The following is a 72089-nucleotide window of genomic DNA, read 5'->3' on the forward strand; positions in this document are numbered from 1 at the left end:
CAGGATACTTCAAATGAAGGCATCTATAATTTATATTCACTTTTTCTTTTTTCCATAATAATTTTACTTGTTTCATTATTCTTGACTTCTACCTTAGCTTCAAAGTCCTTCTGGTGAATATAACTTGAGGTGCTCTAAAGCATTTCTATGGTGCTCTAGTCCTGCCTGTTCTGGTTCTGACGAATCCAAATTCAGCCACCGTCAGCTGCATAAATACAAGTTAGTCTGCTGTCTTCTCAACTGTACAGCATAGCTTATGATCTTAGGAAAATGTTAACTTTATGACAGTTGTACACCTAAGATTTAGCTGCTTCTTGTTCCTTGGGAATTATGGCAGAAAAAAAAGAAACAAACAACTGTAATACTTGCCTCTTCCTGGGACATAAGACAGTAAATCCAGGTTTATAATTATCTTTCTCTGAGTACAACCTCTTAAAATGTATTTCTATTTTTTGTGGTAGGGACAGTAATGCAGTCAAGAAATACTTTTTGTCTACAGAAGCCATAAAAATTAAAAGAGTAAGGATCTATTTTTAAAAAAATAGTGTAATTCAGGAAAAACATATTTGAAGATATTGTTCATATTATTCTGATTTGCACTAGATTAATAAGCTGTCCTTTAATTTTTTTATTAAAATCTTCCTGATTTAATTTCAGATTTCTAATGCTAAACAAAGAAGTAAAGAGTTTATCGCATGAAAATATATTAAACCAAAGCAATTAATTGCTACTGTATTCCCACCAACAAATTGCTGTCTGTGCTGGGAGAGCAAACATACTTAAAACAATCACATCCTCAAATCTGATTTTCTGAGTTATCATCTCTAGTTACTATATGAAAGTTATGGTTGTAATTTCTTCCTTATCACTTGAATTTCTTTCAGTTTGTCCTTCATAGCAAATTTATTTATTGACTCTTCATCTGCTTCTATGCTCTGTTCTGTTCTGAGATTTTCTTTGATGGAGAGAAGCCTTTGGGGCTTTGTTAATTACAATATAGCTTTCTTGCATCAGTTGTTCTGACTAAATTTACTCTTTTACACATAAATGAATTAGAAATATATTTAAGAGATACTATGGAATTAACTCCAGCAAAATCTTAATTAAACTAGGCATGGTTTAGTGTTAAATACTAGGTCTTACTCTAGACTAAAATTTATTTTAGAATGGAACTAAAGTGCAACATAAATTTCACAGTGTTAGGCTGCTTTATCTTTTTAGATGTTGCAAATAGAGTACAGTAGAAAAATAACATTCTACAATAAACTTTGTAAAACAAAAGAGTAAAGGGAAGAGTTCATCTTTTCCCCTAATAAGCCACTTTGAAGTGATTTATGTTAGTTCTCACTGGAGCTTTTTATTTTGTAATATGCTGAAGACCCTTAAAAACTGCACAAATGAGAATATCTCACTTTCATACAAGCTTGAGAAGTCAGCCCATGCGAACCTCATGACTTTGCCAAGTGCAAGGTCCTGCACCTGGGTCACGACAACCACAATACAGGTTGCGGGATGAAGGAATTGAGACCAGCCCTGCAGAAAAGGAGATACTGGTGGACTTAAGACTGAACAAAACCTGGCAATGTGCACTTGCAGCCCTGAAGATCAACTGTATCTTGGGCAGCACCAAAAGGAGTGTGGCCAGCAGGTCAAGGGAGGTGATTCTGCCCCTCTACTTCACTCTGGTGAGAACCCACCTGGAGTACAGCATCCAGTTCTGGAGCCCTCAGCACAAGAAAGAGATGGAAGTGTTGGAGAGTGTCCAGAGGAGGGCCACCAAGTTGATCAGAGGGCTGAAACACAGCTCTTATGAGGACAGACTGAGAGAGTTGGGATTGTTGAGTCTGGAGAAGAGAAAGCTCTGGGGAAACACTGTTGCAGCCTCTCAGTACTTAAAAGGAGCCTGTAAGAAGGATGGGGAAGGACTTTTTTAGAAGGGTGCATTATGACAGGACAAGGGGTAATGGTTTTAAACTAAAAGAGGAGAGACTCAGGCTAGACATGAGAAAGAAATTCTTTACATTGAGGGTGGTAAAACACTCAAACAGGTTGCCCAGTGCTGTGATAGATGACCGTAGATGCCCCATCACTGGAAACATTCAAGGCCAGACTGGACGAGGCTCTGAGCAACCTGATCTAGTTGAAGATGGCCGTGCTCATTGCAGGGGTGTTGTACTAGATGACCTTTGAAGGTCCCTTACAACACAAACTATTCTATGATGCATATGATCCACCCTGCCTTGTTTGAATTACCACTACATTGGAAAACCTGATGAATGTGGCGTTAACCCATGTCTAAATCTTCTTTCAGAAAGATTAGCTAGATAAGACATACTGGTTTTCATTCGAAACATGGGGTTTGTTTGTTTGTTTGTTTTCCAAAAATTGAACAGAGTACTAATGAATGTCTAGAAAACACTTCCACTAATTGAGCTAATTTACGCTTGGTTTCATTGTATTGCTTTGAACTAGATTTACTAACGGAACTGTTAAAGTCATGCTTTAAAGCAGAGGTCATTTTATTTTATATTTTATGTGGTTCTAAGTTTGTTGCTATAAAATTTAATAAAATAATTTCCTTCCTTATGCGGTTGTTTCAAAAAATGTAGAAATCTGAAGCTTCTCTAAAGGTGTTTTGGGCTTATCTTTGAGCAGAAAATATTTGTACACATTAAAACTTTGAAATCTTTATCTTTGCTTCTTATTACCTAATAGAAGATACATACATTTTACTTCCCATGTGAATATTCAGTTAATGGAATATTCTCAGGGAAACTTCTGACTGTAAGAAAAATTTTGGGATCAATCTGTGATTTAGTCCCTGTGCCTTCTAGTTCCATGATTTATTAAAAACATTAGAGTTTGAATTACAAAAACCAATCAACCAACCAAACAACCAAAACCAGAGTTTGAAACTTGCAATATCAATCTTTAAGGCGTAGCATTCTTAACAAGATCGACAAGGTTTCTGACTGAGCTTTCTTATATAAAGTAGCTTAACACATCTAGGTGATCCTAGAAATTCGGACTGATTACTTCTTATGCCTAACATGTATTTGAAATTTCTTATCATGTCATAAAGTTGTGAATTCATAGGTGAGAAACAAACACTGAAAGGGCAGAAGGTCTGAACAGTATGATGGAGGATGAAAGTTTTCATCTGTAATCAGAAATGAATGCAATCTTGCTTTCACTTGATAAGATATTTTAAAATGGTAAAAAGGAATGATCTGAAGATAGACTTTAGAACAAAAATCTGTTAGCAGATACTAAATAAATGTATTGCTTACATGTGTTCTTTCAAGTGTTTCACACATTTTTGAAGAAAAGCTATTAATATGTAAGTTCCTCTTTTACTACAATGTATGAAGTAATTAATATGCATATTAATACCACATCAGACAGTCCTCTGCTAGAATCAGCAGAACTGTTTTCATAGTCAATAATGAGAACTTGTCTCACTGGGAAAAGTTTTTCCTCTGTTAAGTTGTGACTGCAGTATGGGCTGATACTGTCAAAGCAAAGTGAAGAAAGAAAGTGCATATATCAGACTTCAAGCCATGAATTCTAGTGGAAAGTAGCAGGCACCATTGTGATGATGCAGCTTCCCCTCTGTTCTGAGATCTCAGGATAAGCCCCCACTGTGCTGTTAGCTTGGTTACAAGTGCGGTGGCTTGGGGTTGTCAGGCATTCTCTGGCCACACCTGAGCAATCTGCTGTCTGTACTGTATATTAGAATCACTCTCAGATCTCAGGATAAGTCATCCATACTTTGGGAAAACTCCCACTGTACTGTTATCTTGGTTAGAAGTGCAGTAGACTGGAGCTGATGTGACCTTTTACCCCCTGGCCACACTTGGGCTACCTGCTGCCTGAATTGTATACCAAAATGATACAGCTTGAGTTGCAGCTAGAATGGGAAATACTAACCAAAGCCAATCATCTTGAGATCCCATAAACACTCATCCAAAGCGAGACCTTTGGAGCTCTCCAGGACCACAACCACAGCAGGTTGTGTGACTCAGTATCTCCCCCAGAGCTGGGATATCTCTCATGGTAGAGCTCATGAAGACTGAAATATTGTTCACTGGTAGTTTTGTGAGGACTCGAAGACCTGATTTTATGAGGTTCACTGACAATCTGTTGATGAATGCTGGGACATTAAAGTGAGTAATTAATGAAACTTATAAGAAGGGAAATTTCAGTCATAAGTTAACTTCTGTGTGTGTATGTGTAATTTGGTTCAGAACTGTTTGTCTATCTGTGTATCTGTAATTTGATTTAGCCTCTATTTGTGTGTGAAACCCTGCTCTAGGTTTCTGGTGACCCTTGCCATTCTCAAATCTTTAACTAGGTCACTAGTCAGTAGTCAAAATTTCTCTTGAATCATTCTGTTAAATTGGCTTATGTTTAAGTGCTGTTAAGAATTAACCAACTTAATATTGTGATCTATCTCAAAAATATCAATAAATCCTAAATTGCTGCAAAACCAAAACTGTGTAAAAAATCACATTTGTGACAACCATATGCTGCTGGGAAATGTAGGTCCTTAAAAGCTCCAAGTAACCTCTGAAAAGCATGTAATCCTTTCCTACATTCAAAATAATTTAGAAGGACGGTGACAAAATGATTTTGTGATAGGCTGTTGCCACATAAATCTTCAGAGAATAGCAATTTTAATGGACTATTTTTCTCACATGTGAAGATATATTTCTGATGGATTTTTCTTTGGAGATGATAAATACCCAAAGGTGGTTCTGTAAGGCAAAGATATACATATTCATGAACAGGAATGTTGAAAAGGCTGCAATTAGATATGGGCTTTCACACCTTTCTTATTATGCATCTCAGACAAGTGATTTTGGGTCCTGCTTGCTGCAGAGCAATGTTTAGTTCACTTAAAGAAAAGTGTGACTTAACAGAGTTCAATGGCAACGTTTACATATTACTTACTGCACAGGGGAAATTTTCCAAGGACAATCATGTGAGAGTCATTTTAGAATGATTTATACAGGGACAGGAGATGTGAAAGGCTGGAGGGAAGCCCTCCTGTTGAGTCACAAGGTTCAGAATGGACTCCTTTGATTTCTGAACACCTTCTCAGAGAGCAGTCTGTGTGCATCTGACCTGAACTTAGTCCCAGGCTTGGTCAATGATTTATGTCTAAGACACAGAGTGGGTAAGGGTAATCAGGTAAGGGATTATATGTGTTTATGCCCAGGGATTCTATTTGCATACTCAATTTTTTATATTACTTGGCTAGGATTTCAAAGTTTCATCATGCTGCATCTCAACCTGCTACCTCTCCTCTAGGGGTCTGGTGCGAGGCTGCCGTGAAGTCTGGAACCTAGGTGTTTGGAGGCAAACTCTTAAGCACTGAATTTAATAGAAATACATAGTTTAATGCAATAGTACACATCAGGGTCAGCTTTAGCTGTGTGCCCTCAAAGAGATGCCAAACTGAGCATAAAATTCCTGAGGTAACTACACCCTTACAAACAATTTACCCACCTCTCATGTGATGATTCAGTCCAATAGCAGTATTTGAGTCTGGGGTCTTCTTGCTTCTCGTTGGATTCTTCCATTGTCTTCAGAGAGGCCCTTAGCTGCAGAAGTCGTTGATAAGTTGTAGCTGCTTTGTCCTGGCCTTGAAGACATTATTTTGCTGGAGTAGATCCTGTTTTGCTCAGTAAGGTACAAAACAGGCCTGATCCTGCAGGTATTGTTGACAGTTTGTACCTGCTTTGTTTTGCTCAAGCAGACACAAGTCTGGTAAATATGACTGGAACTTTACATCATGCAGTTTAAGATTTCAGCAAATTTAGTTGTTAAGTTATGCTAACTGGACAGCACACTAAAAATTATGTGACCTTATAATTCTAAGCTATTCTTTCTATTTAAAACATACTTATTTAAGCTGAAGAATTAATATAAAACTTAAATTGAGATTATCCAGTGATTTGTGATTAGTAAAAGATCATTGTCATAGAGCCACATCTGTCTAGCAGGGAGAGCTCAAAGTAGGCTTAGTTAGGATGTCGTATTTACAGAATAAAGTGGTTGGCTTATAGTCAGATTGCATACAGTGGGAAAGGTATGCATGATATTCCTTGTACCCACAACTTATCAGCTTTTACTGCATCATTCCACTCCTTTGTGAATTTCCTAACATGAGTTATTGGCCTAGCTACATCATAAACCTCTACCTACTTTTGAGCCTTTCACAAACTAGTCCTGGTTTGGTTAAAGGGGGGTTGAGTACATCCATCACATTATTCTAACCATAATTTGGGAACATTATAAATGGACTGTCTCTTCCGTACAGAGAACATCCAGTGTAACAAATTCCAGCCAAAAAGCAAGTCTATCCATTCTGTCATAGACTGGAAAGGATTATGTCTCAAACGTTGTGCCAAAACCAGTTCCTCCAGCTTCAGGAGATGGGTCACTCAGGATATAGTGAATTACGATTTACATACCAACAATGAGCTAAGGAGCCACAGACAAAGGTTGGCTGGCTGACAGTAGGAGGTGGGGGACTTGCCGAAGGGCACACAGCTCCACCTTCTGATATCGCCAGCATGGCACAAAGGAAAAAAGACCCTTCAAGATGGCCCAAGACTTGTCAATCTTTCGCAATCACTCCTAGCCCCAGCCTCCCACCCAGACTTTTCTATCTTTTGCAAGAACACCTGCCCAAAAGACCAAAAATTATGCAAGCGGGCAACACAGCGGGCTATAAAGACCCACCTTGTGCAAGCACTGGTGGCACCCACCCACCATCCCGAGGACCACTCTGCCCATCAGTCTCACTGCATGAACTGAGAAAGACACTGGGGAATGCTGCACATCACTGGATACAAGACTACGAACTCCATCACACGTAAAGTGGTGCCATAAGGATGGTGAAACCATTCTTTCTCTCTTCTTTCTTTCCTATACTTCTGTTCTTTTGCTTCCCTTTTTGTAAGTAATATAGTAACATAAGCTTTACAGCCCTGCATATGCCGCAAACTTTTATATTTACCAATTGAACCTACAGTAACGTAAATCCTTCTGCCGCCAAATCATATGCCAATTGGGCCAACCTGCAAAATAAAAGCTTTTTGTTTATGGACATTAAGTACTGTTTTCCAACCAAGGTGAGTCATGAACTTGAGTCATTTCTCCCCCCACTCATACCATAACACATTCCTGCATAATAAAGCCATAATTTCAGTGCATATATAATAGGAGGAGAAAAGTAATCTGACCAGAACAGAGACAGTTACTGTGGATCCTGTATGAAGGTGCTACCACATGTCTCGATTCAGTGTCACACGACCATTTCTAAAGTTACCATTGTGATTTTTTATTTCCAGGTTTGTAGACTGTATTTTAAAATTCTGAACTATGAATAGAAGTTTTGAATAAGATAAATAAATTTACTCCCATTTTGTGCATTCTGCAGAAAGCAAGGTGATAGTCCAAAGCAAGCATTTATATCCTGAAAGTGTAAGTAGACAAGAGTCCACAAGGACAGAAATATGAAGCAAAGAAACACAAATTAAATGTTTTAGAAGGACAGTGCCTGAAATAGATCTCTAAGTATAAGGGTTATTTGAATACTTCGTGAACATCTGAACCCTGTCTTTAAAAACTGATGGAGTGTTTGGCATAGGTTGGGAAGAATTCCCGCATTTTGTAGTGTAGAAGGGAAGAGAAAGAGAGACAAGTTCAGAGCAGTCAAGTTGGGTGTGGATTTGGTTGTCTTTCCTTTCAAAGAAATAAAAATGCACATGATAGTGATAAAGAAGTGATATAAGCACAAATTGACTAACTAAGATATGCCACAATAAACTCTGTAATATTGAAATACAAAGAATAATTAGAATTAAATATCAATTTGAAATTAAATATAAATTTGAAATTAGATATCAATTTGAAATTAAAATTATGAAATTTGTTAGAAGAAAAAAGATAATATAAAAAAAATTGGATAAATCGTTCTCCTTTAATTGATTTTTTCTTCTTGCAGAGGGCTCTAGAAGGAACAAATATCATGGCTGGTAAGGTTTCTGTCTATATCATATTTTATACCAGTGTAACCATGACCTTTAATACAACAGTTCCATTATTCTGGCTATAGTTTTGTTCATAGTAAGATGTTTTTATGGAAAGAAATGGGGTGCAGCAGTTGAGCTAGACTGGCACAGTGTCACAGTGACACTGCTTTCAGTATTAGAACTAGTTCATATCCTTCTGCATGTAGCTCTGCACACTGTAATACACACATGCACAAATGCTATGTGTGTAATATTGAATGTGTTTAGATAATAAGTCTTATTTGAGGTTGAAAATGTATGAATAAACAATCAACTGATATTTCACACTGCATAGTCATTTTTAATGAATAATATTTTGCTATCCAAAGAAATACCAACACTAGCTTTAATTCAAAGATAAAACAGAAGAGTCTTTTGGTTATTTTTGGTTTTGTAAAAAATATTTAGCTGACATTAAGGAATATATTTGTGTGTCTATATAAAGCTCTGTATATCAGTACAGAGATACATATGTGAATCTATATATAGGAAATTCAAAGTTAAAATTCAACTTTGACATGAAAAAGAAGAAAAGTACACATTTCACAGCATGAAACATTGAGATCTACAAAATTACTTTAGATTTGACCCATGAAACAGACAGCTTTTTATCCTTCCTTCTTTGTTCCATTTTTACCAAGTTTGGAAGCTGCTTTATTTTTAGATTAAAAAGTTTTCTGAGAGCTTTGGTTTGTGGCCAGAGAACATTTTAAACTTTGAAACCAAGAGCACTGGTATAATAGCTACAAAACCTTTCATCCTATTTTTTCTATAAAAGATATTCAGATTTTAAAAATAAATTATTATTATTATCATAGATTTATAAATGGGGTGTTAAGACATGACATTGGGATTACCATTTAGCTATCAGATTTTGTGAACTACATTATATCTTCAAGATTCTAACTCAATTTTTCATTCCTCTCTTATGTGTTCAGTGTAATTACTTTCTCCCCATCAAAAAATGACGTGTGTTGGACGAATAGTGTCAAGTCTCTTTCTTTAATCTTATATAGACAAGTGATACTTTCATCTGTGAAAAGTCTTGGAATGGATGAAGGCATTACTTAAGGCTATTAAAGCTGTATAAATCATTATTTTTAGAGTAATTCTAGAAGCAGATATTCATTTAAGCTCTAGTTCTTTAAACAGAATACCTTTTAAACGAATATTAATTTTGCAAAAGTCAAATGCACTTAGCATTGAAACTGTAGCCACCTCGTTATTTGAAAGATGCTCCTACAAGTTTAGAGAGACATCATAAGGCTTTTAACAAACATGAGCAGACATCCAGCTCTCAGTCAAAATCAGTGTTATTTCCATAGCACCCTTCCCTTTATGTGGCAAAAATCTGATTTTTAAATGAGTGAACAAAAATAAAACAATAGGAACAAAGTATGTCCAGATATAAGTATTTCTAGACTAAATATTTTCAATCTGTTTTTAATGAAATTACATTTCTTCTTGGTGAGTAGAATACTATGGTTGTACTACCTTGTTTTTCCTGCACAATTACCATGTTTGCTCTTCTGCAGCTGTGAGATAATCGAGACAACCATTCAAAAGTAAAGAATGCAGTTATTTCTGATATCACAGAATCACAGAATCACAGAATGTTAGGGACTGGAAGGGACCTTGAAAGACCATCTAGTCCAATCTCCCTGCCAGAGCATGAACACCTAGATGAGGTAACACAGGAATGTGAACAGGCGGGTTTTGAATGCCTCCAGAGTAGGAGACTCCACAACCCCCCTGGGCAGTCTGTTCCAGTGTTCCGTTACCCTCACTGAGAAGAAGTTTCTTCTCAAATTTAAGTGGAACCTTTTGTGTTCCAGTTTGTATCCATTACCTCTCATCCTATCACTGGTTGTCACCGAGAAGAGCCTGGCTCCATCCTCGTGACACTCACGCTTTACATATTTGTAAACATTAATGAGGTCACCCCTCAGTCTCCTCTTCTCCAAGCTAAAAAGACCCACCTTCCTCAGCCTTTCCTCATAAGAGAGATGCTCCACTCCCTTAATCATCTTTGTGGCTCTGTGCTGGACTCTCTCCAGCAGTTTCCTGTCCTTCTTGAACTGAGGGGCCCAGAACTGGATACAATATTCCAGATGTGGTCTCACCAGGGCAGAGTAGAGGGGGAGGAGAACCTCTCTCGACCTACTAAACATCCCCCTTCTAATACACCCCAGGATGCCATTGGCCTTCCTGGCCACAAGGGCACAGTGCTGGCTCATGGTCATCCTGCTGTCCACCAGGACCCCCAGGTCCCTTTCCCCTACACTGCTCTCTAAAAGGTCATTCACCAACTTATACAGGAATCTGGGGTTGTACCTGCCCAGGTGCAAGACTCTACACTTTCCCTTGTTATATTTCATTAAATTTTTCCCCAACCAACTCTCCAGCCTGTCCAGGTCTTGCTGGATGGCAGCACCACCTTCTGGTGTGTCAGCCACTCCTCCCAGCTTGGTGTCATCAGCAAACTTGCTGACAGTACATTCTATTCCCTCATCTAAATAATTGATTAATATTTTGAATAATACAGGACCCAGTACTGACCCTTGAAGCACTCCATCTTGTATATAAGAGTTTCTTCTATGGGTTTTCTTCCTCTTCCCTTCATTCAGGCCATTTGCATACCTGTTTCTGGAGGACGATGTTTATGCTCAGTGTTCCGACTATGCTGTGTTTCTCATCATATGGATTAACAATGTATTTAAAAGCCCAAATATTTTTTAAAAAATTAAATTATTGTAACGCAGTACTAACTAAACAATTTCTGTCAATAATAACCCAACTTCTTCCTTTAGGGTGCGTTTAAAATACACATTGACACTATTTTTCAGTATGCCAGCTTTGCTTGCATGGTAGATTGACAAGAGCCACACAATAAAACAACTACTATCTGGATCTAAGTTACAACTTCTACCAAGCTTCTTAGGTTCAGATCTGCCCTGCTAAACAGTTTAACCTTTGTTTTCTTTTCTTTTTTTTTTTTCCTTTTCTTCTTCTCCTCCCATTTATTTTGGGGAAAAAAATAATAAATTGATTCCCAGAAACAATACCTGTGGACATATGTTATGAGTCAGGATTGTCATATAGCAGTTTCCTAGACCCCTTCTCAACCCACAATTTTCCCAGATGTTCAAGATTTTATAAAAGTAAATTAATGTGGTCTGAACAATTCTAACCTCATATTATAAACTAGGATTAACTTATAGATTTTCCAATTTCATACTTACATATACATATAAAATTTTATAAGGGCTGTAAGTGAATGGATGGTACTTTTTGCAATAGGAAGTCTTTGAAGAAAAAAAACTCTTACTGGAATGATTCAACTTGACCCTCACAATCGTTAAATCCTGTGTGTAAGTGTGCTCCCTTAGGGGATAATCTACCAATGTTTCCCAGAATACACGTTGCAGATAATCTAGTTTCCTTGCCTTGTGACAAAGTAGGTCAATGTGTGTAATGCAGTTATTTAGTATCACCCTAAATCAGAAGATACTGATTTCACAGAGATGAATTAGAAGAAGAGAATCAAATACTAGTAATGGTATTACATCAGCTGACTTGCTGCTTCTGAGAAACAGTACAGAGCCTATGTTATGGACATGACCTTGAAGTACCAGTAATTCCTGCATAAACCCAAACTCCATGACAATTTTTATTTAAAAATAACCTATAATGTTATATAATTCTCTTAAGTGGATATTTCCCAAACAAGGAATCGAACTGACTTAATTCATTTAAATCTTTCACACATGGGCATGTCAGGCTTTAATTAGTAACCACTTTTTAAGAAAATTAAGACAGAAATATTTGACAAGATACTATAAGGGCATGTTCCTGGACCACTAAGGTTAATTTTTTGTTTTGTAGAAAACAGATTACTATAATATGAATAATAAATTTGCCACTTAGAGTCCATTGGTTTATTTGCCAGTGTTTCTGAAATGTAACTTGTTTCTGTTTAACTTTTCCAGCCCTTTTAGACAAATTTCTTGAGCCAGTGTTATTCTCTAGGTTAAATACTTTTTTTCACTCTCTCGTAGTTTCTCTGCCTGTACCATCACTGTATTTAGAGACACTGGGAATATCCTTCCTGACTGTGTTTGGCTAGGTAAAACAGGCAGTGCTGTTCTCTCACCTGGTAACACAGGCAATTGATTTTGTAAAATTAAAGATGCTAAGGGCTAAGTCATCTCTGTTGTGGAGACTAGGGGCAAAGACCATGCGGATTCCCATTCTTTTAATGGAACTGGGCAGCTGTGGGACAAAGCAGACTGCTCTATACGAAGTTTTGGGAAAAGTTAGGCTAATGGGATTTCTGAGTTCCCTGCCTTCAAATAGAGCAGAGTAAGCAGGCCGAAATCTTAATTACATAGTACAGTAACAGACTGTTCTAGAGGGATTGTTTAATGAGGAAGGCTGTGGAATATTTCTGCCCTTTATCTGCAGCTTTTTCTAACCAGACTTCTCCTTGTAAGAGGGACATTCTGTAGCCCTGTGCAGATACCAGTATGGACCAGTCCCACTGAAACTGCCCAGAATTCACTAATTAATCTGAACTGGTTTATTATTTCAATCCTGCATTTGTGCAGACAATTTTTTATTTTTATTTATTTTCTTTGTTTGATAAAAGGAAAACAAACAAACAAACAAAATGACCCAAACCCCAAAAACTAAAACAAACAAAAACAAATCAACGACATATCCACTTGTTAAAACATAAACTCTATGTAAAAGTATTAGCCTTGTTAATTGTTTCCCAAGTGTGGTCCCCACATCTGGTGTACTTCAGACCAAGGTATATAGTTAATGGATTTAGATGTGTTTTCTAGTATATTAAGTTATAGGACTCAGGGTAAATATAGACTTAATGGCTCACAGTTCTGTGATATGGAAAAATTTATGTTCTCAGGTTAATACGGCCATGAAAGGTGAAACTATAGCTGAAGAAAGAGTGTGTGAGTGTAATATTCAATAGTTTTAGAAAGATCTATAGGTTAGGTTCTTAGGGACATGGTTTAGTTCCAGAGTTTGGTTTTGGTTGGACTTGGTGATCTTGAGAGTCGTTTCCAACCAAAATTATTCTATCATTCTATGATATGATTCTTATTTTAAGAGTTTTTGTTTATTTGTTTTGTTTTTTTCCCTGTATATGTTTACTTTTCTAATCCTGCATTGTAAGTTATTGCATGGCAATTAAGCTGGCTGTAAATATCAGCCTCATTCTTACACGCAATCTTCGAAAACAGTTAAGGGAGTTCAAGAAACTTTGCAGTATCTTTCGGAGTGTATTTACCATTTTCTACAAAGATGGAAAAAGGTTTCTTGGTCTGGATTTCTTAATGGCCATTACAAAATTAGTAGCACAAGTATAGAGCATTTTAGAACCAAATATCATATAGAGGACCATATCTCATATAGAAAATGAAATATTGTGAAGGTAGAGTTCTGTTTTTTCACTTTTCCCCTTTTCTGTCTCAACATATCCTAAACTGAGATATGTATGAGAGCAATGTTAAAGTATGTCTCTTGGAATAGATACTTTAAATAAATACATTTAGTTCACACCATTTTTAATCTCATAAAGGGCTTAATATAGAACATGAGTCATCAAGTTCCATAAAAGGCAAAAATATACATATTCTAACCCCGTGTACCCTGTGCAAGTATGTGTATATGCAATATGTATATTGTGTACATTCTGAATATAATTTTGTTCATGCATGTGATTCATGGGAAAGATATGTGAGGTTTTCAGAAAAATAAAATAAGGTGGGTGGGTCTTTTAGTTTTTGTTTGTTTGTTTGTTTGTTTTTGTTTGTTATTAGGAGGATTTTAACCATAGTTTTAGACAAAATAGATACCAATGATCTTTAAAAGTACAAAGTGTAGAAAAGTAATCTTTATAATCCCTATTTTCTGTATATTTCAGAAGTGACAATAACATCGCTGTAACAGTAATAATTTAGGAAAGGAAATGCACTAATCCAACACTAAATACTGGTCTGTTTTGTTGGAAAAGATCATAACTAACCAAAACTACAGGGAATAATAAAAAAGACCCCTACAAGACCATTTCTGAGATATATAAAGGACAAATCATTTAGTATTGATATTTCAGCCATAATTGTTTTGAATTTAAAAGCATTAGAAAATACATCAAAATGGAAAGTCATTATAGAAATACATTATAAAAGTTATAATACACATTGTAGCAATTAAGCATTTTATTTGGGGTTCCAATAACTGACATTTACGTTACAATCTTTTTCCTGATAACTGTAATTCAAGGAAAACTGTGCAAATGAAACGTGAATGTAGTACATTATGCACGTTATACACTGATTGACTGTAGAGTTCTTCAGCTTCATTTGAGAAAAAAGAAAATAAAATACTGCCAGATCAGATTTTTAATTCATTACTTCCCAATGGCACGATCAGAGAAACTCTGCGGAATACCTGTAGGTGTTGAGCTTCCATGATAAAATAAAAATGATTTATGCAAGTATATTAATTATCCTGATTTACTTGTGTTAGCAAGAGCTGAGATAACATATGTTCATCCTGAGCCTGGGAGTCTTTACCTCAAAGTTTTTTAGTAGATTCAACCATGTCCTACGAGCCTTATTTGCAAGTATACCATCATAGTAGGGTGCCTAGGACCAGAGGCTGCTTCGGCCCCGAAAGACACACACAGGGAATAAATATTTATTTATAGTAACATAAGCATAGAGAATAAAACGTAGAAATGGAACACAGTATGGGACATGAACACTAGTAGTTATCCATTTGATCTACACGTTGGAAGATGACTGCTTACTGGAGCTGAATGTGGTATGACCCAGCTGAATGAACTCACTTCATACCTGATTTTCAGCCCACTGGCAAGCACGTTATTTCCTTTTTTTCCTTAAATTTCATCTTAAAACTTTTTAAATGTATCTGTTTATGTATTTTATAGATATTCTGGAATAACTCATCCACATTACTGTTAAGCTGAGCTGATCTTCTTTGTTGTCTTGTTTAGCTTTATGCATTTTTCACTCCTTAATTTTCCTCCCTGTTGCCCAGGAACACTCTCCCAGATTTTATTCTCATTCAAGATACTGCAATTTGCATGACTTCTTTGAGATTACTATCATTCTTCATTTGCTTCATGCTGTTTATAAGGAAAAACTCTACAGGGCTTTATTTTCCCCCCAGTGCGTACACAGAACTCCCATTATTGTTAATGGAAGTTTCATGTGCACATTACATTGTAGAATCAGTTCAAAAATAAGGGGACTCTAATTGGCCTATCTATTTGCAACATGGAAGAATTTAGTTCATTATGTCTAAGTTAAACCTAATCAGTACTGTCATGTCTATCGGCTAGCTTTAAGTATCTCCACTGATAGTAATTCTGCAATCTGTGTTGGCAGTTTTCTGCCGTGAGTTTAGGAGAAAGGGAGGAACAGTAATAAGGTGTTCACAGTAAGAATTCCGTCTACTTTGGGAGGTTTGTGAATGTGTCTTCTGTAACAAGCCATGTATCACCTCTCAGTGATCCAAAAGAAAAATTTTGGGATGTTAAAATCACTGTGTCATGCGTAGAGTTGATATGAAGAATGTTACCTGTTCTGTCAGCCTGCTTGGATATGAGTGTTTCCATTCTTAGTTCACATTTAGTTTTCTGAAATGATAATCTTTGCTGCAAATTCCTACATGTAAAAAATTGTGTATGTTGCAAAGGCCAGAAGGAAGTATTCTGAATCATGTGTTTTACAAGTGTAATGTACTAGTGCAAATCTTAGGCTGTTCCACACTGACACTAGTAGGGTAGGCATACAGTAAAAGAAAACATGAAACAGACACTATTGTTTTCTGAAAATATAGTAAGTACTGACCTGTCTTAGTAGCTCACATTTGGCTTTCAGAGAGGGTTTATAAAATACAATTTTAAAATAGGGCAAACAAAAAAAAATCTTATATAATTCCATGGTAATTCACATACTGTACTAAAGGGAACAGCTTCTGGATTTGGAAGCACACAGAAGATCTGAAATCATCATGAACTGGGAGGTGCTGTTGACTCTCTCAAAGGACAAGAGACCTTCCAGAAGAATTTAGATAAATTGGACCATTGGGCAATCACCGATGGATGAAATTTAAGAAGAACAAATGCCAGATTCTGTACCTGGGAGGAAGGAACACTAGACACAAGTATAAACTGGGAGAGGAGTGACTGGAGACCAGTCCTTCAGGAAATTATCTCTGGGGGGTTCTGGCTGACAGCAGCTCAATGAGTCAGCAATGTATGCCTCAGCAGCCAGGAGTGTAAACTGGATCCTGGGGTGCATCAAACACAGCATAACCAGCTGGTCAAAAAAAAGGAGAATATCCCACTGTATTTAGCATTGGTGTGGCCTCACCTTGAGTACTGGGTGCAGTTCTGGGCTCCACAGTTTAAGAAGATCCTTGAATGCATCCAGAGGAGAGAAGCAAAGCTGGTGGAAGGGATGGAAGATATGTCCTGTGAGGAGTGGCTGAGGCCTTTGGGTTTGTCTAGTTTGGAGAAAAGGAGGCTGAGGGGTGACCTCATTGCTCTTTACAGCTTCTTGAGGAGGAAGTATAGAGAGGAAGGTGCTGAGCTCTTCTCCCTGAGATCCAGTGACAGGATGTTTGGGAATAGTTCAAAGTTGCTTCAGGGGAGGTTCAGACTTGACATTAGGAAGCATTTCTTTACTGAGAGGGTGATCAAACACTGAAACAGGCTTCCTAGATAGGCGATTGATACCGCATGGCTGTCAGTGTCTTAAAAAGAGGATAATGCCCTTCATATGATGCGTAAACTTTTTGGTCAGCTCTGAAGTGGCCAGGCAATTGCACTAGATGGTCATTGTAGGTAGCTTCCAACCAAATTATTCTGTTCCTATTCCTATTCCTATTCCTATTCCTATTCCTATTCCTATTCTTCTATTCTAGTGAATGTCTGAAGTTGGATTTGCAAAATTTTTGATTTTTTTTAAAGAAGGGATGGTGAGCTGTCCACCTCTTATTTAGTAGTGTTTAAGAGCACTTATTCTAGTTTAAAGGTGAAGTGTAGGTGCAGGAAACTTCTGTCCCTTTCCCTGAAATGTGCAAAATCTGCTGACAGCAAGCATCATTCTCCAGGCATTCTCTGCATCGTTCTCCAGGAATCCTGCTGTAATTTATACTGAGACATTAATGCAAGAAAGGGAGAACAAGGTTTCTGGATCGTGTTCCCAAAATTCAACTTGAATTTGGATTTGACAGTCTTTGCAGTTAGTGTACAGTATTTTTTTTTTTTTCATAGTATGTTTTGTTGGGAGAATTTTCTTTCCTGTTGCTTCTTTGTTTGAACCTTCACCGCTTCTTGTCTTCTGGAGAGATTACTAGGTAAATACTTTATTATGCTATATTGTAAAAAAATTACATCAGTGGCTTGGAAGAAGACAATAAGTCTTATGTGATTCTTTGAAATAATAGCTGTAGGCATCTACCATCAAAGGGTGGAGGGAGAAGGTCAAGTCTCACATGTATGAAGTGGCTTGCCTGGAAGTAATGTGAGACACAATGTCAATTTAGAGCTTTTGTGTTATTAATAATACTGAACTCCCATGCAGGAGGTCTGTGTTTAGATTTCCATGCTGAAGGTCGTGACTTCTCCCTGTTCTATATTAGAGAGAAGAGTGTGCGTCTCACCTTTCTCGGATTGGCTTTGGAAAACTAAACTATATATTGCAGCCTCAAAACCTAGCCAGACGATTGTCAGTTAGCCCTTGGAGCGATTGATGGTAGAAACGCTATGGAGAAAATATAGTATTATGTGTGGTAGCACATTATGAAGATTTCCATCAATTTAATTTTGGTTTTGACTAACTAAGAGATAAGACAGCTGGCAATAATATCATATATCCCACATGAGAAGATATATTGATGAAGGAAAATGGCTTCTTTAAGAGGATAAATAATAATTAACACTCATAAAGCATTTTTCAATTATTATTTATGTAAGGTCTTTCTCCCTTTTTTTCTTTTCTTAAATTTTGAGTTAGTCTTCCCTAAATTATCTTTTAACTAATCAAGATAATATTTTCTTCAAAATTTATAGTTTTATTGATGATAAGTGGTGTTTACACTCTGATTTCCTAGTTGTCTTGTTCTAGTTCATTTTTTTTCTGTATCGATACTACAATTTGTACACAATTTGCTAACTGCTAATATTCATAGAGGTCTCAGTTTGTAATTGAAACACTCAAACTTATTGCAATTGACAATGAATATTACCTAATGCATGTTGTGTGTTTGTTACTTCAAAATACATATATATAATGTTAATTTTACAATTTAGAACTTAATGTGTGGATAATTTTTTAAAAGCACTTCTGAGTTTTAAGCAAGCAGGATTATATTGCTATTTGAGTAAAACCTCTAAAATAGTTTCATACATTTCTGTATGCAGTCTCAAACAAATACAGAGCCAATGAAGAGGTCAATTATTATTATTAAATATTTCAATATATACTTTATGGCTTATAATCCAGATTGGTGATTAAAAGTGCTATGTATGCGGAAAAGTAATTCTAAATAGTTCTTAAATAATTTAGAAAAATGAAAGCTAAGGCACATGGCAGCTTAGACTTTTAAAATGACAAATCTTTTATTTTTGTATAATTGACAAAATTTACAGTCTGACTGCTTAGGTGATGTGATATTTCATTCAGAGCAAGGTGATCTGAGCCTACAGGTTACATAAGAAATTGCTATTCATATTCAGTAAGGATTGAAATCTAGCTGTTTCACAAAAATAACAATAATACAAAAGATGAAGAGAGAAGATACTGAAGGAGGAAGTATCCTGCTTTGCAGAATGGTGGTGTAAAATGGTGCCCTGGAGCTATGTCTCGAGGACATTATATTCCCCTCTCCTGATTTGGAAACATAAGCCAGATTCTCAGTTGATATAAAGGGTATTATCACGTTGATTTACAGAGTCCTACAGATCCAGCACTGAAAAATCTGCTTCTTCTCAAATTACCATTAAATGTCTGTATAAAACTATTGCCAACAAAAACTGGACAAGGTTCGATATGTTAAAGAAACCCCACAAATTTAAACTAAACAAAAACCCCTACACAATCAGAAACAAACAAATCAACAAAACACACTCAAAGAAATGAACAAAACCCCCAAAACAAAACATCAAAACTCAAAACCCAACCAACCAAAAAACCAAAACCAACCAAACAAAATACCCCAAGTGGTGGAGGGTACAAATTAGTTGATTTAGGACAGCATGGTATGTCTTCTGTTTTGCTGTGAAGTATTTTAATCTTTGTTTTGTAACCATAACACAACATAAAATTAAAGGAGTGATAAACTGAAATGTAGAAAAAGGTATGGAGAAAATAAATAGCCTTCCTTTAGAGATTTTTGCCTAAAGATGGTGCAAATAACTTTATTTTCTCTAAAAATAGTGCAGAGAGTCTGAAAGAAATTATAGGACAAAATAACCTGTTTTGTCTTCTTGAAGTCATTGGTTTTGTGTTTCCTTGAGGGAAAAGACTCCCTTGGAAAAGCAGATTTTCAAGGCTACATCTGGAAGGAGAAGGAGAGCTATGCCATTTCCTTAGGGACAAACTTCTTCGTATTTAATTTCCACAAATGTGTCAGCACTTATTGGTGTGAATGTTGATGAAATTCAATTTAAAGCTTGAATAGTTGTATGTTGGCCAAAAGCAATGTTCTATTTATTTATTTGATTTTGAAACATGAACCTCATGGCATTGATTACTTACATAAATCACAGCCACACTCCAAGCCTGAGCATTCATCACTGAAGGACTACATGAGGAGGAGGAAGTGCATGCCATAGTGAGTCTTGAGTGGTTCTGCCTAAAGAGTGAAGACAATTTCATGAAAAGTTCATGAACAGAAAAAGACTAAACTGTTAGACTGCATGAATAATAATAAATTATTCACCCACCTTTGTAATGGAATCCATTTGGCTGACAACTATGTTAGTTAAGCCACTGAACACATTTGCAGGGGCTGTTTTAAAATAAAGATCAGAGGTTTCCATCAGAACTACAGTGAACCTTCATGTACAAAAAATGCATTTCTATGAGTTTAATGTCCTACCTTCAATCACTGTAATTTTCTTGTCTAAGAAGTTAGATAGTTATGAGATTGGGATCTCATTTAATATTGTATTTTTTGCTGATAAGGTGGTCAGGCAAAATGTGATTTTGCATATTTGTGTGTTTTGCCTTTGGCATCAAGCTGAACTTTTTTTTACCTTAATATAAATTAAGTTCACTTTTAGGAAAATTGAGAGCTACACTTTGACTACAGTTAAAAAAACTCTGCAGGTTTAACATCAGAGAGTCTTTCTTAAGCCTAGTGTAGGAAAAAGGACACAAAATATCTACTCCAAGTATACAAAAATAAGGTCTTCAAAAGCATTCTGCTCCTTAAAGATATCTTTGAACTGTTTAACTGCAACAGGGAAGAATTTGAGGCAACCATATAGGTTCCTAAGCTCTAATGCTAGAAGAAATTGCCCTGTCCAGACACCATGTTCTGCAAACTTCTGTATGTTAAATGACTATTTCCATGTGATAGGAAAAGACAAGGTTAAAGAATGGGCACGTGGTGATATAAAATTCAAGGAAATGGTGAAAGAATAAGCAAAGAAATGTGAATGAATAAAGTAATGGAAGTCCACTATAACGCAGCAGAGACTGCAGGGAGAGTGATAGGGACATAAGGATCTTAGTGAGCCCATTTTCACTGGAACGAGAAGAGTGAACATGAGAGTGGAAAAGATCTAGAAGAGAGGAGAGCAACTCCTAACAGTGGGTATACATGGGTTGGAAAAAATAAGTCATTACATTCTGTTGTAAATTTAAGCCTACAAGAAATACCTGCATTTTTTCTGTCAGCTACATATGGCAAAAAATATGATTTTTACTGGAATTTTGAGAAGTAGTATAATATTTAGATGGTAATGATCCAACATTGTAAAAGTAGTTCCATGAGACTTTGGTCCCTGATGGTACACAGTCTCTTGACCTTGTAGAGGGATAATACAATATTCTCTGATAAATTCAGTGGAAAATAGGAAAAGATAGGAAAATGTATGTATGCAACAATAAGAATTCAGAAACAAATGACTGCTTGAAGAAGTGGCTTGTCAACTGTAAAGATGACATTTATACAAACCCAGCTTTTATTACATGTTTTGCTCTGTATTTTGTGTCTTCATTTTTGATTGCCCCCCCCCCCCTTTTTCTTTTTTTTTTTTTTTTTTAGCTTGGTTTGGTTTGGTGCTTTTTTGTTTTGTTTTGTTTTTTGGGTTTGTGTGTGTGTGCGCTGAGATGGACAATATGTTAACTGTGCTTTTACAGTTGGAGATTGAAATTATTTGTCCAAACTGTAGTGAGATAATTAAGGCTACCATATTCTCCTATGTAATTGTAATGTAATGTTTCAGTAGTGAGGAAGTAATTATTAAATACTGCTGAAAGACAATCACATTTTGTTAATGATGTCAAGTGGCAAGTACTCACTTTCATGGTTTTCTTGATCAAATCTTTGTGATTTTCATAGGGAGTAATTCAGTGAATTTATACATGGATATATACACTGACTTGCAAATAAGAGATGGCAGAGTAAGCTTATAAATATGGATTTTTTTCATTTCTTACTGATAATTACCAGAATAGTCAAAACAATAGTTGTATCCACAAAAAGAGCAGTTGGGAACCTGTCTTAACCTTTTTTATTAAAATGTAAGTAAAACTGTCCTGCCTTTTAGTTCAGCATTTCCAGTAAATTCCTAAGTGCTTGCAATCACTGCAGGAAGAAAGTACAGCTATAGAAATGCAAGAACTGGTCCCATACACACAATAGCTGCAAACAGAAATCCAATGTTTAGCTTTTTTGAGCATGATGAGGTGATAATTTTTATTTATTTATTTTTCTTTCCTTTTACATATTAATTTCACATTGTGTATAAAATATAGGGGGTGTAGGGGCGTAGTAGTATCATTTAATATTTTATTGTTGCTGTAATTGGTTGCACTGATTTCTAAAGACTTATCAGGTTATATTCAGGAATGGCTCCAGACCATTTTTCAGAAACGGCACAGGCCTTCCCACCACTTGTTAGTTGTAAAAAGCTTTCTAGTGTGTCATGCCATTTGCTGAGAGTGGACTTGAGAACAGTTGAGAAACAAAGAGAATTTCCAATTCAATATTTACAGTGTGCAGGTATTTTCTAACTCTGTACATTTGTCACATGTGTTTGGATGTCAACAAGAACTCAAGGCATTGTACTTGCAGTTCAGGGGAACTGGATTCAGAAACTGAAGATTTCTTGAATACCCCAGTAGATTTTTACCTCCTATATGTATTACACACGCTATGTACATATTTCAATTTTTGAGGATTCTCCTATCTAGTTAACTTTGCATTTATATTTGAAAACACAGTAGAAAGGGAGAGAAACTGCCCAAGGAAGGTCAGTTCCTTGTATTAATCTCTGTCAAGTGTATGAGACAGCTCCCGCAATGGTAATCACATTAAGAGCAGCATGTATCAACCCAAAGGGAAACATTTGCTGTTTATTGTGATTTTGTAGAGATAATGTGAGTTCTGCTGACTCTACATTGAATAATACATAGTCGCACAGTCACTCTATATTCAGTTTCTGACAATTACAGTGTCTAAATCACTATATTCACAAGCATTGTGCCATTTCCTAAAGCTGTTACTGCAATCTATGATATTTAGACAGCCTCTGTTGGACTGTGGGACTCAGCTTGAAGAGTTTATCCATGAGTTGCACTTAGTCTTAGCTGGAAATCTGCAATAGGCACACCTACAGTGGAGTTGCTTAACATGCCCCAATATTTGTTTTTGTGTCTCTCTACTCTTTCACTTCTCTGCAGCAACTTTGAATCCTAGATGCTGTGTGACCACCTAATGATTCAGTTGTATGAATATGTGATACAGTGCAAAGCAAGCAGCCATACGATATTGTGCTCTGTATGTGTAACTGCCTGGCTGTTTCTCTTTTAGTTTCCACTTTTCAAATAATAAGCCCATAAAGAAATGTAAATGAGCCTGAGGTGGGAAGTCTTCTGGGGGATAGGCTTCCTCCGTCTTCTTGCCTGTGTGGAAAAAAGTTGATTTGGGCCAGGTTGCCTGATTTACTGAGTTTACTTTCACTGCTGTGGAAAGATAGCTTGAACCAAACTCTTAACATTCTTATGTGAACCGACAGGATTGCTTCTTTCCTGTCATGGGAAGCAAGAGCTTCTCCTTGGATTATGCAATTGAAATAAATGTGCTGTATTCCAAATAATGCTATTTTAAAATTATTTTTAAAATTTGGTTTTATTTTATTTTTTTATTTCATTTTATTTTATTTTATTTTATTTTATTTTATTTTATTTTATTTTATTTTATTTTATTTTATTTTATTTATTCCTAGAAATTCCAAATGTATTGAAACACTTACTTGTTCAAAATACAATTATGTTTTATAAGGTGTATGCACACTATATGTAGGGTTTATAAGTATATCTATATATTTACGGCACATATGTCTATCTGTATATGTATATTTATAAAGGGTATATATATACATATATCAAGTTGGCAAATCTACAAGAAGGACCAGTAGGAGGATCCAGTGAATTACAGTCCTGTCAGTCTGACCTCAGTGCCAGGGAAGGTTATGGAACAGGTCGTCCTGAGTGCCATCACACAGCACATTAAAAATGACCAAGCAATCAGGCCCAGTCAGCATGGGTTTATGAAAAGCAGGTCCTGCTTGACCAAACCTGATCTCCTTCTATGACAAGGTGACTTGCTTAGTGTATGAGGGAAAGGCTGTGGATGTTGTCTACTTAGACTTCAGTAAAGCCTTTGACACTGTTGCCCACAGCATTCTCTTGGAGAAAACAGCAGCACACAGCAAGGATGGGCATACTCTTTGCTGGGTAAACAATTGCCTGACTCGATGGGCCCAAAGAGCTGTGGTGAATAGAGAAAAATCCAGTTGGTGGCTGGTCATGAGTGATGTTCCCCAGGGCTCACCACTGGGTCAGTTTTGTTTAATCTCTTTATCAATGATCTGGATAAGGGGATCAAGTGCACCCTCACTAAGTTTGCAGATGACACCAAGTTGGGTGGGAGTGTTGATCTTCTTGAGGGTACCAAGGCTCTACAGAGGGATCTGGACTGGCTGGATCAGTGGGCTGAGGCCAATTGCTGGGTCCTGCACTTGGGTCACAACAACCCCATGCAACACCCCAGGGTCTGGGAAGAGTGGCTGGAAAGCTCCTTGGTAGAAAAGGACCTGGGGCGTTGGTCAAAACCTGGCTGAACATGAGCCAGCAGTGTGCCCAAGTGGCCAAAAAGGCCAACAGCATTCTGGTATGCATCAAGAATAGTGTGGCCAGCAGGACTAAGGAAGTGATTGTCCCACTGTACTTGGCAGTAGTGAGGCTGCAGCTCAAATACTGTGTTCAGTTTTGGGCCCCCACTGCAGGAAAGACACTGAGGTGCTGGAGAGAGTTCAGAGAATGGAAACTAAGCTGGAGAGGGCCTAAAGAACAGTTCTTATGAGGAGCAGCTTAGGGTGCTGGGGCTGTTTAGCCCAGAGAAAAGGAGGCTGAAGGCAGACGTTATCACCGTCTACGACCTGAAAGCAGGGTGTAGCTTGGAGGGTGCTGGTCTCGTCTCCCAAGTAGCAAGTGATAGGTCAAGAAGAAATGGCCTCAAGTTGCGCCAGGGGAGGTTCAGATTGGAAATTAGGAAAAATTTCTTCACGGAAAGTGTTGTCAAGCACTGGAATGCACTGCCCAGTGAAGTGGTTGAGTCATCATCCTGGAAGGTGTTTATAAGGCATATAGATGAGATTCCTAGGGACATGTTTTAGTGCTAGAGTTAGATTATGGTTGGACTCGATGATCTTGAGGGTTTCTTCCAGGCAAAATATTTCTATGATTCTGTGATTATATATGTATCTGTAGGGTGTATATATACAATATACTGTACACTGCTTAATTATACTTTGAACACCTAAGCATTTCTATATTTATAGCAAGCATGTTGTATGTGTGTGTATAAATATATGAAGGATATAATATCTAAGTTAACATTTTCAAAATTACTTAAGCTGAAAACTCCCAGTTCAAATTTGAGTTTCAGTAGTCTTCATAACAATTTTAATTTGATTTTGGAGAGTGACTCATAACTATTAATATAAGATTGAGGAAATAAGAAAGAATATTTGGACTGAATTGCACATCTAATCTACTCAAAAAGAAGAACTTAACCTACTGTAAAACCCTCTGCATCTGCATAAATGGAAATCAATTTGATTGATTTTTGAGAAACTTGCTGTACTGCTGCCATTCTAGAACTCAATTAAACACTGTGTTTAAGGATAAGATCGTTAAATGATGAACAGTTTCACTTGAAGTATTTACAAATTTGCACAATGCATTTTATGCTAACAACTTTTAAAAGTGCAATGTATTTGGTATTATGAATCCATAACTTGCGAATTTTCATTATCGACAACTGTACAAAATAATCCTGTCTCTTAGCAAGGTACGAAAAATTTAACTGAATAATTTCCAGGAGTGCTAATGGACCCACACTTTCATAATATCTACTGTAAAAACCCAGAGATTAGGCACAAAAACTAAGAAACAACCAATTTACATGGTATATTTGTTTTTAGTGGTGAGATTTTTGTGGTGGTGGGTTGCAGGGTGTGCCAGACACAGCTGCTTCCAACAGACCCCACCAGCCAACCTGGTGCAGCTCATGTGATAACATATTTAAGAAAGGAGGCAAAAAATGCTGCACAGCAACTGTGTGGGAGGAGTGAGAGAAATGTGAGAAAAAACAATCTTGCAGACACCAACACCAGTGAGGGATGGGGAGAAGCAGTCTCACCTACATTAAAACAGAGTTAAAGAACTGAGAGAAGCCAGGGAAAAGAAGAGAGATTCCCCTGCAGCCCATCATAAAATCCATGGTGAGGCAGGTTGTCCCTGTGCAGCTCATGGAGGTCCACACTAGAGCAGATATCTACTTGTGGAGGATCCCATGCTGCAGCAGGTGGACAAGGCCTGAAAGAAGCTGCAGCCCACAGAGACCCTGTGCTGAAGCAGGCTCCCTGCAGGACCTGTGGCCCTGTGGAAAAGAGCCCACACAGGACCAGCTCTCCTGGCTGGGATGTGTGACCCATGGAGGAACCCATGCTGTAGGAGTCTGTTCCTGAAGGAGAGCATCCCATGGAAAGGACCCACACTGGAGCAGTTCATGGAGAACTGCAGTCTGTGGGAAGGACCTACGTTGGTGAAGTTCATGAAGGACTCTGTCCTGTGGGATGAACTCAGTGATGGAGCAGGAGAAAAGTGTGAGGAGGAAGGAGCAGCAGAGAGGAGCTGTTACAGATTGGGCACAATCCCTATTCCCCATCCCCCTGTGTCACTCAGCAGGGGAGGTAAAAGACCTAGCAACAAAGGAGCAAAGTTGAGCCTGGGACTGGGAGGAGGGTGGTTTTTTTTTGTCTTTGTTTCTCACCATCCTACCCTATTTTTAATTGGTAATAAGTTAATTTCCTCAAGTCAAGCCTGTTTTACTGGCAAGCGACTTCCCTGTCTTTTCCTCAACCTGTAAGCTTTTCCATCTTATTTTCTCCAGGTGTTCTGTGGAAGAGATGGAGTGACTGAATATTTTGGTATGTCCCTGGCAGCCAGCTAAGGTCAACCTGCCACACATGACATGGTGTCATCGTGCTACTCCAGGTTCACAAATTTGACTTGCTTTCCCTGAAAACCTTATTTTAAGAACAACTGCAGACTGAAAGAAAGGGAAAATTTCCTAAGAATCCTCAGGTAGACTAAGGATACCTTTTGGAGTTGATTTCATATGTGATATCCCAGAATAATATTGTTTTACTGGCTTAGACACATAATTAAACACAGAGTAGACAACATTAAACCACATCTATGTCAGTCTTTCCATGTGGTCAAAGACTGCTGTATCTGATGAGGCAGAGGAGAGCATATGGATGGTGGAGTTCTGCTGTCAGACAACTTGACAGCTCAGACCTGCTGTAAAATGAAGGCTACCCTTCCTCTCCTACTCATCACTAATTGCTAGCTAGCACCTAAGATTATTTATCTCTAAGACTCCTCCTTATGAATCACTCAGGAACTTGAATCAGGGAAAACTATTTGTGAAGATGATGGCCTTATGGAAAGAAGCCACTGTGTTTAAAACAGATTTTTATACAAATGCTCCAGTGTTGAACCTGAAGTCTAGAATATTCATTTGCAACTGGATCCACAGAGCAAAATCTTGTAGCGCTAATAAAATATTCCTTAAGTGTATTTCTGAGAGATGGAATTTCCTTTTAAATGCAGGAGCTGCAGATGAGCTCTGGAAATACACCTGATGTAGAAGAAGAAAACACAATCATACCTCCTGTCTTTTGTGTGCTTCTTCCACAAACAAACAAAAAGTTTTAATTAACTTTATTATCTCCAAGTGTTGCGGTAAATTTAGACCCTTCTCTTCTTATCAAAATGTGTCTATTTGGCACTTCTATTTATGAGTGGCCTCTAGATTCTGAATGATGAGAGTATTTTTTAATGTTAAGGAGATAGATATGAGTTCAGATGCACCTTCATATAGTACTATTTTTAAAAGTTATCTTTCAAAGGACTTTGCATATTTCTAAGCAGAATACAGCAACTGAAGTGCTTAGCTGTCTTTTGAGATTAAAATTCTCAAGCTTTCCCATTCGATCCTCTCTCCTGCATTTAAGACTATACATATCCAGCTGATATCATCTGTAGTTGAAGGATCTAGGATTCAGTACAAGTATTGTTTTCTGCCATTCTTTCCTTTCTTTTCTTTACTCATTTGGCCTCACAATATATACTGCCTTAGAAAGAGCATTATTTTCTCTGAATCTTTTTAGGAATAACTTGCATCATTTTTGTAGCTTTCATTTGGCAGCATTATTTTTCTTATCATTACCACTGAAATTTCCTGAAGTGTTTTACCTCGACTGCATTTTCAGAAAGGTTCATGCTGTTAAAGGGACCTCTGCAGATCACCTAGTCCAACCCACCTGCTAAAGCAGGTACACCTAGAGTAGATTGCACAGGAATGTGTCTAGGTGGGTTTTAGATGTCTCTGGAGAAAGACATTCCACAAACTCTCTAGACAGCCTGTTCCAGTGTTCTGTCACTCTCAAGGTAAAGAAGTTTTTCCTGTGTAGAGAAAGCAAGACAATAAGTAGGACTAAAACCATTACTTTAACAGGGCGAACTTTGGCTTCTTCTAAGTCCTGCTTGGAAGAGTCCTGTGGGTTAGGGCTCTAGAAGGCAGGGGTGTCCAGGAGAGTTGGCTAATATTCAAACATCACTTCCTTGAAGTTCAAGACCAATGCATCCCTATGAGGAAGAAATCAAGTAAAGGGAGTAAGAGACCATCATGGATGAGTAAGGAGCTCCTGTCAAAACTCAGGTGGAAGAAGGATGTTTATGTAACGTGGAGAAAGGGACACAACACCTGGGAGGAATACAAGGAGGCTGTTAAGAGCATGCAGGGATGGAGTGAGGATGGTTAAGCTCCACTTGGAATTAAATGTCAAAGACAACAATAAGGGTTTCCTCAAGTATATCAGCAGCAAAAGAAAGACCAGGGAAGATGTAGGCCCACTGCTGAAAGAGGTGGGTGCCCTGATGAGAGATGATACAGAGAAGGCAGAGTTACTGAATGCCTTGAGTCTTTACTGCTAAGTCTAGACCTCAGGAATCCCAGATCCTGGAGGTAGGAGACACACTCTGGAGAAAGGAAGACTTGCCCTTGTTTGAGGACGATCAGGTTAGAGATTGTGTACACATACTGGACATCCACAAATCCAAGGGCCCCGATCAGATGCACTCACAAGTGCTGAGGAAGCTGAAAGATGTTGTTGCAAAGCCACTCTCCATCATCTTTGAAAGATGTTCTTGAAGAACAGGAGAGGTGCCTGAGGACTGGAGGAAAGCAAATGCTGCTCCAGTCTTCAAAAAGGGCAAGGATGACCCAAGTAACTAGAGGCCACTCAGCCTCACCTCCATCCCTGGAAAGTTGGTGGAAGAACTCATTCTGGATGTCATCTCCAAGCATGCAGAGGAAAAGAAGGTTATCAGGAGTAGTCAGCATGGGTCACCAAAGGAAAAGCATGTTTGACCAACCTCATAGCCTTATATGATGGTGTGACTGGGTGGGTAGATGAAGGAAGAGCAGTGGACATTGTCTACCTTGACTTCAGCAAGGCTTTTGATACCATCTCTCCCAACATCCTCATTGGTAAGCTCAGGAAGTGTGGAGTGGATGAATGCACAGTGAGATGGATCATGAACTGGCTAGGTGGCAGAGCTCAAAGGGTGCAACAGTGCAAAGTCTGATTGGAGGTCTGTAGTTAGTGGTGTTCTCCAGGGGTCAGTACTAGATTCGATCCTGTTCAACCTGTTCATCAACAACCTGGATGAAGACACTGAGTGTACCCTCAGCAAGTTTGCTCATGATACCAAACTGGGAGGAAGGGTTGACACACCAGAAGGCTTTGCTGCCATTCACAAGATCTGGGCAGGCTGGAGAACTGGACAGGGAAGAATCTAATGAACTTCAACAGGAGAAACTGTAGGGTCCTACACCTGGGGAGGAATAACCTCAGGCATCAGTACAGGTTAGAGGCTCACATGCTGGAAAGCAGCACTGCAGAGAAGGACTTAGGAGTTCTGGTCCACAACAGGTTGACCATGAGTCAACAATGCACCCTTGTAGCCAAGAAGGCCAATGGTATCCTGGGGTACATTAAGAAGAGTGTGACCAGCAGGTTGAGGGAATTTATCCTCCCCGTTTACTGTGCCCTGTTGAGGCTGCATCTGGAGTACCTCCTTGTGAATTCAAAATTTGTCCAGATGAAATATGTTGCCAGGTTTTCTCAATGAATTTAGAAGTCACCTGAGATGTCATCCACAGCTAAATTGATCCAGAGGTGATTTCTAGGTTGCATGGTAGTTTACTTCCTCCTTTCAAGTGTTGTCAAGATAAAAAGAAAAAAAAAGGTGAGAGAAGTTTGTTTCCATAATTTATATTTTGTGTAATGTCTTTCATATGTTATATGAACAATAGAAATAAGACATAATTTTACTTTGTACAGGTATTGCTAGGGTTGAATATCACTGTTCCGCATGATGCCTACATAAAATAGTATCAGTCTTAATTGCAGATACGTTGGCTAGCACTACATACATTTTGAGTCTCCTTGTAAAAAGCTTGATCTTCTTTGTCCAACCTTTCTTTTATATATACATGTATATTTATATATAACCTTTTTTTTTTTTTTTTTAAATCACAGATCTATTCACCATTAGTGAGAAAATAATGGTCCCTTAAAATGAAAGGAGCTGCTGTATGAATTTCAGCATATGCTGAAGTACTTCCCTGCAGTTATGTGCCAAGTAAATCGTTGTTTAAGTATTTTATGGAATAAGACTTTTTTGTTGTATTTTTGGGGTATCAACTGTTGTTTTGTTCTTTGATTTCTTTACAACCAACAACTATGAATTAGTTGACACTTAAAATGATGCTCACCAGCTTTTACAAAGAAGAACATGCAAATTCTCAGACCCAACCCCCTTTCATCCTCCTTCTATTCATCTATCTGATCAGTAATCTTAGGGCAAACAGAATGTAAATTGGCCTAAACATTGTGTGGTTGCCACCTTTCAGTATAAAATCTCTCTAATGTTGTTCAAGATATATGGGTTCATCCTGCTTCCATAGAATATGTTATTAAAACTGATTAAATTAATAGGGAAAAAAAAATACTTTCTGACCAACAGAGAGATTTTTCTTCTGAGAAATTAGAAATAATATGCATTTTTATTTTATTTTACATTACTAAGTACTACAAAAAGAGATTGTTTTTCCTTTTTCCTGATACCTTATTTAATCTAGGAAGCCATTCTTTGCTGCACTAATGCATCCTACTTCCGTCTATCTGCCAGCTAAAGTTAGGGAGTGTCTTTTGGGACAAAGGGAAAGAGCAAAATAAAAATCATATGTTTCTAGTGCTACTACAGTGAATGAGGAGCAAAAGATTTAATTTAGATGGTGTGTAAACTGCTTCAAAAATTGCATAATGATGCTTGTAGAACAATGCCAGACTTTGAAAGGGGATTTTGAATCCTTCACTGTCCTGCTTGAGATACCAAAATTGAACTTTAAAAGCATGTTTGAAATACATAGTCCAAAAGCTGAAGTGCTAAATTGCAAAAATACATTAAAATGAGATGACTATGTCCAATGTGAATGCTGAAAAGCTGATGTTGACACAACAATATCAAGTAATGAGGTATGAAAGAACAAACATCATTATGTTTTCCGCTTCCACATAGTTACTTTTCAGTGTCAGTTCTTGTTTCTTTTTCAAAATGTCATTTTCTTTGGGGGCTCTTTGTGGAAGCCACTTCCTGAACACATTTTGTCATACTTTACTTACAGTTTTGCTAAAAGAAAGAAGTGCCTTAATAATGAAATTATTTTGTATTTGTTTTCTGTACCTTTCCTTAGTATTAAATTGAAGCAATCAATTTAAAGTCTTCAATCTTCTTAAAATTTTCTTTTTGTCTCTGTGACTCAGAATGCATCTACAGAGTTACTGCATAAGAAGCGAAGTAAAGTGTTGGCTAGGTTTTACAGAATGAGGCAGTGAACTTAAATGACTCAATTCCTTAGTATCCATAGCCTTGGAAAACTGGGGATAGATCTTTTCACAAGATCCACCAGCTGTGAAACATTGCTCCCATCCAGAGTATCTGAGAATATGAATTAAAAAAAAAAAAAAAAATTAATGAATAAATCAGCTTTGTTTTTATTTTGATAATTCTTTTCTATTCATCTGATTTCAGACATAACAACTGAAAGGGAAACCCTATTACAGTTTTTTCCTGTATAGACTTCTACAGAGATCCATTTCCTTCAGTAGGGATCCATTTTGAATGAAATAATTCACCTATGTTTATCTAGAAAGAGGCTTTAGCCCTAGAGCATTCGTTAATTTATTCAAATTCTTTAAGTGAAGCACATCACTTTCAGAGGTACCTTGTAATAAAATTCGTGATATTTTAAAACATAACTGTATCAATTTGCTTGCAGTTGAAATGTTTCCAAAAGATAATAAATCTTTATATGATGTCATTAAGCTACAGTTTCTTTGTAGGCTGTAATAAGAATTGCAAAAAGTGTCTGTTTTAAAGCCATTAAGATGAAAAGAGCTTGCCTGAAGCTAAAAATCAGTGTTTTCTTTAATAATATCTGAGTTTTAATCTATGTGTGAGTAGCTGATTTCTAAAAATTAATGCAGCAGCCAATTAAGACTTGCTAAGATACATTATAAATCTGAAGATAATGAAATAGAACGTGTTCTAATACAATTGCATAACATTATTCTGTAATAATTATTAGATTGGGTCAGATATCTGCTGATCAGGTAATCTGATAGGTTTTTCAAATATTGATAAATATGTTTTACCTACTCCAGCAATGTTACTTTTGGTGCCAAATTCTTCTCCTGGGAAGGATTTCACAATTTAAGAATAGTTCTGTTCATATTCATGCATTTTGCATCTTGCTGACGGGTTATGACAAATGTAATTCTTTGATAATGTTAATTTCATTTCTCTCAGATAGTTTTTGCTTCTGTTGTTGACATGGAAGGAATCACCAAGGAAACCAGGCAGTATATTTCCTGTTGCACAGCATTGTAGTCCGTAAGTCCGTACTCTACTGTGTTCAATTCATGCTGCTTTCTAAGTATTAGAATTATTAATAGGCTAACAGAATAAGTCCCTTATTTCATTACTGCACCAGAGTGAAATTGCCTACTGAGTTTTTACTATTTTGTTATAAATTATATCCTGATTTTTTTCTTTTTTTTCTTTTTTTTTTTTTTCTGTTTGTGGTTTTGGTTTTGGTTTTGGTTTGGTTTGGTTTGTTTTTTTTCCTTTTTCCTTCCCACCTCTGTAGAATATTTGAAGTGAAATAAATCTTACCATCTCCTTTGTAGTCCAATAGATGGACTCAGGACCCATCTGGAGGTGATTTTTTTTTTTTTTTTAATCTTCATGCAGGCAACAGGAAAGGCGTTGGGATACTAGCTCAATTAGTTAGATTCAAAATACACTGTAATTGTCCCTGTTGATGATAGGAAAGCATTTGGGGAGGCTGGGGAGAAGGAGCTACCTGTTGTGCTGCTGCTGAGCCTCTCTCCCTGTCTGTCTGCCAGCACTGATCACAGACGAAGGGCCTGTTTTCTTCTCTCATTCTGACAGTTCATGAAAACTTTACTTGCTTTTAGCATCTATCCTTGTGGGAAGTAGAATGGATTAGCGGAAGTCTCTAGCTTCAGGGGAACTGTTATTGCTTGAGTAAAGATGCAGAGCTTTGAGCTAGAAGCAAACACATAGCAAGGGAGAAGTCTTCCAAGTAAAATTTCAGACAGGAGCAAGGATGGTATGGAAATTAAATATAATCAGGGTTAAGCAACTTGTAGATCCAGTGTGTAGTTTGTAGACAATGTAAATCCCTCTGGTGGAGCAGGGCCATGGAGTGGCAGTGGGTCACCAGGGAGCCTCATTGGCCACAATGGTTCCTATGAAGCGCATGAGTAGTGCAAAGAGTAGTACTGCTCTTATGCAGATGTAGTTATTTCTTAATTGTGGAACTTGCGATGTATTTGCAATATACGGTTTGCTGATCAGAGAAAGATGAGATTATGGTATTTGCCTTGTAGGATCAGAAAGGCTTGTTATTCCTCAGGTATTATTTTTATTTGAAGGCAGAGTCAACAGGCCACAGTTTTCTTGCTTCAGGTTATATATCTCCCTCACTTTGTGGCCTGTGTTATAATTTATATCTATTTTAATGCATCATTTTTTCTTACTGTTACTATTTTTTACCATTGTCGGGAGGGAGGAATGGCTTTATCATACACATTAAAAACTTTTTGACCCAAATTAACCTACAAATATATTCAGAAGATTTTAAAAAATGCTTGTAGGAGACTATTTAAATATCTTCTAACTCCTACAACTTACATCTGCATGTTAAGTAATCAAAGAGGAAGGTCAAGACTTCAGAATAATAACAGAAAAAGGCTAAATCTGAACTTTTTTTTTGTGAGTTAAAGACCATCTGATCATGGCTGTCAGTAAAGGCCTCAAGAGCACTCAGATGGGTATCTCAGGCCGGGTGGCTATGGGGTCACTGCAGCCATTCACTATTTCTTCATCTGCCAGGTCTCAGATGAGGAAGCAGTTTTTGCCTTGGATTCTTCCAGAAGGAGCAACAGTACTGTCTTTCTTCTCTGTCCCTTCTTGATTGTGTCATCTAAATTCTATTTTCTTTGGTTGCATTTCATTCTAAAGAATCTTGTAATGTGGCAGTTTAGATTCAGTGTTGCTCTCTGGTAAAGAACTCCACAGTGTTTAGGCTTTAAACTGTGATGGAAAACACTATTACTGAATAGCTTAAAATCAATAAGGTTTACTGCAGAGCTTTACCTTGTGCTCTACACACAACAGGTTATGTGAGAGGCTTTTTCAAGAAAGATTGTGACGTTAACCTTCTCAATGGGGTAATGGGCAGACAACATGTATCATCAAGGAAAATCTAATCAGTTGGTCAAAGTATTTTGATTCAGATAATCACATAAGCATTCCCAGAGTTTTGAAAAATAGGTTTCTTTTACTCTCAAATAATTGTTGATAGACTATAACCAGAAAGAAAAAGTTCTTTTCCAAATCACCAATGTGTATAAAAAAATATTCCATGTGCATTTCTAGAAGATATGCTACGCTTTTGTACTTCCACTAGCAAATGGGGTTTTTGGTGAAATATTATGACTATTGTATATTTTGGATGACACCAATGGAATGAAGTTTTAAAGGATTGTTCTTCAGTGTTGGTCAGTAACACATTGATCTGCAGATAAAAGTCAAGAGGATATCAACAAAAGTTAGAGATCTACATCTAGAAAACAGAAGAAAAGAGTAAATGAACTCAAGATTTTTAACTTGTAACAGAAGCAACTGAAGAGAGATCTGATAACAGCCTTTAAAATTATAAAAGTCTGCTTCAAAGAAAGAGGAAATAATCAGTTCTCCATGTCCAGTGTAGATAAGACAAGAAGTAATTGGCTTAAATTTCAGCAAGGGAGATTTAAGTTAGACAGTAGGAAAAATGTACTAATAGAAAGGACTGATAAACATTCCAGCAGTTTGTCTGTGGCTGCTATTGAATCTCCACTGCTGCAGGTTTTTCAGAAGAGGATAAGCTGTCTTGAATGATGTTGGTATTTTGCTGTCTTTGTCCTGCGGCAAGACCACTGTCTAGATGACCTTTCAAGGTCAATTTCTGCCCTTTGACTCTAATGCTACAACTGATAAGATTGTGACTTTGACATGAAAGCTGCAAAGTGTTAGCAGAGAAAATCCTTATCATAATCAGAGTTTTCCTTGATCCAATCTGTCCTGGTTTTGGCTGGGATAGAGTTATTTTTTTCCCAGTAGCTGGTATAGTGCTGTCTTTTGGATTTGGGATGAGAATAATGTTGATAACACACTGATGTTTTAGTCGTTGCTAAGAAGTGATTACACTAAGTTAAGTATTGTCAACTTCTTATATTGCTGTGCCAGCAAGAAAGCTGGGGACGCAGAAGAAGATGGGACAGGACACAGCCAGGACAACTGACCCAAACTGAACAAAGGGATATTCCATACTATGTAACATCATGCTCAGCATATAAAATGGGGGAACTGGCCAGGTGGTGACAACTTCCGCTTAGATATGGGCTGAGCAGTAGTCAGTGAATGGTGAGGAATTGTATTGTGCATCACTCTTTTTGTATATTCTTTTGCTATTTTTTATATATATATATATATATATATACATATATTTATATATTTTTTTTTCCCGCTTTCTTTTCTGTCCTATTAAGCTCTTTATCTCAACCCATTAGTTTTACTTTTTTCTAATGTTCTCCCTCCATCCCCCCACCCCACTTGTGGAAGTGAGCTAACAACTGTGTGGTGTTTAGCTGCCTGCTGGATTAAAACACAGCACAATCTAAATCTGAATCTTGAAGTGGAAGAAGGATTAAAAGACTAGAGCAATAGTAAGAAGCAGATTACTGGACAGTGTATCAGGTTAAGACTTTGTGGGTGAGATGAATGAGCTACAGCAGAGGACAAAATAGGCAGGCATATAACTGAGTCAGGAAAGAAAAAATTGCATGCTTTCGGGGAAAAGAAATTAACTTGTATGAAAGTAGTGAATGGCTCTGAGGGGAGTGTAATGTTATGTTCACTTTGTGGCTTTCAGTTTGGAATAACATAAACAATATTTATGCAAATTTTCTCAAAGCTTGTTACTGCTAGAGATTTCCTTTAATCTCCTCTTCCTCCCACCCCGCCTCCCAGTGGGGAGCATTTCTGAATTTGCTGTGTCAGGAGAACAGCAGGGGAGAGAGAGAGACAGGATGCCTTCATACAAGGCATTTCCTCGGACACTTTTGGGCAGGAAGGGATTTGATAAAAACAAATAAAATTCTTCATTTTTCAATCATAGTCTTATTGTCCATCAGGATCACAGTCTCCATCCACTAATTGCAAACCAGCCTTGCAGAGCTATAACTGTTAATGCCATAACAGCTCTAGTTTGCTCTGCTCCTCCCAGGTCGTGATGCTAACCCTCTAGCTCCGCAAGCATTAACCAGTTTGTGTCAATACCCTGTGAAATCACCATTAAACCACTGCTGAGGGCTAGAAATGCACTAGACTGAAGCAGCATGTGGCCTACCACAATAACATTTACTATCAGGGCTCTACAGTGTGACCATAGTTAGTTTCAATTCTATTATAAAACCTTATTGTTTTCTATTCTTCCAGTAACAGGAATCATATGCTCATATTTTGAAGACAGATTGTTCCTGTTCTTATTCATCAGTTGCATAAGATAGGGAGGTAAAGGAGGGCAAAGCAAAAGAAAACTAACATCTAAACACTGTTGTCTAAAGAGATATAAGGACACTCAGCTAGATTCAAACATATACTGAATTCTTCAGACACCCCTGGTGTCCTGTTAAGGTATATGGAAGTGGAGGAGATGGGGAGGGATAGAAATTATGAACATTGTGATGTACTACCACTTACAATTTTTTACCTTCAGCACTGCTGTATGAGTGACAATTTCATGACAGACTTAGAAATGTTCATTCTTATCTAAGTGTCTCAGTATTTAGGAAAACCCTATATTAAAGCCAACAAGTAAGTATCTGTGTGTATGGGGTGTGATTTCCTTGGTTTCTTTGGATTTTTTTTTTTTGTAAGGGAAGGGAATATACTCCCCCCCTCCACCATGTTAAAATCTCTACTGAAAAAACAGTGACAATTTGTCTGCTGTAAATATGAGTTAAGACTGCGTAATTTGGCTCCATAAAGCTTTTTATGACAGTTAATAATTTTAGAAGTTTGAAGATTTATCATTTGTTCATTTCTATTTCTCATGCTTTATTTAGCACACTAGATGTTTTATTTTGCACATTCACTAAGTACTGCTGACTGTAAAGGGACTGAGAGAAGACTTTTGCTGTGCCTACAAAGATGAAGGGGAAAAGAAAAGCAAAATTTGATTTCACTTGAGTTGTTGTGAAGCACCTGGAAATTTGGTGTTAATCTTTGAGTTTCAAGAGAGGAGCTTTCAGGAAAAAGAAAGGAAGAACAAGCGTTGTTCTAGATATAAATTTGCCTATATTTAACTGCCATCTTATTTTGGCTTTTAATACTGAAAACATAAGGTGAAATAAAATTGAATTCAAAACTACCCGTTAATCTTTTTGAATGACTTACATGCTGCTCTGTTTCAAGAATATAACACATTTTTTTTGCTACAGATTAATCTCAGATGCAACTGCTGTTACTTAATGTACTCTATATTGTATTTCTAAACTGGTAATTGAAAATCATAAAGGGAAGCAAAAGGAAATGAAACTCTTATTTTCAACTACACAGAAGATATAAAAAACTGAGAATAATGTATTTAAATTTATAAGACTGCATTACAAGTTTTAAACATAAATTGAAAATTATTTTTTCTATTCTCCCCCAAAAAAACACAAGAAAATAATTTTTATTACTGCTGATTTACAAGTCAATAGCACAAGCAAAATTGCAATAATTCTTCTAGTAAGCAATGAAGATGACTGCATGCCTCTCTGATGGAAAAATAACCTTGCAATTAATGTAAGGTTATATTGAAAATATATTTCTACGAATTCTTTAAAACCAAGCAATTAATCAGAATACACTGCATCATCAGAACCAGTTCTTTCATATTTTCGCATAAATATCCTTTTTTTTTCTTACACTGAATGAAGTATAATCTCTCTTCAGCCAACTGCAGTGTCAGGCTCACTGGTGGCAGCTCTGCTCCAAGACTCAGCAGTTCCTCCTTGGGCACTCAGCTCTTATGTGGTGTTGATGACCAGCTATATTCTTTCCTCCCTGTCATGCCTGTTGTCTCTGTCTCTACCAACTGCTGCTGAGGAGTTTTAGAGAGCAGTCTGGGCACAGGCTGTCAATCTACATGGTGGGGTACATTTCCAGCAGTTTCAGGTACTGGTTTCCTGTCAGGTGGTGACCCACGCCCTGTGTTAAGACTCATCACTCTCAGTTTCCAGTTGGATTGCCTTGAATGCTGCAGTTCCCTACAGTCAGCCCCTGTCTGTATCATACTTACTTCTCAGCCAAAGTAAGGCTCTGATAATCCTGTATCACAAGACAAAATATCAAACCATAGATATTAACCTGCTCAAACACTATGGAAAAAATATGTTCTTAACTGGAGATAAGCAGAAAACATTTATCTTGTTCTGCACAATACTAGAACATTTCCAACTTTCTCATTCAACATTTGCACAGATGAAGGATTTTTCAAATATTGATGGGTGTATTTGAGCAGAAAATTTAAGGAGAAAGAAGATGACTGTCTAAATTCAGAGCAGGTGCATAACCCTTCGTATTTCATTTGTTTGTATTCCTAGTCCATGGCTACTTAGTGGCATGTAGTATTTTTGAGGCGTTACACTCTGGAAATAACTGATTAGTTAATAAATAAGGGAGATTAATTGTACATCTCCTTCCTGTGTTTATGAAGCTGGAAGAGGATGGAAAATAAAAGATTTGTCTCAGAGAATCTGTTTAACCACCAGATACTTCAAGATGCTGGCACAGGATGCGCTTCCTTCCCTGCCTTGCTCATGTAATGACAAAAGCTAAGAGACAGCTGAGGCTATGGGCCACCTGTAAAGGCAAAGGTCTATTTGCCAGAATTTGACTGTGATCTGTAGAACTAATATTGTAAGCACCAAAAGACTTCCTTATTGATCAATGTTTCTTTTGGTAAAATGATCTTTATGTATTTGGGTTATTGATCTTTTGAAGTTTCCTTTCACACAAGCTCTTGCTGCAGTTTAAGACAATCAAAAGACTGTAGCTTTTGATTCTGTATTTATTACCACCATTGCTTAGCTGATATTTTCTCTTGAGCTTGTTCTGCCCTCTAATTGCTGACCTTCTTTACAGGTTCTGCCTAATACATGATGAAGTATAAGATGTTCCAAGGTCAGCACTAAGCTCAAACATGACAAAAAGAAAAAGAAATCTCAATATTTACGTCTCATGGTGGTAGAAATTTTCACACTTCCTCATTTTATGTACTTGTATATTTTCTTCAAGGTTTTCGGTGCCAGACTTTCAGCACTGGAGCTACAAACAGTCATGCCAGAATAGCAAGTGTTTAGGCTGCAGGACAGTTCCTTGACAATTGAGATTTCTTTCCCACTGTTGGTGTAATGAAAAATTCTACTTTCTTGCAAAAGCTGTTCATTTCAATTAATCAGCATTTTTCTGACAGAAAGCTGTTTAAATGGAAAATCCCCAGCAGATCTAATTATTGCTTTAATAATTAGTAGCCAAAGAGAGAACAGAAAAGAGATGAATTTAGAATCATGATAATGATGATTATGATGTTTTGCACATTGTGGTGCTCTACCTGTCAATTCAAATAGCTCTAAATAAGGTTTTTGAATAGTATTGGATGACAATCATCTGTAGCCGCTGGTTTTGCACTGTGCTTAACTTGGTAAGGAATTGCTCCTGAGCTTGAAAGGAACTGTTGGGAAAGAGATAGACCTTATTCTGAATAAGTCTTTTAAAATTTACATCGTCTCACAGCACAGAGTTGCTAGAAAAATATGCCATGAATATCAAGGCACACTAAAAACCACAAGGTAAGAACAATTTGTCTCTTATTTTCCAATGAAGGTTTTATCACAGTATCACAGTATGTTTGGGATTGAAAGGGACCTCAAAAGATCATCTAGTCCAATCCCCCTGCTGGAGCAGGAACGCCTAGGTGAGGTCGCACAGGAATGTGTCCCAGGCGGGCTTTGAATGTCTCCAGGGAAGGAGACTCCACAACCTCCCTGGGTAGCCTGTTCCAGTGCTCTGTTACCCTCACTGAGAAGAAGTTCTTTCTCAAATTTAAGTGGAACCTCTTGTGTTCCAGCTTGATCCCATTGCCCCTTGTCCTATCATTGTTTGCCACTGAGAAGAGCCTGACTCCATCCTCATGGCACTCACCCTTTATATATTTATAAACATTAATAAGGTCACCCCTCAGTCTCCTCTTCTCCAAACTAAAGAGCCCCAGCTCCCTCAGCCTTTCTTCATAAGGGAGATGCTCCACTCCCTTAATCATCTTTGTTGCCCTACGCTGGACCCTCTCCAGCAGTTCCCTGTCCTTCTTGAACTGAGGGGCCCAGAACTGAACACAATATTCCAGATGGGGTCTCACCAGGGCGGAGTAGAGGGGAAGGAGGACCTCTCTCGATCTACTGACCACCCCCCTTGTAATACACCCAAGGATGCCATTGGCCTTCCTGGCCACAAGGGCACAGTGCTGGCTCATGGTCATCCTGTTGTCCACCAGGACCCCCAGGTCCCTTTCCCCTACACTGCTCTCTAATAGGTCATGCCCCAACCTATACTGGAACTTGGGATTGTTCCTGCCCAGATGCAGGACTCTACACTTTCCCTTGTTAAATTCCATCAGATTATCCCCCGCCCAACTCTCCAGCCTGTCCAGGTCCCGCTGGATGGCGGCACAGCCTTCTGGCGTGTCAGCCACTCCTCCCAGCTTAGTGTCATCAGCACTTTGTTACAGAACAAAGAACATATAAGATCATAAGAATACAGAACAATGTAAAAGTTACAGAATTGTATAATTGTCTGCAAAAGTTAAAGCTTACTTTAAATTATTCATTAAAAAGAAAAAGATTAATTTTTAAGCTTCCTGCTCTTTGTCAGTGACTGATCCCAAACATATGTAAACATGTTCATAATTTAGAAACACTTTTTTTTCAGATCAACTTGTTCACAAACTCTTTACTTTGACACTATTTGTCTCTTTTGTGTGTGTGTATATTTAATCACATAAATTAAGGCTTATTGTTGATGTTTCTTGACAGTGTATAGAGGGTAGTGCAGTAAAATTACATACGCTTAGACTTCAGCTGAGTTAATAGCAAAACTTTTTCAACTGATAGTGCTGATTTAGTGTCATAGTACTTAATAAAGAACATCCATGATCTCAGCTGTTTCTGTTTATACAATTATGACAATAATTGTGTTTAACTTTTGCCTAATACTGGTGGTTATTGTATGAATTAGAATGTTTTAAATTGTCATGTAATTCTCTAGGAAAGATCAGCCATTTTTAAGAACATTTTAACAGACTTATGAACCTTTTAGTAGTAAATGGATTGAATTTCCAAAAAAATTGTCTGAACAAGTTTTTTACTATGACTTGTTTTCACTTCCAAAAAATACTTTTCAGCAAGTACTTATTCTGCCATTTAAATTGATTATTTCATTGTGATGGTTCAAACCACAAATGCTGACAGAAAAGACACTAAATAAAGGGGTACTGGGTTTGGGTACTGTAGGTACTATTGTCGTTGTACCTATGCATCTAAATAGGTTGTAAGATACCACAGAATTATTTTTCCTAACTGCTGTCAGAGCTATTAATAATTATTTATTTAATACAAGTTTCACACTGCGTCTGTTATGAAATAAAAGTAGTACAGAGCATTTGTTAAACCTCAGTTCCTAGTAGCTGTAAAAACTATATAGCATTACATTTTATTAAAAGAGTGATATAAGAGCCTAGTTCTGCTAGTCCAGAAGAGAAGATAACAAAAACAACAGTTTCTACTGCTTCTTAATAAGTATTTAATGAAGGAAATGAATGCAGATTCCAACTCTTAAGGTTAACTACAAATCTCCATGTCTACCTCTTGCATTATTGCTTTTGACCTAGGCCTAACAGTTTTTCTTATACATAAACTTGAACCACATAATTATTTTCTTTGTCATTTAAAAACAATATTTAGAACATAAAAGTCAAAGAATCTTTCATATAAATATGTATGTACTTGCTTTGTCACTTGTCATTCTTGCAAATCATTACAAATGTGTGCGAGTGTGATGGGGTAGCACTGCAAATCAGAAGGTACAGGTGATTGTGTAGAGGGGTGAGGATGCATCTTCCACTTGCACAGAAGAGTAGACCTTGATCACAACCTTTATACTTGCTCTGAAGAGGATGAGCTGGAAAAGTAAGAAGCTGCAAGTTTCCCATGTCATTTTTTTAAATTCCATGGACTCTTTTGTAAAGTATTTGGGTTCATATTTACAAATACAAATTCCAAAATGACTTAGTAGAGAAAAGTATAAAATATTTAAGTTTTTTATCTGAAACGAGTAATCAAATTTATTGGAGAGAACTAGGTTAATAGTCAAATTCCTGCAAAACTGAAGAAAAAACATGAGATATACTTTTTCTCTTTTATATTGTTCTTTTATATTGCTAACTATGGCAGTGTTAAAATTTCCACAAACTCTCACCTTTACGTCCTACATGTTCGATTGATTTATTTTCCTTTATAAATTTAAGCATGCAATGAAAATGGTGTGGCATTGAAGCCTAGGCTAACCTAGCCTGGTTTGCTCTTTAATTTGTGGGGTAGAACTTTGGATTTACTGAAAATGTTTTTTAAAAAATATCAAGGAAGAAAATGTGCCAAACAAATGACTCCTACAAATGATGGTTGTGCCTTTTTAAGAACTGAAAGACAAAATATCTAAATATCTCATTTTCAGAGGTGCAATTATATTATTATGGATTGTGTTGGTCTTTTTGTCTCGGTGATAGGAATATATTTCTTTATAATGTGTGAAGAAACTTACTGAAAAAGATTTTTACTCCCCAGCTGTATACATGCTGCAGATGTTTTATATTAGTATGTAACAGTGAGAGACCATTTAGCACAATCATGGCTCTTATTATTGCTTTTTTTTTATGCTTTTAACAAACATTTTACCCTGTACTGAGGAGAAGCAGCACTTCCCACAGCAACAATTTATGTCTCTCTTTAAATCTTTTCTGAAAATAAATTTTCTTAGGCAAAGATCAAACAATAGCTGCAGCTGAACACAGCAAGTAACCACTGTGAGGATTTCCTATCTCTGTGGATAAGTGAAGGCAGAATATGTCACAAATTTATTCCAGGTATGGTCAAGCACTTGGAATCATATATCTGTCTTGGTTGTTTCCTCTTTATAAACAATTAGACATTCATAATTGCCCTTTCATTAATTTTCGTGATAGTTTATTTCTTTTTATTTAGTATATTTCTTTTTATTTAACTTCATCGGCTTACATCTCTGAACAAAAATGTGGGTAAATAATAAACAAAATGTGTGACCAGTAATAAATAATACATATTAATGAGATAGTTTCTTCATTATACATATATATATATATTTATTTTATTTTATTTTATTTTAATCACTGTTGAGTTCTCTTACTGCTCATCTTACTTCAGAGATGAATCATGTGCTGGAATAATTATGATCTATCTTGGGACTGCAGAATTGTGTAAAACTGATTTTTCTCTCATCTGTTTTTAATACTTCAGAAAGTTCATAAGGAAAACAGTGGTGGAATTTATTCAAGTAATTCCCATACAGGTTAGAGTGAAATATGTATCCTGTTTTAAAGATACATAATCTGATACAAATATTGCAGTACTTCACATTATCCAAAAATTCTACTGTTTGAGGGAGCTTACTGTGAAAGGTAAGATATTAAAATTACAATTTGTCTCTGAAGATGACAGCCAATAAAAAGTATCTTATAATAACCAAAATCAGAGTAGTACCCAAAGGGTATGTTTGTCTACCGTATAATTGTAATTATACAAGATACCTGTGTAACTAAGAACAGAATTTGACTGAGCAATCACTAATAATTTTATATGGTGGAGGTGTTTTGATTTTTTGTTTTTCTCCCCTCCCCAGCCCCAAGCATTATTTATTCTGCACTTAATACCTATCAGAGAGAGAGGTGTGTGTCTGTGAGTTATGACAGTTAACAATTCTACAAAACCTACTGTTTTGTAATAGACTGCAATAATGCAAGTACTAAGTGACCTATTATGAGAAAACTCCCTTAGATGTGTCAGCAGTGATATGGAAAATATGACAGTAACAAGATACATACGCTCAGACCTCCAAATTAAGCAAGACTGTGGCAGGTGTGATAGGAATACGGCATGATCTCTCTGAAGTGTTAAAAAATAACTCTATCTTTAAGTGTATCTTTTATGCCATGTACTTTCTTCCTAAACAAAAGTGCTTTGACTGAATAGAGGCTGATTGCTGGGTAGGGGTCTTCTCAGACTCATTGGTCTTAAAATCTTTCGTTTTAATAAGTAATAATGCCTTCAACTCACAAGCCAGAAATTAAAAAGTCTGATAATGCCTGATTAGATACCTGAAGAAGATTCTAATAGAGGCAACATACATTTTCTAAACATTTTTGGTTGTTATTATTAACACAAATAGGTTGTCTCTTTCCCTCAAACATAATGCATAGTAAGCTGAAAGTAATTTTTCCACAAATTAAGATTTTTCTTAATTTACATGTCATCTGATGTTTAACTGCAAGTTGTAGGAAATAGATGCTAACTTTTACAAGTGTTTAAAAAAACATGCTGTAATTCTACTATGATGTTACAAGAAACTTTATATAGATATGTATTTACATAGACTACACTCTAAACATCGGTAGAACAAGAGTAAGTAGTTATTATTATGTAATTTCATTTGTTTTTTTTTATGTTAAATAATTTACTGTGGTTTATTTTTTGAGGAAACCAGATGTGACAGGCAGAGTTTCAAATAATTTTGAACATTTGAAGTAAAAACATTGACCTATCTTGTTTAAGTTTTGAACATTTAGAACTGGCTGGTGATATAACGTAATTTAGATACAGACATGACCCATCTTTGCATCTTTTTTTAAAGGACAAATCTATTGTCCAGTAATTCCTTCTTCCTGAAGAATGAATTGGCTCAAGAAATTCTGTGAATACATAAGAAGATGATGCTTTCCAAGTAGAATAATGCCTTCATAGATATCCATGAGTGAAGCTTTGCAGTGTGACACATATGTAAGAAAAAAGAAATACATAATTTTAAATGAAATATAGAAAGCATAATCAGCATAAATAAAACAAATTTTATGGACTTCAATTTGAGTTAGTGATTCTAAGAGAGAGAAAAAGAATAGAGATTGAAACAAGGTATGAAATTTTAAGGTGTAGAAATAGTTGCGGCATTCATTTCCAGAAGGTACCGTGTCCTCTTCGATTTTCCCTTATCAGTTTTAAAGCCTATGCAACTACCATTAATCAGTTTTTTAAAGGAACGGTCTTTTCTAAAATTAATTGTTGTCATCTTGTTGCTTTTAGAAAAATTCTGAACAAAATAATTCTTACTGAAATAAATAAGATCTGTGTGATCAGCAATTTTTAAAATTAGGCTTTTCATACTGTATTGAATTTGCATGGCAAAGTTTTGGTAGCGAGTGGGGCTACAGGTTGGCTTCTGGGAGAAGCTGCTACAATCTTCCCCCATGTCTGGGGGCCAATGCCAGCAGGCTCCAAGACAGACCTGCTCCTGACAAAGCTGAGACAATTAGCAACAGTGGTAGTACCTCGGGGATAGCATATTTAAGAAGGGAGAGAATAAAACAGAACAAACCTGCACAAAGGCAATTGAAGACAGACAGAGGAGTGAGAATATGTGAGAGAAACAACTCTGCGAACACCAAGGTCAGTGAAGAAGAAGGAGGAGGAGGTGCTGCAGTCACCGCAGCAGGTTGCCCTGCAGCCTGTGATGCAGATCATGGTGAGGCCATCTGTCCCCTGCAGCCCTTGGAGGTCCACAGCAGAGCTGAGATCCACCTGCAGCCTATAGACAATTCCATGCTGGAGCAGGTGGATGCACGCGAAGGAGGATGTGACCCTGTGGAAAGTCCATGCTGGAGCAGGCTGCTGGCAAGACCTGTGGCACTGTGGAGATAGAGCCCACCCTGGAGCAAGTTTGCTGGCAGGACTTGTAACCCCACGGGAAACTCATGCTGGAGTTGTTTGTGAAGAACTGTAGTCTGTAGGAAGAAGAATTGGAGAAGCTCACAAAGGAGTGTCTCCTGTGGAAGGGACCCCATGCTGTAGTAGGGGAAGAGCATGAGGAGTCCTCCTTGTGAGGAGGAAGGAGTGAAAGAAACAACATGTGAAGAACTGATCACAACCACCATTCTTCATCTTCCTAGGCCATTTGGGTGGAGGAAGTAGGGAAAATTGGGAATGCAGCTGAGCCAGGAAAGAAGGGACAGACTGGGGGGAGATGTTTTAACATTATTTTTTATTTCTTATTATCCAACTCTGATTTTGATTGATAATAAATTAAATTAATTTTCCCCAAGCTGAGTCTGTTTTGCCAATGATGGTAATGGTTGAGTTATCTCCCTGTCGCTATCTCAATCTATGAGCCTTTTGTCATATTTTTTCCTCCCCTGTTCAGCTGAAGAATAGGAGTGATAAAATGCCTTTGGGGGACACCTGGCATCCAACCTGGGACAAAACACTACAGATACGTTTGCCTGCTAAGTTTCAATTGAAGGATTCACAATAACACATGTATATATTAACAAAGAAGTACATATTCAACAAAATACTAATCAGTAAGACTGGTAATTTATTCCCAGGAAGTTTTAAGTATCTATAAAAGTGGATTCAGACAGGGAACCTTCTTTGTGGATATGGAATTTTATGTTTCAGGACGACTTGTCTAAGTAAGCAGAATACTGGCATCCATTGAAATTAGAAAATAATGACATTTTTTAATGTATTTAAAGGAAAAAAAAAGCTGGTAATAACAGTGAAGTATAATACATTAATATTTATGAATTATTATTTAGATGTATAGATTGATTACAAACAACTTTGAATTATATACATGTACTATCATTTCTAGTTCATAAATCACACTGACATTTCTCAAAAATCAAAAATATGATTGATATAGAACTAGTATTATCACTTCTTTGCAGTGAAACACCAGGTTATAGAAATTTCCAGTGACTGCAGTTTTTAGTATAGAGAAAATTTAAATGACTTACTGGGCTTTCAGATGTAAAAACCTACTTTAAAATTATGAAGGGAATGTTCTAATCTAAAAGTGAATGTGACATCTAAAATCTCACAGTGCTAGTAAAAGTTATATCTCAAGTTACTAACTATCATTTTGACCTTGTGAATTTAGTTTTATTTTCTATTACTAGTTGAAGTAGTAATAACTGAAATATTGATGTGGTATTTTAATAATTGTTATAATCAGTTCAAACAAACTACATGTTTAAAAAATTTAGAAGTATTTTGAGTGTGAATTAAGTCTACTGGTTTTAATCATCTCAGCTTCCCAATGCCTTCTTCTAAGAATCTCGTGTACTAAAGGTATAAAATTTGAAAAATAGCCAGTTGTTCCCTGCTCTGCTAATTATGCTGAACTTTCATTTGTAAAAGATGTAGGTTTTTCAGATTCATAAATTTATGTTATAATTTCACCAGGTTTTAAAATCATTTTTCCTAGCACTAATTTTAATTTTAAATTTTTTTATTTTTCTACAAAGGCAAGCTATTTTTGTGTGTCTTCCAGAGACTTGGTTTAAAAGCAGACGAAAATCCCAGGCAAACAAGAAACAGAAAAAATCAGTAATGTCATAAATGCTAGAGAGTTTAGTCACAGTTAGGAAGATGGAAAAGATTGGACGTAAGTTCTCCAGAGATTTGTTTGAGAGCTTGCTGAAGACTTGCTGGCAAAGGTTAATCTGATCAAGTTTTCAAAAGATGAAGCAGAGTAGACTAGTGCTTGCCTTACGAAAGTTGCAGTCAGCTTACCATGACAGTGAAAGATATTGAGAAGACCAATAATAATTTAAATAAAGCAAAGGAAAAAGAAAGTGATGTGGTTAATTCATGTAGATCCTATTCTGCTGCAGTTTTTGCACCCAAGTGCTAACTTTTGACAAGCTGCAAATTCACTTTTCTGCTTGAGATTGTTTTACTGTAAAGAATGTGTTTGAGAAGAAATGAATAAGTTTCACTTAATACATGCCAGTTGGCAGAGTTTTGTTTTCTTGCAAATAATTCTTAGTGAAAATAACAGAAGACCTGGGTAAGGTCGTAGGCTCTGGCTGGTGGCAATAAGCATCTGTGATGGTTTTGATGCTGTCATGTATTCAAAATAGAAAAATAAACTAGCAAGAGAGGGAAAAACAAAGAGGCAGGAATCTTTCGAGGGTTAGAGAAAGGTCAACTAACACTCAATTGCTATATATAAGTAGAGGCAAATATGAAGATTGTTTGAAAATAGTTTTGTAAAACTATTATTTAAAGGAAAAAGAGTTTTAATCATAGAGAGCTTTTAATCATAACCAGAAAAATGTATAAATTGGTTTCTTTACAGAATTAAGTTTAAAAGAGACAATAGAGATGGAAAGAGTTGTCTGAAGTGAAAACAGCTATAGTATCTTCTCTAACATATTTAAAACCCACCAGCTAGAAGACCAGATATGGAAAACCTAGGCAATAATATGTGCTCCCACATAATGAACTCTGGCCTTGGAAAGGTCAGTGTCAATGCTGCAGTAGCAGTATGATGGTGGCTCAGGAAAACGCACATAAATTTGTTCTAGGCACTTTTCTTTTGTGGTAAACAAATGTTTTCTCCAGGTAAGTCATTTACATACTTATTGTTCTCCAAAGTTTAGCTCTACTTTTTCAGTGATGTAATTACATTTTCTTTGAAGATATGTGTGGAATATCAGGCAACAGAAGCCTATTTCAAACAGTGTTACTTTTACAGCTTTGTTTTTCCTCATTTTGTTATTTTACTATCTCATTCAATTCTTCTATTATTTATTTGTTCGTTTGTTTTATTATTATTTTCCTGCCATTTTATTTCACTTGCTACATTTTTGTTTTCTTCATTTATTTTCTGCTCATATATCTTCAAATCTATTTTTATTTTAATTAATTATGTTCTACTGATTTGTGAGACAGAAAAAGGAGAGAGAGAATGCAAGGATTAGAAATACTTACTGTTTTCTCATCCATATTATGTTCTTCCTTGTCTTTCTAATTGTTTTCAAGGCATCTTAATATCTTTTTTTTTTTTATTCTCATATTTTCCTCAGCATAGATTCAATGCATAGACCACGAGTACTTCTGCATCATCATTAAAATGAGCACCCTGGCAATAAGAGCTCAGCTCTGTCTCTGTGAATTTCAGGCTGCAAAACTGAATTCATTCATCTGTTAGATACAACAGAACCTGGAGCATGGGGCAAGTAAGGGAGGACATCAGACCTGGATAACCTCTGGCCAAATTGCATCATTTCAGTAAACTCCTGAAGATATTTCTGACTCCATTTAGCTACTTTGTATAGATATAAATTGATAGATTATATCTATATCTATATCTATCTGTATGTGTGTATGTATGTATATAACCAGAAATATAAGCAATATGATTCAGGAACTTAAGGAACTTAAAACGGAAGAACAGGATGAAAAACAGGCAAGTCATGGACAAACTGCCTTTAGTCATGTCTTTAGTCATAGCCCTGCCATTACAAGTTTTCTGTTAGCCTTTGCCACTAAACTTCTTTTTACCTTTTTCCCTTCCCCACTCACCAATCTTTGCCCTCTTTTCCCTTTCTTCTGTTCTTTTCCTGATCATTACTCCTTTTATTTCTTGTCTCACTTGTCAGTTCTCTGCAGCTTCAACTTTCCTTTCACATCTCTTTTTTTGTTTAGAAAATACTTTGTGTTGCTGAAAAAAAAAGACCTCTCACAAACAAACAAATAAACCCTAACCCAAGGCAAAAAAAATGTCCCCTGAGATACATCTAACACTATCATCTAGAGGAATAGGATAATATCCCTTCAGAGAACTAACAATCTTATCTAACACCCTGTACTGTGTATTATGAAGATACCTTTATAGATTAAGATAGTAATGGGATTTTTCTTCATTTACAGTTTCTGATGAAATTTATTTCTAGTCTCTGCTGGCTAGAATTGCATTCAAAACATAACTGTCTAAGTTTCGGAGAATAAGGGCAGATTCTTCTGTCAAGCTGGATGCTCTGTTCTGTTGAGTACCGATAAGGATCGTGGCTGAAAACATTGTGGCGAAGCTAGCTCAGCCAGGAGAAGACACATTCAGAGCAGGGGGAACTGGGATCTACACATCAACAACGAGCTAACGAGCCACACATCAGGCTGGCTGACCACAGACATAATGTGCTGGAGGGCACATAGCCCCATCTCCTGATATGCACAGCTCGGCAAACAAAGGGGAAAAGTTGAGACCCTTTTAACATGGCCCAGGGCTTGTCGAGATTTGTTAATCTTTTGCAATCACCACTTCCCCCTGATTTCTGCATGACACAAGGGGCAAGGCGGAGACCCTAAACGTGGCCCAGGCCTTGTCCAGACTTGTCCCTCTTTTGCAATCACCACTTTCCCCCCCCTCCAGACTTTCCTCTACTCCGGGAGCTCTAAAAAGCTCACCTAACACAGCACAGTTTAGGGAATACCAGCCTCATCTAAGGGCCTGTCCAGTCTCATTGAAGGCAATACCAGCTCGTCCTCACCGGAGGAATACCAGGCTCACCAGGGGTCCTACCAGTCTCACTGGAGGAATACCAGCTTGGCCTCATCAAGAGAATGCCAGCCTACCGCCCTCACCAAGGGAATATCAGCTCGTCCTCACCGGAGGGGCCTACCAGTCTCACCAAAGGGAATACCAGCTCGGCCTCACCAAGAGAATACCAGCACCCTGAGGACCCTCCCTCTGAACCAGACATCGGAGGATGCTGCGCTCCTGACCCCAGCATCCTTGTTGTGGAACACTGAGGCTACACATCATCGTACAGGTCCTGTCATCCACACTGTGGGGCCGTAAGAGACTGGATCTCTCACTCTTTTCTTTCTTCCTTTCTCTCTGCTCTTTCCTTCTCTTCTTTTTTCTATACCCCTATTTCTTTGTCTCTCCTTCAGTATGTATATTACTTTCTCTGTCCCTTATACCTTAGTTTTCCTTCCCTCTCTACCACTCTCCTTCTCACTTTCCCTTTTGAACATATAAGGATAACACCATCTTGAAGCTCTGCTGGTGATTTCTGGTTAAATTTCGTATTGTAGCTACTGATGGTTGCCAATATATCGCTCGTAGTAGGATTTTTGATGTTAATGTGTTGATAAGTTCTGTTATACTTTTGCCAAGTCACCATTTGCTGTAACCAATATTCCAACAAGTACTTTTAGTAAAACTCACAATTGAATTGGACCCCGGAGGTGATTATGTGTCATTCACTTCACATAACCGCACAGAATTAACCCAGAGTTAACTCACACCTGGTCTCATCTGTTGAGTCAGGGCGCATGTTGCGTCTAGAGTTGACTCATCCCTCATCCCATCGGTTGGGATGGGACATGTTCAAAACAGATTTTTAAGATGCTATGTTTTTTGTAGGTCTTATTTGATTTAGCATTGTACGATCAAACTTTTAGTTTTTAATCTTTCTTTCTCCTGAAATACTTTATTTAATTTTTATTTAAGGCTACCAGGCATATTGTTAATATCTTGTAATTTAAAAGCTATGCACATGCAAAGGAAAAGTTTGAATTAACTGACGCAGCTTAAAAAGCATGATATAAAATAAGTTATCATGGAAGAAGACCTGTTTGTCACTGCAAAGAGCTTACCTAAGACTTTAGTTAAATATGTAGCTTTACATAATGTCACAGTAATATATTAGGCAAATGTTGCACTTAAGCTAGTTTAAAGAGTACTTGTCTCCGTACTTGTCTCATGGTGCCAGAACTATTTATTCATTTGCACAGTGAACAGGATCAGAGTAAGGTCCAACTGAGAAACTGTATGGCATAAAATTGATTAGGTTTACCTGGATTTTAGTTTTTTTTAATCACAGAGTGACATGCATAATTGTATAGCCACTATGCAGGGGGCAATAGAGAGGCAGAAATTAAGCCTGGAGCTAGGAGAAAACATTTGTAAATAGTTACACCAATTTATTTTTATTCTGTATTTAATGTTGCTCTAGTTACGTGATGTAAGGCTGGTATCTGGCTTCACTGTGAAGCATGACAGCTTGAGTTGTTCTAGTGGTCTTCAAAACAGCTAATTATTTTTAGGGAGGTCTACTGCTTTTCTGATAAAATTCATTCTTGTATCAGTTAGCTCTGAATGAAGTGGCTAGTGAACCATCACAATACCTGCAGCTCAGTCTTGTATAATTAGAAATCACTGCAGCTTAGTTGAAGCTTTGCAGAGAGATTGCTTTAAAATGAGAAGTTACAGAACCATGTATATGCTACTCATAACTTAGAGGCTTAGGCACCATATCAATGAAATTGCTGAAATAGAAGTAAAGCTTTTTTAGTGCACAGTTTTAAAGGTTGTATGTAACATTTAAAGCTTTGAGATGTACTGCTCAGGATCTATGCTGTAATTTGTATAACTGTGACTTGTAAGGACTCATTTTAATAGTAAGCAGCACTGTTGTTGAATGAACCAAGCAATGTACTCTTGATCTCCTCTAATGCATACTATAATTAGCATGATAATGAATGTTTAGTCTATGGAAATCCAGCACCTGATATTTCTTCTCGTTTTTTTTTGAAAAATTACTACATAATCAAAAAAGCAGTCTCTTATGGTGGTTTAGGCAGCTTCAATCCTAAACAGCATTTAAGCAGAGAATAAAAATTGGATTACCAAATATAAAAATGAACGGCAGAATTTTTTTGCATTCTGTTTTTGTTTTTTCCTCAGCATTTCAGTGGTTGTGTAAGCAGATGGAATTAAATGAACACATTTTCAAATATCCTTAACTGGCAGGAGAAATCATGAGTTTCTAAGAAAGGTCGTTTAGCTTCTAGATATTGGGATGAAACCTACAAAAACATTTCCCTATGTACAGTTTTAGAATACATCTAATTTAAATTATTTCATTCATACGTGATAAAAAAAACAACAACAACCAAACACAATTTCTTAAGGAAAGTTTTGAAGCAAGTCTAAAATGTTCTTTCTCATTTTTTTGTGTGCAGATTACTAGAATTATAGCAAATATTCTGAATTTAGAAGTACTCATACAGATTTCAAAGTAGAAGATAAAAACAGTTGATACTGGAGAAAATTGTGATGTTTCTTCTATTCTATGAAAAATGTCATTGGCACATATGCTATTTTCCATGAATCTGACAAAACACTTCATCTTCTTTTATAGACAAACCCTATTGCTTTGCAATGCAAACGGAACATACATTGAGCACTCAATGTTGTCATTTTTAAATGCTACAATAAGAAATGGAATCACATAAAATAAAATAATTGGATTTTGCTACAGTGTTGAAAAAAAATTGCAAACATTAATTCCTCTAAATCAATTAGCTCTCAATTTCTTGTGAACTACATTTCATAAAATAAACAGTTGTATGTATGGAAATGGCCTACTTAATTCCTTTGTTGTTTGCATGATTAGGAATAAGTTAGTAGGGGGGACTATTTATTCTAAATGAGAAACAACATTTCCTTGGCCTCCCACAGAATAGCATAATTTACAGAAATTCTTCAAAGGCTTTTATTGGTCCCAGCTGTGAACCAAAACACTAGTTATATGTTTTCCATATTATTTCAGCAATTCAGCACTGAAGGAGATTTCTAACTCCAGCATCTCTTCTTTATTCTCCTGTTGTCCTGCCTAACATTCACTTTGTGCCACACCGTAACCCCAAAGGAGAAGGCAATGCTTTAATTAAATAAATTAAATATTACACTGGAACCAAAATTCCAAAATTATGGGGCTGCTGGTCCTTAATGTGTCAGTGTCAACCAAGGTTACTACTATGCAATCCTGCCTACCTGAGATGGGATCATGGAGTATCTTCTAGCATGACTGTAACTTCAGACTGAGAATGTGGAGAAACTAGGACCTTTCTCTATAAGCACTTCTACTGTTGATTTGCACAGCATATCAGGTCATTACTAGGCCACTCTCCATCATCTTTGCAAAGTCTTGGGAAATGGAAGAGGTGCCTGAGGACTGGAGGAAAGCAAATGTCACTCCAGTCTTCAAAAAAGGGCAAGAAGGAGGACCGGGGTAACTATAGATCCATCAGCCTCACCTTCATCCCTGGAAAGGTGATGGAAAAACTCATCCTGGTGCCATCTCGAGGTGTATCAAGGATAAGAGGGTCATTAGGGGCAGTCAGTGTGGCTTCACCAAGGGGAATTCATGCCTAACCAACATCATAGCCTTTTATGAGGACATAACGAGGTGGATAGACGATGGCAAAGCAGTGGATGTGGTCTGTCTTGATTTCAGTAAAACATTTGACACAGTCTCCCACAGCATCCTTGCAGCTAAGCTCAGGAAATACGGTCTGGATGATCAGGAAGTGATCATCAAGAAGTTGTTTGTCAACAACTTGGATGAGGGAATAGAGTGTACTATCAGTAAGTTTGCTGATGACACAAAGCTGGGCGTAGTGGCTGACACGCCAGAAGGCTGTGCTACCATCCAGTGAGACCTGGACTGGCTGCAGAGTTGGGCAAGGAAAAATTTAATGAAATATAACAAGGGAAAGTGAATTGCATCTGGGCAGGAACAACCCCAGGTGCCAGTATAAGTTGGGGAATGATCTATTAGAGAGCAGTGTAGGGGAAAGGGACCTGGGGCTCCTGGTGGACAGCAGGATGACCATGAGCCAGCACTGTGCCCTTGTGGTCAAGAAGGCCAATGGCATTCTGGGGTGTATTAGGAGGCGTGTGGTTAGTAGGGTGAGAGAGGTTCTCCTTCCCCTCTACTGTGCCCTGGTAAGACCACATCTGGAATATTGTGTCCAGTTCTGGGCCCCTCAGTTGAAGAAGGACAGGGAACTACTTGAGAGAGTCCAATGCAGAGCCACAAAGATCATTAAGGGAGTGGAGCATCTCCCTTATGAGAAAGGGCTGAGGGACCTGGATCTCTTAAGCTTGGAGGAGACTGAGGGGTGACCTCATGAATGTTTATAAATATGTAAAAGTGAGTGTCACAAGGATGAAACCAGATTGTTCTTGGTGACAACTAATGATAGGAAAAGGGGCAATGGGTACAAACTGGAACACAGGAGGTTCCACGTAAATATGAGAAGAAACTTCTTCTCAGTGAGGGTGACAGAATGCTGGAACAGGCTGCCCAAAAAGAGGTGGTGGAGTCTCCTACTCTGGAGACATTCAAAACCCGCCTGGACACATTCTGGTGTAACTTCATCTAGGTGTTCCTGCTTCGGCAGGGGGATTGGACTTGATGATCTTTCGAGGTCCCTTCCTATCACCAACATTCTGTGTTTCTGTGATCTAAATGGTCCAATAAACATATTCGGTGAAATCTTGATCTAATATAAAACTTTACAGAAAGTTTGACATGATGACATTAAGGACTTTGGCTTAAGAAACAATAATTAAAGACCAGTACTGTATTGTACCACTTACAGTATGAACTGTTTGAAAATAATCTGTATTCAGGTATATGAGTGAGTTATCAATATACAAAGCAGCAAACATGCTTTAGGATGTATGGCAACAGCTTTGTGCAAGACAGCATGAGAGATTTTAATTAACTTCTTTTACAGAATTAAAAAATTTCCACTCATGGACAATTTGCAGTTCTCTAGTTTACGGTTAAACTTGTTAGGGTTTGATTTCACTAAGAATGAGAAAATGAGTGCCATAGATATACATAGAGGAAAAATAGGCATAAAATTAACTACATTCCTCAACAGAATCAAAATTAATAAAATCAAGCATTCAACAGATATTATTGAGATGCACACAGCTTTATTAACATTATAGAATAAGATAACTGTAATATAATTTATTTTTAATATAACAACAAATTCACAGAAATGTTAATTTGCCACCACTTAATAACATTTTTCATCTTCAGTCCTCTCTATTGAGTCTTTCTAATTTTCTTAAATCCATATAGCTATCTTGCCTTTTTCAAGTTTTCTTTCTTCAGACTGCTTCACCTACAACATGATTAACTCTTGATCATGCTGGGAATCCTCACAGTCAAGATGAAGTTCTGTCAGTAACTGTAAACAAGTCTGAATTTCTTTTTGTGTTTTCATTAGAACATTTTCTGTATTTTATTAGCAAGTCTTCCTTCCTTTGGAAAGGATATTGTTTATTGTGTTATGCGAATTAAATTTCCAATGGTTTCAGAATGATGTATATTTAAAACATTAATATTTGTTCCTTGAACAACAATTCTAATCCACATATTAAAGTACTTTTTCCTGTCCTTTATGTGGTTTACATCTGCTTTTATGGGTATAGTGATCATAGTCTTGTAACGAAGTAGTTTGTCAAGTACTAATAATTAATTTCAAGCATTAGAGTATGAAGACAGTACTGCTGTCTTTGGTATACCTTTTTCAGAAAATGTTACCTTTCTTTGTGCGAAAAAAAGTGTAGTGGGGGGAGAGTCTGAATCTCATTAAGGTTTTCGTAAAGCTGCTTTACAAACTTTTTTCTCGAGTTCCTGGCTGGTAATTGCTTGGAGTGTGTTCATATTACTTAAAAGAGTTTGGTGGCAGAAATCTCTAGACCAGCACCTGAAGTACAACATGGTTTAGAGATACTGACTAAGAACAGGAAGTCAGTGTAGATACACAGTCAGATTTCCTATCAATAAAATTTATTAGTGGGATATAGTACCACTCTGGCACAACTGTGCTATTTTTGATTCTGTGCCATGAATGACTATTACTAAATGATTCTGTACCATCCATGTCCATTTCTCAGGCTAGATATATCCTGAATCTCCTTTTCAAAAGGACTAGATTTTCGAAGTTTTTTGATGTTAATAATGATACAAATAATTCCAGCTAGGATTTACAGAGTAGTCCTGACTAGAATAAAAGCCTTTTATTAGAATGGGTCTAAAAGGAGTTTTGTTTATAAATGTTTTCAGCTTTTCAGTGGAAAGTGATTTCTATAGTTTGTTTGTTTGTTTTTGGTTTGGTTGGTTGGTTGCCCCTGAGCGTTTTTAAAGCTATGCACCTTTTTTTTTTTTTTTTTTTAATAAACAAGACAAAGTTCAATGAAAAAAAGTGTGAGTGAAATGTTTCCATGCAAAAAATATTTGTTTCATGGTGTTTTTTTTTTTTTTTAACTGTTCACGGCTTTTTTCATATTCTTCACCATCTTAAGGTGAAATAATGCAGAATATGGATGGATATATGTTGACTAATTTTCATTGGAACTGTAGTGTTATCTGATGAATATTTAATAGAGATTAAGCACAATTTAAAGGGTTATTTAAAAAGTAGTGTATATTTTTGAACACAGTATAAATTACACAACATCATATGTATGTAGAACAAAAATAATTAAAAAGACAAGGTGTTAAAAATTTATAGTCTTTTCAATGTATTTTATGCAGTGTGTTTTACACCAAATATAACAAATATTATTTCAATTGAAAGGTCCCTAACAGGTCCTCCCTACTACCTACAATTGAGACCTTCAGTATTAAACATAAAATAGCACAAATTGTACTTGATTTATATTTTCAACTACCTCATGAAAAATTACTAATTGATATTGTCATCCATAACAGGAGAAGAAACAGAGTTCTTAAATCTTTCTTCATCTTTCCTTGATTGTATATGGTGACTAGGACATGAGCAGAAACTAAGGTTCACTGGAATAACATGATAACTATGAAGCAGGTGACAGTGAGACATGCATATTGTCTACATAATTTTAGAAATGCACTGTTGGGACATGCTTAATATTCGTTAGACATTCTCTGTTTCTGTTGTTGTGGTCTATTGTGGGAGACAGTAAAAGGAAAGAAAGAATCTATTTTCACTTATAAGTTGTAAAACAATTTGTGATGCATTAAAGCAATGATCCTTGAATCTGCTGCCTTTGATAGCGGTTCCAAAATAATACCTGCTGTGCAGCATGAAGGGAAAGCTTCTCAGTGCAGTTCATTGATAGTGGAGTAACAATGAACTCTGATGTCTATTGTGCATGTTATATTATTCTTGCATGTGTTCTTGCTGTATTGTCCTTTTTATGGATTCAGAATAATATGCATTACTGTGAGTTTAATTAGCATGACAAGCAGATCTATTCCCCTCCCCCCTTGCCTTCCCCTTCCACCCTCCCCCAACCGGACAGTCCCTTCTGCTTGTATTTCCACAGCCTTTTTATCCCATCTTCAAAGGTTCATATTCAAACTACCATCCTTCTAGGCAACAGTGTCTGGATAGTAGTGTTTTTAATCTGTCAGAGCCACTCTGCAATCAGGATGAGATGTACTTATTGATCAGTTGATCTTTCCTCCCTTCAGGAATCTTGCCACTTCTTCAGTCTTTTCACTATGCGCAGTACCATGTACATGCATAAAATAACTTACTGTGTGCTAAAGATGATAAGACTATTTTGTTAGGCATTCTTCCTGATACTCCTATCAGTGTGCAAAACCCATTCTGCCCACTGAATATTCCAAGCAGCACAGTTATCAGACACCTAAAATATCTCTGATTTGAAAGTTATTCTGCTTTCCAGACTACATGGCTGCTTTGAAACTTGACCTGATAAACATCAGTTATATAAACTGATACTTGTACATTGTCTCTTTACCGTGTTTTGGTTTTATTAGCGATTTTTATTTTAATATGTATAATTTTAAGAGCATCTTAATGGCTTGATATGATGCAGAAGAGTTCTATGTGGCTCATTTCATGATTTTACATTTTTTATTTCTTTACCTTTGTCTGCAGTCAAATACACAGTTTTGACTAGAAAAAAAATAATAGACATCACTACTCTAATTTTGCTCAAATGAGAGAAAACAGCATCTCCCAATTCCTGCAGTAACCAGAAAGGTTTCTTTTGGAGAAGGGAATACTTTTTATTAATATTTCTGTTTTCCTGAATAATAGGTCATATCTATTACTGACACTAAGCTGTTCTTTTGAAAGGGTACCTTTGTTGGCACTTTGCCAGTGACCCTTTGTTCTCTTAGCTAACAGCAGAGGAAGTATCATGTCATCTCACTTCTTTCATCCTGTCTCTCTAAGTCACTTGGATGGTGTTCCAGAACTTGCATTGCTTAGAGAATTAAGACCAGGGACCCACAAGGATCATTGAGTCCAACTCCTGTCCCTGTATAGGTCAACCCCACAGTTCACACCATGTGTCTGATGGTGTTATCCAATTGCTTCTCAAATAATGTCAGGCTTGGGACTGTGACTGCATTGCTGGGCGGCCTGTTTCAGTGCTCCACTATACTGTATGCACCCCTTCGAAAATACAAATCTCTGCTCATTTAGCTTAAGTTTAGTTTTCAGGTGAGCTTTCTGATACCTAGTTTTGAATCAATAATTGAGAAAATACCAGACTTATTTTAATAATATGACTGTGTTATAGGAATAAGATGAAAACTTTTGCTGAAGACGTTGTGCCAAATTTAAGTATTTTTGTATTGAATAATGTAGAGAACAGGTCATTTTACATAAGAAGTATTTTGAAATAAAATATTTCTTTGAAATTCCTTTTGACTTTTTTTAGCCCAAATTTTCCACTTAACTACTACACTTTACACCATGTCATCTTGCAATCAGTACAGAGTGTTTCTGTTACTCATTCATTTTGCCTTCTTGATCTCTTAATTCATGTCTGATAGTATATTTTGTGTCCGTTGACAGAAGAAACAAGCCACATCTCCTTGCATTGAGAAGTTTTCTGAAAGATTCTTTCTAGTCCTATGTTTTGCAACATATCTTTTTATTTGAACTTTGCAGTGATTCTACACAGTGTGAGGCAGTAATTGATTTTTTCCTAACCTCCTTATAAATCTGGGTACTATTCCCCTTTTTATTCCACACAGAAAAATTAAAGATTTTTTTTTCTCTCAGAAAAGGGGGAAAAAGACTAGTATTCTGATACCTCTGCCAGTTCTGACAGTAGCGTTTATCCATCCATTCTTACAACCGATCACAATATTATCATTTATGGATGTCAGGATACATCTGCAATGAAGAAGCATTCTTTCTTGAAGCATTTCAAGAAGGATGTTTAAAACCTATGCCACAGTACCTGTTAAGAGATTTTTTTTCTTAGAAAGTTTAAGGTAGCAGGAAGACATTGCAAATAATAATTCTGATATCTATAAAACAAACTTAAAAAAAAAATCTGATGTCACACATCCCTTTAACAGAATCAGGAGAATCATTACTTTCCAGGCCTTGGAGGAAAATATTGGGGGAGGAGACATTATGGTTATTCTTTCTGTTAAGACAAAATATTAGGTTGGTGCAAAAATAATTGCAGTTTCAGATTGTGAATTTTAAATCATTATAACTAGGTCAAACACATCTTTCTTAAACAAAATAGGAACCGTTACAATCAATACAGTCTTGCCAGTGGGAAATAAGTTTGTTTATTCCTGTGTGGGAAACTACAACAGGTCTGTAGAATCCTTGACAGAGAGTATGGGAACAGAGATCAGCCTTGAAGATATTAAGGTTTACCCTTGTGGAGAGTTTCTGGCTGTGTGCTGTGAACAAGCCAGCGCTTGATGCGGCTGTGCTACACGGAAGGATTTCCCTGAGACACCAAAGACAGAAGGAAAGTAAACAGAAGTTGCTCTGCCCTTGACCCAGGCTGCAGGAGGGGCGTCGCCACTGCGCATGAACAGTTTGTGGACAGTGCCCTGCAGCCAATCACCATAGTGGGGGGGGGATGAGTGACTGTAAGTGTAACCAATTGTAGCCTGCGCTTGCCACATGGCCTTTTGGTATAGAGTATATAAGGCTTGGAAAAAACGTGGTCTCGGGGACATTGATACTCAGTGTTGTTACGAGTTCATTAAAGAGTACGGATGGTAAATTCACATGGAATTAGACTCCTTACTCTCGCCCGGCCCGCCCGTTCAATCAAAGAGCTTATGCCGGCATCTGGATTCATCGAATTAATTATTACTACAAATGGTAGCAGAAGGATGGATCGTTAGCAAAGCATAAGACTCCGGATCGACATTACTGCGGTAAGCAGCGTTCATAAAAATGGAGCCAAGCCAGGGTGTAGGAGTGTGTGCTTAGTCCGAAATAGAAAAAAGACAAAGCACCAGACGAGCTGGCCACTCGCCTCCTGCTTTAAGACCGTGCTGATAAGATAATGGATATTGAAACAGCCGCGGCACTGCTGATGACTATTCTCTCTAAGAGAGGTATTGAATCGTCACAGGAAAAGCTAATCACATTGATTTTTTTAGCTCAGAAGTGGGGACACTTTGGAGAAGTTCCACTTTTGTTTTCCCCAACGGAATGGAGATCAGTGGGGGACGCTATGTGGGACAAAACTATCAGAGGGGAAGAAAAGAAAGAAATTAAAGCTTTGAGAGAATTGTGGAAAACCATATTAGAATCATTACAAGTTATGAAATCGGAACAACGTGCCGCCCTAAGAGCCGCGGAGGCGCTTGTCCCAGAACAAACCTGGACTGATAAAACTTGTCCAAAAGAAAAGAGGGGCCTGTGGGCTACTCTGTGGGGTCTGCCTGCCATTCGGGGTGGTCGCGGGGTCCCGGCTCAGCCAATACTTTCACAATGCGATCTGCAGCGCGAATTGGAAACTTTGCGGCCCGTAAACAAAAAACCAGAAGTTTCCCCCTCCGAGTCTCTGGGGCAATGTGCCAAGAAAGCGGAAGTGCAACTAGTCGACTGTCCGGATGTGGGAGGCCCTGAGTGCCGCCCTCCTCCTACCGCTCCGCCTCTGCCCTGCCCCGAGCCGGACGCCCCCCCTCCCTCCGAGAAAAGCGTGAGGGCCGGGCCCGGACCGGCCGGGCTGCCGCCGGGGCCGGGGCCGCCTCAAACTTTGCCTCCGCAAGCACCCGCGGAAGTTTTTTGTGAGCCTCCTTCTGCATCATTGGGCTCACCCCAAGCAGTAGAGCAGTTACTGCAAGTTATTACCAACAAGCTTGAACAACTTAAGAGTGTCAAATGTAGAGAAAAATAAGGAACAAATTGAGTTTCAAAAGCCAGCTTGCCCTTCACAAACAATGCAATCAAAGGTACCTATAGATTCTACTGACCAACCGCAGCCCCGATGTGGCAGATGGTTAGGGGTCATCAAAGATGCCATTCTAGAAGGTGATTGGTCTCCAGCAAAATTAACCCTACCGGTAATTCAAAATATGAACACCCAGACAGCGGTATGGGAACCACACGATTGGAAAATTTTGCAGCACGCAAAACAAACAATCACCAACTATGGTATATGTTCAGAAGCAACCAGACAATTACTGCATTGGATTTTTACTGCTGATTTATTGTGTCCCATGGACTGTCAAAATTTAATGCGCCTATTATTAACTCCAGCGCAATTCCTCCTGTGGGAATCAGCCTGGTATCAATGAGCGCAGCAAGAAACAGCAAAACACACCAGTCCAAATGACCCATTAACCAATGTGGTACCGGATGCCTATACAGGTCGTGGACAGTATGCTACCATAGAAGTTCAACTGCGATTTACAGCTGAAATTCACCGGAAAGCTGCACAACTTGCCCTAGATGCCTTCTTAACCTTACGAGGACCATTAGCTCCCTCATTCAGCGGAATACGCCAAGGCACCACAGAAGATTTCTCACATTTTATTGACCGGCTACATGAAGGAGTAATGCAAAACCCGGACTTATCAGAAGAAATGAAAAATCAAATGTTTCGGCTGCTAGCTTTTGATAATGCGAATTCAAAGACTAAACAAATATTAGCAACTCTGCCACCAGGATCATCAGTAGAACAAATGCTGACACGAGTAGCCAGATCAGAAGATCACCGAAGTGCAGAGGTGATGGCTGCCGCTTTCGAAGGGGTCATGCAGAGATCTCTTCGATAAGTTAGCCAGCAAGTCTCATCTACAATGCAACCAGTTGTAGCAGCAGTTCAGCGATCAACAAATAAATTTTATAAATCATCATACAATTCCTGTCATCACTGTGGAAGTAAAGAACACGTCCGAACGAACTGTACTGCGGCAGTTTGGTGTGACAGATGCCAGTCTAACACTCATGCTACAAAAATTTGCCGGAGATCGGGAAATGGTCAAGTGAGCGTGAGCGGAGTGCGCGCGAGGACACAAAGAACATCTCCGAACCTGTATCACAATCAGCGACCAACCGTGAACCAGGCTTCTTTCACCTCAACAAGCCAAGCACCGCAGGAAGCCTCGGAGTTGATGTGAAGACAGCAGTAGATATAACCTTGACCAATACTGCAATTCATAGAATACCAACAAATGCTAAAGGACCTTTATTTCGACAAGATAGTCTCATTGGAGGCCTATTGATTGGCCGTTCTTCTGCTAGTATCAAGGGTCTTATACCAGGGATAATTGATGCAGATTTCACAGGAACTGTTCAAATCCTGGCCTACACTCTGCATCCACCAATTTTTATTCCTTCTCAGAGTAGAATAGCTCAGGTAGTAGCATTAGAAAACTGCCTACCAATGCTTCCAGGAGTTCCTCCAGCATCCTCAACAGAAAGGCGTGATAAAGGATTTCGATCAACAGGTCCTGCAGTTTGCTTCGCCTCGTCAATGACTCAGTGTCCCATGTTACATGTGCAACTATTTCAATCTGATTCTACTGTTGTTGTAGAGGTAAATGCAATGCTTGATACTGGAGCTGATGTCTCCATCATTAGTCAATTCAAATGGCCATGAAATTGGAAACTTCAAAAATCAATCTCTTCCACTGTAGCTGGAGTAGGGGCTCAAACTGCTCCAAATATAAGTGTTGATCCCATTTCGATTAGTTTCCCTGAAGGTCAATGTGTTACCCTTAGGGTGTATGTAATGGAATTGCCAAGCAGCCTTGAGGCGCTTATTGGCCGTGACGTCTTGGGGCAACTTGGTGCTGTGTTAACTACTTCACCTTTTCCTTAGTGGTCACTGGAAAGCAGTTGCCCAACCCTCCATTGACCTGGTTAACAGATAGCCCAGTTTGGGTTGACCAGTGGCCATTAACGGAAGAGCAACTGCAAAAAGCACGTGAATTAGTAGAAGAGCAATTGGTTGCAGGCCATATCAAGCCTTCTACTAGTCCATGGAATACCCCGATTTTTGTAATACCAAAAAAGAGTGGAAAGTGGCGATTATTACATGACTTGTGAAAGGTAAATGATCAAATGCAAGCCATGGGTGCTTTACAGCCTGGATTACCATCACCTGTAATGTTACCAGAAAATTGGCATATTCTAATTATAGATTTAAAGGATTGTTTCTTTACCATTCCTTTACATGAACAAGATACACAGTGTTTTGCATTTACACTACCTTCTGTAAACAAAGCGGAACCAGCTAAAAGGTATGAGTGAGTAGTGCTACCGCAAGGTATGAAAAATTCTCCTACACTGTGCCAAATGTATGTTGCATGGGCACTTCAACCTATTTACGATTATTATAGTGGATTTTTCTCAGTGTCCAACCAAAATTCAGCATTCAAACAAGACCAGAAGCAATTGGAGAATTGATTCGAAAAGGAAGATCTCGAATATTAGAAATTAGCGGTCAGGAACCAGATGACATCAGTATTCCGATAAATGGAACCGATTTAGAATGGTGGCTGAGACATTTGATGCCTATTCAGAATGCATTATTAGGATTTATAGGCAAGGTACATTCACAACAACCAAAAGGTAAACTATGGCAATTCCTTAGAACAAATCAGTGGTTAGGGAGAAGCAAAGTAAAAGCAAAACCTGTTGAAGGCCGTACAGTATATACAGATGCAGGAAAACGAAGACACCAGGCAGCATGTGTCTGGCAAGAGAATAGTCAGTGGAAACAGCATTTAATTGAAGGTTCAAAAGAGGATTCATTGCAGACTTTAGAGCTCACAACAGTAATATGGGCCTTAAATAATTGGCTGAAATCTGCTTTAAATGTTGTCACAGATTCTTTGTATGTAGCAGGTGTAATACCCAGAATGGAAAATGCTCTGCTAAGACAATCGAATAATCCTCGATTAGGAAAATTGTTTGTACAGTTAAGAACTATTTATATAAAAGAAAAGAACCCTGCTGTGTGATTCACATCCACAGTCATCAATGGAATCTTGGTCTAGGTGAAGGAAATCAAATTGCAGATAGTTTAGTAAGTTCAGTACAGCACATGCCTCCAACAGATAAATTCCAACAAGCGAGACAAAGTCATGAGAGCTTTCATCAAAATGCCAGAGGTCTCCAAAGAGAATTCAGTTTAACTTTAAATGAAGCAAGAAGTATTGTACAGGCATGTCCTCAGTGTGGAAGCCAGATGTTAGGTATAGGAATCGCTGTCAGTCCTCGAGGTTTAAAAGCCTTAGAAGTGTGGCAAATGGATATGACACATGTGCCAGAATTTGGAAAACTTAAATATGTGCATGTCACAATTGACACTTTTTCAAAAATGATATGGGCTACTGCTTTACCAGGGGAAAAAGCACTACATGTATGTAAACATCTCACAGCTTGTTTTGCTGTAATGGGTGTCCCAGAAAAGATTAAGACAGACAATGGCCCTGCCTATGTTAACCAGAAAGTTAGAACTTTTCTAATGAAATGGAGAGTGAAACACATTACAGGTATACCTCATTCCCCAACAGGCCAAGGAATCATCTAGAGAGCACATCAAATGATTAAAGGGTATTTGAGCAAGCAGAAGCAGGAAGAGTTAGATTGTCAACAGCGTTTAGCAAAGATGTTGTTTACCTTGAATTATTTATGTCTAACTGGAGATCATGAGGAGCCTCCTGTGATCATTCATCATTATCAGATCAGACTAGGAAGGAAAAACACTTTACCGGAATTCATGGTGAGATATCATGATCCCATCACTGGATTGTGGAAGGGACCAGTACCTGTTATTTTTAATGGTAGAGGGTATATGTGTCTCTCCACAGATCAAGGTCCATTATGGGTTCCAAGCCAAGCAGTAAAGCCGGAGTTGAAACAAACTCAACCAAATCAACTCCCTGCAGCAGAACCTTCGGAGGTCACAGAGTGAGGCATAACCTTTGCATTTGATTTAGCTGTGACATGTATGTGTACTATAGTTATATAAGTAGATCTTTAAACACCACTACCTCTTGAGTAAGTTTATCAACACCCAGCACATCGTTTGTTATAAGTTCAGTATCTTTAAACCAAAGTTTTTGGAATTTATTTAATCAATCCATTGTGATATTTAAATGGCAATGGAATACCTCAGGTTTATTGCAAAGTGCACTGTTTATGTCGATTGTTGTTGTTATTTATATGTTATGTATAAGTTGTTTTTTATCACGTATCAAAGAAGGATTAGAGCACACAGCTAATCAATCCTGGCTTGTCCAAAAAGAAAAAAAGAAGGAATTGTGGAGAGTTTCTGGCTGTGTGCTGTGAACAAGCCAGGGCTTGATGTGGCTGTGCTACACGGAAGGATTTCCCTGAGACGCCAAAGGCAGAAGGAAAGTAAACAGAAGCTGCTCTGCCCTCGACCCAGGCTGCAGGAGGGGCGTCGCCACTGCGCATGAACAGTCTGTGAACAGTGCCCTGCAACTAATCACCATAGTGGGGGGGGGGATGAGTGACTGTAAGTGTAACCAATTGTAGCCTGCGCTTGCCGCATGGCCTTTTGGTATAGAGTATATAAGGCTTGGAAAAACGTGGTCTCGGGGACATTTATATTCAGTGTTGTTAAGAGTTCGTTAAAGAGTACGGATGGTAAATTCACATTGAATTAGACTCCTTACTCTCGCCCGGCCTGCCCGTTCGATCAAAGAGCTTATGCCGGCGTCTGGATTCATCGAATTAATTATTACTACATACCTTTGAGAAGAATGGGAGTAAAGGAGCATCTGGAGATACTAAGTTGTACCTGTGAGAGAGAAGGGAGTAGAAGAGTAACATGGATGATAGCAAAATTAGCCAATGAGATGTTACTGCTGTAACTTGTAACCAATAGTGAAGAGACACATGAGTTCGTAGAACTGTACCAAAATGCACTTGTAGCAATAAATGTCATCTACTACTTTCATCCTGGAAGAACTTGGTTCATGTTGTCTGTCCGTATCAACCGCGACATTCCTGTAGCATAAAAACCTGTGCTTCAGGATTTGATGGACTCTTGGAATGCGTTTTGTGCATCGTGTTGGTTGTGGAAGTGTTTTCCCTGCAAAAAGTTGTCGAGGTGCTTGAAGAAGTTGGTAGGTGGTTGGTAAGAGGCCAGGTGAATATGGTGGATGAGGCAAAAGTTAGTAGCCCAATTTGTTCAACTTTTGAAGTGTTGGTTGTGTGACATGTAGTCAGGCATTGTTGTGGAGAAGAACCAAGCCCTTTCTATTGACCAGTTCTGGTTGCAGGCAAAGTTTTTGGTGCATCTCTTTGATTTGCTGAGCATACTTCTCAGATGTAATGTTTTCACCAGGATTCAGAAAGCTGTAGTACATCAGACGGCAGCAGACCACCAAACAGTGACTGTGACCTCTTTTGGGTGCAAGTTTGGCTATGGGAAGTGCTTTGGTGGTTCTTCTTGGTTCAACCACTGAGCCAGCCATCACCAGTTGGATAAAATCCACTTTTTACTGTACATCACAATCTGACCAAGAAATAGTTTGTTGTTGAGTGAAATAAGAAGACAACACTTCAAAATGACGATTTTTTTTCATTTTCAGTCAAGTCATAAGGCACCCTCTTATTGTCGACATTGCTATAAATAGTTTTCCACAGTAAAATCAGTGATTTTCAAGCATAAATTCAAGATGAAAATCTACTTGTGTTTATGTGTTCATGTCCTTTTTATGGATATGTAAAAATTTTGCTGCCTGATGTATGCATATTTATGTACATGTGCTGAAGCTTAGTGTTTCAAATTAACATTATTTAAGTGCACTAAGTGAAACTATTTTAATTGAATTAGTTTTATAGGAAGTTGTCTATTTTCTTATGCCTCCAACTTCAAGAGCCTTCAAGAGTTGTTAATTTGCTACTCCTTGACTGTAGGAGGAAAAGTTGCTGCCTACACACTTTTCCGTAACTGGTGATATCCCTGTGACCAGCTGCTTTAATGCTGTTTGGAAACCGGGCAAGTTTCTAGTTTGTTTTCTTTAAATGGAAAACTAAACACCAAAAAGCCTTTTCTGGAGGAGCGGGACAGAGATTTGCTTCCCTGCTGTTCTTCTTCAATCCTTGTTCTTGAAATTCAAGGTGTGCTGGTAAATAATTACCAGATGTGTGCTGGCAACAAATACAGGAAAAACTTCTGTATTTGTTACAACTACAATAATCTTCTGTTGTGTCTTTGAGTGTTTTCTGTCTTCTTCTAGCATCTCCCACACCAGTGAGTTACAAGACTCTTCAGTATTTGAACAGGAACACTTTAGTAAAATCTGCTGTTAGCATTGGGTGTCTAATTCTATATAAAACAGAGAGCATCCTACTAGTCTTTCTAAAAAAGTTGTTCTGGAGATTTAATTATATACCTCTTCGGAGTTTTTGTTGAATGCTAGTTTTCACTGTCTTGTGGAAAACTTCTAGCAAGAATCACCTGTGTGATGATGCTAGAAATTAGATGTTCTGAGGAAAGTGGAAATTACTTTTTATATTTTTAATATTTCAGGAATTTGTTTCTTATTAAACTTTGTAATCACTATGAGGAAGAAGATAATACATTGTTTAAACATATCCATTCCAGTGGATTTTATAAATTAAACCTTTTTGCCTGATAAAATGAATAATGTATATATACCACATACTTATTTTGCACTTATGAATCTTTATGTTCCTTCATCCATCCATTTCTATATTTTGGCAAATGAACAGGTTCATTTCTTGTTTTCAGTATACAGACAAGCATTATCTGGATGATAATCTACTGGCCTGGGATTCATTCCACAAGACTAACAATTATCTGACATTAATTGATCTGAACTCATATTAATAATTATTGTCTTAAAATATGTCAAAGAGCTGTGGTAGTTTATTAAGTACTCGTGTTAATTTTCATGACGACCCACAAAGACACAAGATATGGTTACAAATATAAATTCACGAAACTTTTGTTCTGATCTGATCACTGCTGTAGCCCCTTTAGAGCGAAATTTCAAAAATCTCTGTGGTAAATGGGATGGTTTACTTTGTAGAACTCTATTATATACTGTAGGATCTGAAAGGTAAAGTTATAAGGACGGTGAAAAATAGAAAGCTTTTCAAATCAATTTCTCTTTTGAGGGCTGTGAGTGATTTCAAATTGTACTAGAGGTTACTTCTCAAAGCTTCCTGTAGGGAAAAAAAAAAAAAAAGTTAATGGCCACAGCCTAATTCTGTGCCTTGAGATTACTGAGATTACACTAATGTTTATGACATGCTCGAATTGTTAGTTCCTTGCTTGCCATTGCTCCTGCATGCTGCCAGCCACTATGCATTTTATCTTTTATCTTTATCAATTTATCTTCTGTATCACATGAAGGAGTCAAAAACTATTCATATTGCTTTATTTGAAGATTTTCTAAATTCAATTTAATTGAATTTATTTAATCTGTATCTGAACTTGCTTGAAAGCTATGACTGTTTGCAGGTCCTTAAAAGTTAGACTTGATGAAGTCATATCAAATTCTGTTTTCTTGATTTGATTCTGACTTCCAAGATTACCATATTTCAGAGTCTGACATCTAGAGTTCGTTTGTGCTTATCTGACTAAAGTTGGTTAATATTACAATATGGCAGATTCCAAGACTCTATTCAGGACCTCTGTGCTGGTTGCATTTGAAGATTAAATATCTCCAATATCTCTCCTGCAAAAAATGCAAAACTACCTTTAAATATTGACTGTCAATTTAATTGTGATTCACGTTAGAGCGTGCTTAGGCCTGCCCAGGAGAATGTATCTCTTGAGTGGAATTAGCTGCCAAACACAAATTTCTTCCCAGGCTGTCTCTTTGCTTCAGATTCTCAGCATTTTTATTCAGAAAGGGTGAGAGATGCAAGAGGGTCATTTACTGTTACAGTATCTTTGAAGATATTTTAAACTCCATTAAATGTCCTGCATAAAGCAGATTTATTATGAACGTCGAACAATTTTAACTTAGTGAATCATTCAGAATTTTTAGTGAGTGAATCATTCAATTGTTCAATGAATCATTCAAATAATGAAGGCAGAAAATGTCTTTATTATTTGTGTAGTAGTTCAGACACATTTCCAGAATGAAGCTTCTGGTTTGAAATGCTTTTTACTTTTTCTTCTTGTACAATGAACATCTATTAATGATTTAAACGTGTACTCAATCATGCTGAACTCCATGAAACATTTTCTGATGTTCCAATTGCTTCTATGAATTCCTCTCCTCTCCTCTCCTCTCCTCTCCTCTCCTCTCCTCTCCTCTCCTCTCCTCTCCCTCTCCCTCTCCCTCTCCCTCTCCCTCTCCCTCTCCCTCTCCCTCTCCCTCTCCCTCTCCCTCTCCCTCTCCCTCTCCCTCTCCCTCTCCCTCTCCCTCTCCCTCTCCCTCTCCCTCTCCCTCTCCCTCTCCCTCTCCCTCTCCCTCTCCCTCTCCCCTCCCCTCCCCTCCCCTCCCCTCCCCTCCCCTCCCCTCCCCTCCCCTCCCCTCCCCTCCCCTCCCCTCCCCTCCCCTCCCCTCCCCTCCCCTCTCCTCTCCTCTCCTCTCCTCTCCTCTCCTCTCCTCTCCTCTCCTCTCCTCTCCTCTCCTCTCCTCTCCTCTCCTCTCCTCTCCTCTCCTCTCCTCTCCTCTCCTCTCCTCTCCTCTCCTCTCCCCGCTCCCCTCCCCTCCCCCTCCCCCTCCCCCTCCCCCTCCCCCTCCCCCTCCCTTCACCTCCCCTTCCCCTCCCCTCCCTTCACCTCCCCTTCCCCTCCTCTTCCCCTGCTCCTCTCTCCTCCCCTAACTTCTCACAACTGACCTCTATCTTTTTGTACATGTTGGATAGATGAGTATCTGAGCCATTGCATCTTTACCTCTCTACCTAGGCAATAGGGTAAGACTATACGTGGTGAAATGGTACTGCATGAAGCAACAAGGTAAAAATGTATTTTGCCCACTTAGAATCAATTTTTAAAATACGTTTTGGGTTTTTTTTTTTGAAAGGTTTTGCTATTTCCATGCTGATAATTTGCATAACCAAAAGATGGCAGCAGCCAATCTGCAACTGACATGTATTTACAATATTTGTTCTTCTGCAGTTGCAAATTTATATTTCCTGCTGCTTTTGATACTGTCGCAGTACTGAAAAAAATA

General features: G+C 37.7%; 1 long non-coding RNA gene across 2 annotated transcripts; it reads left to right on the top strand.

The window, feature by feature from the left end:
* The first annotated feature begins 3804 nt into the window (after positions 1–3804).
* On the top strand, positions 3805–43886 carry LOC139826547 (uncharacterized). 2 transcript variants are annotated; one of them, XR_011736693.1, is made up of 6 exons: positions 3805–4166; positions 8018–8048; positions 26835–26938; positions 30556–30658; positions 32888–32971; positions 43787–43886. It is a non-coding gene; the product is annotated as an uncharacterized lncRNA (long non-coding RNA). The 2 variants fall into 2 exon arrangements; XR_011736694.1 differs by lacking the exon at positions 8018–8048.
* The last annotated feature ends 28203 nt before the right edge of the window (positions 43887–72089 follow it).

Source organism: Patagioenas fasciata, chromosome Z, assembly GCF_037038585.1.
Source record: "Patagioenas fasciata isolate bPatFas1 chromosome Z, bPatFas1.hap1, whole genome shotgun sequence".
In the NCBI taxonomy this organism is placed as follows: domain Eukaryota; kingdom Metazoa; phylum Chordata; class Aves; order Columbiformes; family Columbidae; genus Patagioenas; species Patagioenas fasciata.